The following is a 70,283-nucleotide window of genomic DNA, read 5'->3' as shown; positions in this document are numbered from 1 at the left end:
GTCCACGAGTTGCCACTGCCAGCATTGCCCAGGTGCAGGGCTGTGTGGAGCCAGCTCCCAGCTGAACCTGCCCTGTTGTGTCTGTTGCAGATTAGCCCCTTGTGACAGACACCACATCCTTGTCCTGGAGCTGTGGTGCAGCAGCCCAAGCAGACTGGAGCACAGGCGACAAGTATGGGCTGTGGCCGTGGGGAGCCCTCCATGCCAGTGTGGACCTGAGGTGCAGCAAGCCAGGCCGAGGGCATGCCCACCTGTCGCAGCCCAGCAGCCTGACCCAGGCCAGTGTGGATGGCTATGCGGCACAGCGCTGCAGTGCCACACCCCCAAGCATCCTCGACCTGAAGACTCCAGCCTCCTGCCTCCCGGACCAAAGGCAAGAAAACAGAAGTAGGGCAGACCCGAATGGAAGTTCTTACTCAAGGGTTAACCAATAGCATTAGCGCTTTTCCAAACCCTCATGAGCATAAATGTGGACCAATAGCGTTGACCCAAGTGCTACATAAACCCTGAGACTAGCGCCCTGAAGTGACAACCCCGTGGTAGCCCCTCATGCACCTGCAGGAATCCTGCTTCTAGTCTTCACTCCTGAATGAATCTACTCCTTTTGCTCCTGCCCTCCATTGTCCCATGAATTTCATTGTACAGACTTGTGAATCGGCAACACAGAAGGTTGGTGATGAGCTGCTGGGGTCTGTGGCAACACTGGGGGGCACAGCCACCATTTAGAGGGACAACACTGAGGGCTGTATCGCGCCACTCAATGCTGGTAGGGAGGAGTTCGATTTAGCCGGCTCTGCCCCTCGAGATGACGTCATTCGGCATCCCTTGCTGTGATTGACTGCTAAAAGTAAAAGGGGCTTTCTCAGCTGCAAAGGCCTGCAGCTCACACAGACCCCAGCCACCAGCAGAAGCAGAGAACCCAGTTTTACCTCAAACTCTGGGTTCAGAAGTGTGACCCCTCGTCACAGGCTTTTGTCTGCCAGGCCCATTGGGCCTGGTTCCGAGAAGCCTTGGAAGGAACACACTGGGGGAGAGCAACTGAGAGGCACTTGTAACTGTGGATGCCACAGTTCTTGGTGGCTTTCTCAGTCAATCACATTGTGGGGACAGGAGCCAGGAGGGGACCAGTGCTACTGAGCAAGAAGATCCACACCAGTGTTCAAAAGGGCCATGTCCCTTGAGAAGAGTCCAGGTGAGAGGTCTCATTGGTGGGTCAACACCCCATCACACAGCACTGTCAGAACACAGGAGGCAGAGACTTCCCAGTGACCCATAGGAAACCATGGAGGCCTTGGTACCGAAACCCCATAAGGACAGGACAAGAGAAAACACTGAAGTCCACACCACCTCTTACGAGCCTGCACACCCAAATCCCTAAGAACACATCAGCAAATGATTCCAGCATCATGTGAAAAGACTGCATATGACCCGTAAAGCTTTTTCCAGGAAGGCCAAATCAGTTACTGTTTCAAAATCAATGGATATCACTCACCTGTAGCAGCCTAGAACGGAAAAGCCACAGGATCATTTGTGTAGAAAAAAAATTCTCAGGGACAGCTGGGCATGATGGCACACACCCGTATTCCCAGTGGCCCAGGAGACTGAGGCAGGAGGATCACAATTTCAAAGTCAGCCTCAGCAATTTAGAGAGACCCTAAGCAACTTAGTGAGACCCTGTCTCAAAAATAAAAAGTAAAAAAGGGCTGGGGATGTGACTCAGTGGTTAAATGCCCCTGGGTTCAATCCCTGGTACAAAAAGGAAAAAAAGAGAGAGAGAGAGAGAGTCTCAATGAAGTTGGGATAGAAGAGAACTCCTTCTAGCTGACAAAGAACAACTGCCCAGGACACCATGAACCTGGCAGTGGTGAGAAACCCTCCCTCCAGTCAGAAAGGTGGGAGAACATGCACTCCATTGCTCCATTTGAACAGACCGAGGACACAGCCAATGCACATAGGCAAGGAAAAACCCACACCCATTGGAAGGGAAATATTATGTGATGTCTAATTGTAGGTCTTATTATTGTCTGTAGAAAAGTTTAAGCTACAAAGTTGCTGTTAAAACTAATTAAATGATTTTACCAAAGTCATGGGATAAAAAGCCATCCCTCATCAATTCCATTCCTTTATACTCACAATGGACAATTAACACTTGAAATTTTAAAACAGTACCATTTACAAATAGAATTTTTAAAACATTGAGTGCTTAGGGGTAGATTTAAGATGCATGGGACCTGCACACAGAAAATAGTAAAATACCACTGAGGAAGACGTAACAAGACCTAATGTAGGGAGAGTTATACCATGTTCATGGATTACAAGACAATATTGTTTAACAATTGTCTCCCAAATAATCTGTAGCTCTCTCATGCAAACAGAACCACAGATAGGTTTGGCTTATGGGGTTTTTTGTTTGTTTTAGAAACTGACAGGTTGATTCTAAAATTTATAAAGAAATACAAAGGACCTAGCAAAGCCCACACCATCTCAAAGAAGAGCAGAGCTAGAAAACTCACACTAACAGATTTAAGTCTTATTATAAAGCCAAAGTAATCAAGACAGTATGATATTGACCTAAAGACAGATACATAGACCAAAGAATGAGATGAAAATCCAAAAATAAAATTCTTACATTTATGGCAATTGGTTTTCAAGATAATCCCATGGAGAAAGGATAGTCACTCAACAAATTTACTGGAACAAGTAGACATCCACAAGAAAAAAAGGACCTCCAACCTCTGCAGCCACTCTGGAAAGCAGTGTGGAGATTCCTTAGAAAACTTGGAATGGACCCACCATTTGACCCAGCTATCCCACTCCTCGGCCTATATCCAAAGGACTTAAAATCAGCACACTACAGAGATACAGCCACATCAATGTTCATAGCTGCTCAAGTTACAATAACCAGACTGTGGAACCAACCTAGATGTCCTTCAATTGATGAATGGATAAAGAAACTGTGATATATATATATATATATATATATATATATATATATACACACACACACACACACACACACACAATGGAATATTACTCAGCTATAAAGAAGAATAAAATTATGGCATTTGCAGGCAAATGGATGAAATTGGAGAATATCATGCTAAGTGAGATAAGCCAATCTCAAAAATCAAAAAGGCAAATAAATGATCTCACTGATAAGCGGATAATGACACATAATGGGGGGTGGGAGGGGGGCAAGAATGGAGGAAGGAGGGACTGTATAGAGGGAAAAGAGGGGTGGGAGGTGTGGGGGGGAAGGAAACAATAACAGAATGAATCAAACATCATTACCCTATGTAAATGTATGATCACGCAAATGGCATGCTGTTACTCCATGTACAGAGACAACATGTATCCCATTTGTGTACAATAAAAATAAATTTAAAAAAAGAACCTCCAACCTTACCTCATGCTACGTACAAACATTATTTTAAGTAAATCAGCAAGTTTGTGTGAGTACTATGTAGAGTAAGCCTACATGTAAGAGCTATGACTATAAAGCTTCTAGAAGAAAACATAGGTGAGAATCTTTGTGTTCTTTTGTTTCTTAGATAAAATGTGAAAAAAGCACACACTGTAAAATAAAACAAAAATAATAAATCAAACTTTATCAAAATTAAAAAAAATCATTTGAGCTTCAAAAGACATGTGAAGAAAATGAAAAACCACAGATAGGAAGAAAATATTTGCAAAACATTTCTCTGATAGGAGACCTGTATCCATCACAAATACAACTCTTACAACTCAAAAATAAGATGACTGGACCAAAAAAAAAAAAAAATGAATGGAACTCTTCAAACGAAAAGCGATACGGATGGCAGATAGGCACACAAAAGTGCTCAGCTTGATTACTTGTCAGAGGGTGACAAGGCAAGGCAAGGGTGACGGGCACGGCGGGACCTCCGCTCACTGTGAGTGACCAGAGCTCAGAAGGCTGGCTTGGCGTGCTGGGGGGACGTCCCTTCCCCAGCACCCGGACTCCTGCGCCTGGTGGAGAGGAGCACAGAGCAGCACAGCCACTCTGGAGCCAGCTGACCACCTTCTCATCAAGTTAGATGCTCTCTCACTACCATCCAGCAATCCCTAGGAAAATGGAAACTGACGTACACATGAAATTGCAGGGTTTTTTTTTTAAATGTGGATAGACCTTTATTTCATTCATTTATTGACATGTGGTGCTAAAAGAATTGAGCCCAGCACCTCACACACACTAGGCAAGTGCTCCACCACTGAGCCACAACCCCAGCCCAGAAATCATGGTTTTATTTGTAACAGCTCACAATTAGAAAGAATCCAACTGCCCTTTGGTGGGCAGACACCCTGTGGGTTTCCCACAGTGTCCTTTAACAGGTGGAAGAAGTTCACTTCTATTCCTGCTTGCTGACATTTTTTTTTTTTTAATCATGAAAAAGTTGTTGAGTTTTGTAAGAAGTCTTCTGTGTTAACAGAGATGATTGTGTGGCTTTTGCTATTTTATCCTTAGACATGGTGAATTGCGTTAATTAGTTTTCAGATTTAAACCCACCTTGAATTCCTGGGTAATCCTACTTGGCCATGGAGTATGATCCTTTTTTATCTTTTGGCAGATTCTGTTCGCTAATGTGTTACTGAGCTTCTCGCACCCACATTCGTACGGGATATTGGTCTTTAGCTTCCTGGTCTCTGGTATCCCGTTCTGGTTTTGGTATCGGGGTGGTTCGGCCTCATGGAGTGAGTTGGGAAGTGTCCCTCCCCTTTCATTTCTTGGAAGAGTTTGTGAAGGATTGGTATTCTTATTTAATTGTTTGGGGGAACTCACCAGGGAATCCATCTAGCCCATGTGTACCCTCGTGGAAAAGTTTTGACATTAGTTCAACCTCCTGACTTGTCTAGGTTTGTGAATGTGGTGCTGGAGCTCAAACTGAGGTCTCGTGAAGGCCAGGTGGGTCCTCTACTGCAGAAGGACCTCCCCAGTCCTCGAGATTCTCTGCTTCTTCTAGAGCCAGGTTTGGGGGTCTGTGTCTTCCAGGGTTTGTCCATTCCGACAGAGCCACTCCCGTTCCCAGTTAGAGCACTTTGCAGTCTGGCTTCGTCATTGTCTCTTATGAGGTGAGCACGGCTCAGAGTCCTCTGGCGAGGGACTCAGGTCCCATCCCTCCTCCATGACACTTCCGTGGGTCCATTCTGTCAGGGCAGAGGCCAGGCTGGCCTTCCTGCCATCTCACGGGCCTCAGCTCCCACCACTTGTCTCCCTCACCCCAACTCTCCCTGGTGCCTTGTCTTGGTGGCTTCCATGGGTGTGGCCCTCTGAGCCCACCGTACTGTATTCGTCTGCTTTCTCTTGCTATAACAAAATGCCTGGAACGTGTAAAGGGAAGCCACCGATTTGGAGACTAAAGTCTTAAAAGAGGATCTAGAGGAACCATGGGCAATGCTGTGACGGGGACAAGGACAGAGGGCTATGGAAACAAGAGGGCAGAGTGGACTGGGAATACACCCCTAAACCTGAAGGCTCCTCGGACCTGCCTGTGCCCCTGCCTCAGAGGCCAACTGTCCTGTCCTGTCCTGGAGGCCCTCTCCCTTTTCTGTCACTCGCCACCCACAGAGCCTTGGCCCTGCACTCAAGGGAGCCGCTCTACCTGTCACTGTGGAAATGAAGCCCAGGCAGGTGCCCAAGCCCTGCCCACCCAGAGGACTCCGCTCTCTCTCCAGTGGCTCTTATGCTTCCCTGAGGGCCCGCAGCCTCCCACCCGAGATCAGGTTGCAAGGAGTGGAGATGAGGGGAACTTGGGGCAGGTGCCACCCACTCACCCGCAGACCCACCTGGCTGCTCTCCAGGCTGCTCCGTGGGCTACAGCCGTTCTTAGGCCTCCCCCTGAGCTCAGGCTGGTCCCACGCCCTTGGCCTCAGTGCCAGGGAGGATTCCTCTGCTCTTCCCATCCCCTGGCTTCTGCCTACCCAGGCATGTGGGAAGAGCTAGGGTGTGCAAGGAAGCAAGGAGGGACTCGGCTCTGTGCCAGCCAGGTCTGTCTCTGGTCAGCAAGGGCTGTCCTGGGAAAGATGGAACCTGGGGCCCCCCCGAGACCAGGGACACAGCCCCTGGGCAGATGCTGCAGCCCAGGACTCTCCACCGCCTTCCAGTAATTCTGAGGTGAGATTCCTTGAGGCCCCACCCAACCTGGGTTGGGCTTGAGGCTCAGGTTGGAGGCTGAGAAGGCAGGGGCTCCAGCTGGCTCTACCGTCCCTCTTCTTTTTCCTTTAGCGTGAAAGCTGCTGGATCTCATACATGGAATTGCTAAAGGTGGGGGATTTAGTGTGTATTTTACCACAATTTAAAAATGTTTAAAAACAGGCTGGAGGAAAAATGAGAATCATATCCTTAAAACCAGGACTTTGGCTCTGTGCCCACTCAGCTTGGTGGGACCCAGGATATGCAGGGAGCCCAGAGCCCAACAGCCAGGGTGCCCCAGCGCTGGCACACAGTACCAGGGCCCAGGGCAAAGAATGAGGCCCCCTTTCCGAAGGCTCCTGGAGCGGGGAGGACTGCCCCACTATGGAAAGCCGGCTCTGCACCCCTCCTCTTGGCTCCTGCCGGCTCGTGCACAGTGGGGTTAGCCAGAGTGGAGGGCAGGCTGGGGACAGGGCCCACGGGGGAAGGAGAGAGGAAGGAGGCCAGACCTCGGAGCATCAGACAAGCGCAGCGGTGCAGGCCCTGCCCCGGGCTCAGGACGTCCCCTCTGCCACGCTTTCTGGAGCAAGCCACAGAAGTCAACACGGAAGGAAAGTCCAGGGTGACCGACAGAACCCACCCTGTGTGGTCTTCCAGCTGACTGATGGCAGGAATACCAGGAAGCGTGGGTGTCCGACTCGGGTGAGTTGTGGCTCAATATCCCTGAGCGCGACTGCCTCAGTACTCACTTGTTGAATGAGCAGGCCACATCGGTGTCCCCCGCGCACGGGGAAGGCGCCCCTGCCCTGCCTTCCCGCCTCTCTGCTCCTGTCTGTAATGAGAACGTTTATTTACGACTTCAATTTGGTTTTTATTGTCATCACTGTTTGCTTTTCAGAATTAGGAGAAGTACATCAAGCACTGTTCCCGCCCCCACGCGCAGGGCAGATCTTTCCTCAGATGCGAGGGAGGAAAACCTCTCGTAATCATGTTGAATGTTAATAATTAAAATTAAATGGCTCGATGGATTGAGTCTATTTCTTGAAAGCTGCCTGCTTCATCACGGGGTGACCCTGCGTGTCGATTCTCCCTACCTAAATGACTGGTGGATTTCGGTTCCTGCAAAGTTAGTGTTTCCCATGAAACTTGAATTGAATAAGGGTTGTTTTTCTTGGTTTCTGAGAACCCCTTGAATACCACAACCCTCACTTGGTCCTGACCTGACGCGTTTCCCGAGATAGGTGAGGGTGAGGGCTGTCTCGGTGGTTGTCACGGTTACTGGACCTGCTTCCTGCTGCCCCACCTCCCATACGCCCAGCTCCCTGGAGAGACTTTAGTTCCATCCCACCACCCCAGGTCCAGGACCTTGATTTACAGCCCCTCTGAAGGAACCATGCAGTCCTCCTCCTGCCTTATGCCCCATGCCCGGGAGGAGACCTGGGGCCGCAAGCTGTAGCCAGCTCCTCAGCAGCCCTTTCTTTTTTCAGAAAGCAACTGGCCTTGGAAAATCCAAGTCCTGGGCATGGGTTGGGGTTAGGCTCCTTCTGTGTCCCCTAAAGGCAAAGCCTTCCACGGTTGGGTGCGGCTGTGAGCCTCGTGTAGAATCCCCAAGGTAGCTAAGCTGAAATGAGGCCATTAGGGTGGCCCTCATCCGCACCACTGGGGGCCGCACAGGAAGAGGCGAATAGAGGACCGCGTGAGGACCCAGGGAGGAGAGAGCTGGATCCCGCGTCTGCTTCCCCAGGAGGGGTGCCATGGCTGCTGCTGAAGCCTCCCGCTGTGGTGCTCTGCGCTGGCTGCAGGGCCCTTCCCAGCCTCCACCCTGGCCTGCACGTGTGGTATTGGCGTGAGTGCCAAGTGCATGCTGCACTCACAGGGGCTCACGAAGCCTCCTGTGCAGTTTGCAGGGCCAGGACCCTGACCTAGGGCTGTGGGGGTAAGTGCTGTCCCCAGGCCTTCTCCATGGCCCCGTCACAGAACCAGCACCCTGTCCCTTGCACAAGTGCCTCCCCTGTAGCAGGCACCGGGCTAGTGTGGCCACAGGACCTTCGTGGCCGTGTGCAAAGGGGCCACAGGCTGGTTCAAGCCAGTTCCTAAACGTCCTTTGTGTGCCTTGCCACTGCTGTGAGGACCCGTCTTGGCGGCTCTTCAGGTGGGACGTGGCTGTCCTCAGACCCCAGCGCAGCACTGCCAGCCTGCACACACCCTCCTGTTGCAAACCGCCAGGGTCCGGTAGCACTATTCCACCTGTGTCCCACCCCATGAGAGGGTGAAGGGGACCAGGTCTCCCCATTCCTCCCCTAGGGGACAGCCGAGCTCATCCACGCAAGCTCAGCCTGTCAGCTTGTTTCCCAGAGGATTTCCCGCCCCCGCGCCTGGAGGGAGGAAGAAGAGTCAGACCTCCCCAAGACAGAAAAGAGCACTGAGCAGAAAGAAAAGTGAGAGCAGTCTATTTCCTTTAGATGCTTCAGCACAAAGAGGTCGTGTTTTCCTGTTTGTGGGTGCCCAGGCTTGGAGCCAAGCAGCTCTGCAGGCAGCCGCCTGGGTGGAGGAGGCGGTGCCCCCACACACGGCTGTGCCCGCAAGGAGCCCCAGCATTGCTGGAAAGTGCCGAGGAACAACGGAGGCAGCTCGGTTTTCTGGTGAGCTGGGGCCATGTGGAGGCTGCGGGCCAGCCTGCCTCCCGCGTTCCCTGCTGTGTGGAGGATGCCGAGACTCTTCCCATGCATGGGTCTCCACACCTCCCACTCTCCACCCAACTTGCAGAGACCCCTGCAGGTGGGCACCCAGCCCACAGGGTTGTGTCGGGGCTGGGGCCGCAGGTGCCTAGGCCAGGGCTGTGCCTGCTCCTCTGGACGCTGGCAGAGCAGTGGGGTGGGCCTGTGTGCAGCGTCTGCCAGAGGCTGTCGGGGGCGGAGGACGCACAGTAAGGGGCAGGTGTGAGAGGACAGCAGCCACGCTGCCCACCAGGTGGTGCGGACAGAGGAGCTAGGTGTTGCTGGCATCTTGTCTCCCTACCCTATGGTTGTCCACTGGACCAGGGGCCAGGCCCAGAGTTCGGGACCCACTTCATGCCCACCTGGGCATGCCCAGCCACCCCTGCCCCTGAGCTTGGTCAAATGCATGTTCGTGTCTCAGTTTCCATCAGATGGTTGATCCCAGCAGCCCAGTGGGGGTTGTGGGGCAGGGACTGCATGTGGACTGGGCGACTGTCCTCGCCAGGGCAGAGCCCACAACAAGGGCAGAGCCCACAACAGCAAAAGCAACCTTCTTTTTTTCTGAGCCGTGGTCTTAAAAAGCAATTTCCCTTAAAACCAGAGTCCAGTTCCTGGTCAGCAGAACAGGCCCTGATGTGGGAATGAGGCATGGGACTCGGACCTCAGTTCTAACAGGCCGGGCCGTTCTGGTGGAGAGCATAGGAGTACAGGGCCTCCAAGTGGGGGCTATGGAGGACACACAGGCTGGGGAGGTGGGACAGGCACTGGGCAGCAGCTGTGGCACCCCACTGTGGGCGCTCACTGCCTGGTTGCTCCAAGAGGTGTCCCACTAGGGTGCTCCGAAAGGGGAGCATGCACCATGGGGTGGCAAAGTCCCGGGCAGCAGCCACCCGCTGCAAGGCCAGTGACAGCCACCACACTTGGGCTTACCTGTGAGACCAACAAGGTCACCCAAACCAAGAGGTGTGGAGAGCCAGCTGCTCACTGACCTAGGAGGCCGAGCAAAGCAGGAGCACCCAGCAGACCACAGCTTTTCCTGTGGCAGAGAGAATTCCTGCTCAAGGACTTTTATGGCTAAGAAGGAAGTGGGGGAGGCCGGGGGCTGTCAGCAGCCCACCTTCAGGACCGGCCGCTTCTGGTCTCTCTGGAGCCCGAGGCAGGGGCCCCAAGCCTGGGGGGCCTTGCGGTTCCTTCCCGGCTCCCTTTCTGACCCTGTGTGGCCCTGCAGAGAGTGTGTACTGAGGACATGCACCACCCTGTGCCCTGAATGGGTAGAGCAGGCAATGCCATCTGCTCCGCAACGCGCCCTTCAGAGACAGGGACACAGCCCACCCAGCACTGGGTTGGCTACTCCCAGGATGCCTTTGAGCTGCCCATTCAGGATAGGCCTGGGCTCCCTGCTGCTCCCCTGGGGGTAGCCCCCTCCCCCTGGATCCTGAGAAGACTTGGGCTGAGTCTCAGGGAGGAAGTGGAAACTAGCCTCTGGGTCAGGCATCCCCCAGTCCCCATGGGTCTTGCACCAAGGGGGCTCCCCACAAAGGAGACCCCTGCAGAGAATTCAGATCGGGTTCTGTCCACATAAGAGCGATCATTCCCTTTCCGGACATCTGCACTGTATGCAGGACTCGGCAGATAAAATGCAGGAGGCCGGTTACACTTGAGTTTCAGGTAAACAAGGAAGACTTTGATCATGTAAGTATAGCTCCTGCAATATTTAGGACATGCGTATGCTGGAAAATTTTTCATGATTTACCTGAAATTCAGTGTAAGGGGATTCCTTCATCTGACCCGGCAACCCTACCTGGGAGCAGGTACACAGGGGGAGAGTCACCCACACAGAGGTGTGAGCAAGTGAGGCTGGGCAGGTGGCCATGGGCAGGAGCCCTGGGCTGTCAGGGGAGGCCCTGTTCCCTCAGAGTGCACCCTGGGGCCTCAACAGGACATACCAGTACCCCTGTCCTCAGGCCAGCCGGGACCCAATCCGAGAAGCCCCTCCCATTTCTGGAGAAGGCAGCACCTCACTGTGCTGTGGCCGCTGCAGCAGTGCCCCCAGCTCACCCCCACCCAGGATAAAGCTCCTGACTTGCAACCAGGAAGGACTTGCAGCAGCAGCCCTGGACCTGGCTCTGGGCACCTGGGAGCCCTGTGGAATCTTCCTGATCAGAGCCTGGGCAATCTGATTTCGTGGAAGAAGCAGGCTGTCCCCCAAGGAAGCAGAGACTCGGGATTAATAGACCTGAACTCGCAAGCGCATCCGTGCAGATTAGAAGCAGGTCAGGTGGGCTGGTCAGCTCAGAGAAGGAAATCCCAGCCTCTGAAGCTGCTGCCCTCTCCTGCCCTGCCCAGCCCTGCAAGAGGACATGGTCACAGGGCCAAGGCTCCACGGAGGGCGTGTGTAGAGGACAGAATGAGCCTGGATGGTGCCCTTCTCCAGGCTGTTCCCATGGGCCCTGCCCAGGGCCTGGCCCACACAACTCCTAGCTGGTGGGGCCTTTCGGGTCTGACCCTGGGGCAGCACTGGTCTCTTCTCAGACCAGTCTTGCTGAGCACCATGAACTGTTGCCACATGTCAAGAGGGGTCTGGCCTTGGGACCTGGGTGTGTAGGCTCCTGCCTGCTTTGGCTGCTTGGAGCAGAACCAATGTGCCCACTTTATGCTTTGTTTTCTGCCCTGATGGACTTGGGGCACCAAGGAGGCCCTGATGATCACTGCTGGACTCACAGGTCTGAAGGACCTCTCACCTGGTGTGCAGGTCAGGAAGGTGAGGGGTCAGGGGCCAGGTTCTGTTCCAACGTTGCTGGTATCTCTCAGGCAGGGTGCCCATGTGTTCAGGGTGATTGAAGGGAACCCCGACCTGGATGGGCCCCACTGTCCACCCTCCCTACTCCTCCTCAGGATGCAGGGACTGGAAGGGCTTCTGGGAGCAGCATCGGGAGAATGGGGATGGTCACCAAGCCTGAGGAAGGCTCCTGGGCTGAGCCTGAAGCCCTGGGCTCCCTGGTGCCGGAAGGCGCCTTCCTAGGTGAACCCACCCTTCCTCAACACACTCCGTTGCTCCCCAAACTCTTCTGCACACACTCATGTGACTTATTTTGCGATAACATTGTCTGTCAAATTGCGTTTGAGGGTCCCTGTTGATTCCCTAACTTGAGTGTGAACCCCAGGACCCCAGGGACCCGCCACCCGTGGACGAGTCTGCCTGAGCCGAGCTCTGAGGTTCCTCAGACACATTCACCTGCATCCTCTCACTCGTCCAAACAGCCTCGGGAGGTACGTATGTGTCCCAAGGGCACAGGCGAGAGGTGGGCAGTGGGACCCAGGGTGGCACAAGCCCAGGAGCACACTGCTGCTTGAGAGGAGCCCAGGGCTGGGGCACTCAGACCCTGGGGAGCCCAGGCGTGAGGAAGGCTGCAGGCAGGGTGGCTCTGTGGTGAGACCACTTCCGGCCGGAGCAGGAAGCCCTGCACAGATGGGGCAGCTGAGCACAGGAGGGCAGCCTGGGCAGTGGAGGATCCAGAGTCTCAGGCAGGAGGGAAAGGAGCTGATACAGCTCCCAGAGCTGTGCAGAAGGGCCGGGCAGGAACCACACTGGATGGAGGGCCTGGCTGTTGTGCTTCCTGGTCACTTCCCCCTGCCTGGGCTCTGGTGTCCATCCACAGTGCTCACAGCACAGCATGAGGCCAGCCCTTCCACCACACGGACACTCCCCGTGGACCTCAGCACTGCGTGTTTCTGTGCTTTGGTTCTCACCACGAGGATGGAGGTGGGAGGTGGCCAGCTGCCTTAGGCGCCTTTCTAGGCACGCTCTGTGGAGTCCTTCCCTGGCGCTGCCTGGGCTTACCCACACGTGTGTCAGAGCTTCGCTCCCTTTTAAGGAGGATGACATCGCACTGTGTGGGTGGCCCACCTTGCTCTCCCAACAGGGGTGGCTGGCCACCAGCTCGGAGCTGCCATGGCTGGCTGCCAGGTGGTCTCTGGCAACACCCATCCAAATGGTTGCCCCTGTGGCTAGGAAGTGCCAGCAGCATGGTTGAAGAACCCTGCACAGGGCGTGTTAGTGGCCCAGGCCTGCTGCCACACCGTTAGGGCCTCGTGTGAGACAGCCACAGACTGGGGACTCCACTGAGATAGCACTGTTCTCTCCCAGTCCGAGCCTGGAAGTCTGTAGGTGTGGCAGGGCCATGCTTCCTCTGGATGCTCTGGGGACAGGGGGTCCTTCCTGCCCGCTCTGGCTCCTAGGGATCCAGGCACCCCTGACTTGTGGCTACACCACTTCTCCTCTGGACCTGACTCTTCTGTCTCTCATGAGGACCCTGTCAATGGACATAGCCCCCCAGTCCAGAATGACTCATCCTCCACTTAATTATATCGGCAAAGACACTTTTTTTCACACAAGGCCCCGTTCACAGGTTCTGGGGATTAGGGCATGGACAGGTCTTTGGGGGCAGCTCCCAGTCCACCCTGTCCCTCAGAGTGAGTGTACGAAGGAGGGACCCGAGCTCCAGGGCTGGAGCCCAAACCCAGCGCACCTAAGGAGCCTCCGTCCTTTTCCAAAGGGGAGGGGTGGGCCAGGACCCCAGTGGTCAGGTCAGGCCACTGCAAGAGGAGGCTGGGAAGGTGGTGGTCTGGGAGACTACACTCAGGAATGCCCTGGCCAATGACAGGCTCCAGCAGGGGATGTGAGCCACTGGCCACACTGTCTCCTGTTCAGTGAGCAAGGTGGGTTGTACAAGACCAGACCTCTGGGATCAAAATCCAGCGAGGCTCCCTGCAGACCAAGGGCTGAGCTGCTCAAACACAGACCCAGGAGGAGGTGCCCAGCAGCCAGGGCAGGAAGGGACTCCACGTCCATGGAGCCCTCTCTGGTCACAGACTGAGGTCGAAGAATGCAGAGCCTGTGAGCACCCAGCTCTGACTTTCTCTCCTGCAGACACAGGGGCTGGGAGGGAACCTCTCCCCTACCCCTCCTCCTGGATCTTGAGTCCAGGCCCAGCACAAGGACCCAGTCATGATCATCCTGGAACTGTTCCAGAACTGTTGCCCCTCTGAGGCCCCTGGTCAGTGGGAAGGACAAGCAAAGGGTCAACTCTGTCCTGTCTTGGGACCTAGGGTGTGAGTGGCAGACTGGTCTGCAGAGTGCAGGCAAAGCCGGTGTTCTGGGGGTTCACAGAATTGAGAGAGGCTGGGGACAGGTGGGCGATGTTAGGGACCAAAAGTGCTCAGAGGCCCCCACAGGGCTGGCCATGGAGGCTTGAGGTAGGTGACTACCTGAAAGGCTCACCCTCTTGGTCTCTGGTCAGGTCCCAGGGTCATCACTGGGCCCCCGCTACCTCTCAGGCCTCCAGGAGGTAGAGGACAGTGCAGAGGGACAAAGGAAACAGAGGCAGCAGCTGGACACCAACTGTCCCCATGGCAGGTGGTCCATCTCCATGTCAGCCCAGACAGAGCAGGTAGAGCTTCAGGGATGGGACTTTAAGCTGCTGGCCAGGGAATGCCACAAAATCCATCAAATTGAAAGTCTCTCATCTGAATTCTAATCAGAAAGTGGGCCAGGGAGCCTGCCCTGGGGCTGCCACAAGCTTCAGCTGTCCAGGCAGGTCACAAGGCCCCACGGGGCCAGGCACGGCAATAGGCTGTCCCCTAGGGAACTGCGGGTGCAAGCTGTTGGAGGTCTTTCTGAGGATCCACTTGAATCTTGCCACCTGCAACTGAAGAGCCAAGTACTGCTCCCATCTGCTGGCAGAACACAGACTCCTTGGACACTGGAGGGACGTTCCCTGTGGGGCAGCAGGGGGTCTTCCCTGGGGAGCTCAGTGCAGAGACAGCCCCGCTATGCCTGATAGGCATTTCCTTTGCCGACAGTGGCCTTGATGTGTGAGTTTAGACTCCCTGTTGGGAGGTGGGTGCAGCTCACCCCAGCAACCCAGACAGTCGCCCACCAGCACTCACACAGGACTCCCAGCTGGGCTGCACAGGCTAGCCACTACATCCTGGCTCTTACATGTTCAGAACGTGTGCCGGGAGGAGGGTGCTGGTGCTTGGGCCCTCAGCACCTCAGCACCTGGGAGGAGGAGCAGGATCCGCTGGTGACGCCTGCAAGGTGTCGTGAGCAGAGACTACAGAGCAGGCCCCTGCAGCTGCCGCAGAGGTCTGGAATCGGATTCCAGAAGAACATCTAACTAATCAGCAGACAGAAAGACAGAATCAAGTCAGGTCGCCTGCTTGGCCACCAGCAATTATTGGGCGAGGGCAAGTGTGAGGAGAAGGCTTGGGTCACTCTGAGCTCTCTTCCCCATGGAGAAAGGGGCGGGTAGAGGACACCCTGCAGAGGCAAGCAGAAGAGCAGCAGAGCTGGGCAGCTGCAGCGGCCACCTGGAAGTTCATGACATTTATCAGTAGCTGTCCTAACACTGGTGGCAGCTCACAGTCCGAGGACAGCTGCTCTTGTGTCTCTAATAAATCCTGAGCAAGCGTCCATGGCGAGAGTCATTCCTAGCCTCATTTCAGAGATACAGAAATGACACTCACAGAGCTCTGGAGCCACAGAAGGCACCCCTGAGTGGGGTGGCCTCCGTATCCACATTCTGCCTCCACCACTCAAGCACTCACGGAAAAGTACCGAACACGTGCAGACTGTTCTGACGCTCCTCCCTCAACGGTTTACCAGCTGCTGTGTGGCACTTCCCTGTGTTAGGTGTGGGTAGAGGCTTATGGGTACTGGGAAGGACACGTGCAGGTTGTGTGCTAACTATACACGGTTTTATCTAAAGAACAGATATCCGTGCTCTCGGGGGTCCTGGAGCCAATTACCCCGAACATAGACAGCCAATTGCATACGGCAAGCCCTCATTTTCTCCATAAAAGTCTTGATTTTGAAGTTCAGTCAAGTTGAACAGACCAGCCCTGGAGAGCTAGATGAAACCAGCAACAGGTGTCATACCCCACAATGCCCATCTAGAAACCTGTTTTCCCCCATTTTCTTTCCAGGGGAGACTTAGACTCAGACTCAAGGTGTCTACTCCTCCCTCTTGAGGTTATCGTGGTTTTCAGAGTACCTGCTGGGGGCCAGTCTATGCAGTCAGTACGGCTCACAGCCCAGCACCGTCAGGGCTGAGTTCCCAGAGGGTTCAGCCTTCCCTTCCAAATGGCAGCTGGTCTCCCTGCAGCACTTACTAAAAGCCCCATGGTTGCGTTTGCCTGGCAACGCCCCTTTGCACATGTCTGGTCTCTGCCTTCGTTGCTCCCGCACAGAGTGGTCTAGTTGAGGTTTCAGGGTGTTCTCACATCTGTGAGGTCCAGCTGCCCACAGGTTTCTTTCCAGCTGTTCACGCACAGGTGCTTTGCCACGAGAACCTTGCCGAGGACACGTCTGCTGCCAGGACTCTGCGCACTGGGTCTTCGCTGAGCTTGCCTCGAATTCCTAGATCAGTGCGGGAGGAGCTGGGTCCACACAGGCTGGGTCCCGCTGCCCCCTGCTGTCGTTGGGTGGCTTCCTGCATCGGTTGGGTACCTTAAGAGGACTCCAAGGCTCATGCAGTGTCTCCCATAACAGCAGCCTCTGACATCTGCAGGAACGTCTTCTAAGCAACTAAAGCTGGTTTTTTGATTTCTGATGCTGGTGCCTAGAAGAGCCCCCCTGGAGTACTGAGCCAGGTTCCAGACTTCAGCTGGGTCTCCTCTTCCCCCTCCAAATGGTCCTGGATCTCCTTCTGGGGTTCATGCACTGCTCCAGCCGCACCCACAAGAAGAGCCCCACCTTCGCCTGCTTGTGGTGGGGACCCCAAACCACAGCCAGCATCCAGTGAGGGTGACGATGAGACGGCAGCCCTGCAGAGCCCACCTCACGTCAGAGGTGGTAAAGGTGGAAAGTGCCCACCTAGAGATTCACGAAGCCCAGGACCTGGAGAGTGAAGGACCTCAGAGCGCTCCTCAGTGAGCCAGGAGTGGGGGCCACATTTCTAACCCCAGCTGAGGCTGGAGGATCACAAGTTCCAGGGCAACTCAGCGCAACAAAATGTAAAAAGGGCTGGGGTGCAGTTCAGTGGCAGAGCACCCCTGGTGAGGAATGTTCATTAGCAAAGTTCACCAGGTGAACAGAGAAAAGTAAAAAAAATCATACTATCTCAATGGATGCAGAAAAGTTTTTGATGATAATCTAACACTCATTCATCAGTTAAAAAAAAGTCCTAGCAAGACCCATAGAGGAAGGAGAAAGGGATAAGAAAGCAGGGGCAAGTTACAGGGGTTGAAAAGGAGTAAGTCAAATTTCATGTGTATGATTTTGTCACAACGAATCCAACTATTATGAATAACTATAATGCACTAATAAAAGGGGGGACCTAGCAAACCAGGAATGGAAGGGGGCTGCCTCGGTCCTGTGCCCTGCATGTCACTCAGCTGTCCCTGAGTGGGGGCAGGACCCAGGCTGCCCAGAGCCTCACTCAGTGCTGGGTGCTATGAGAAAGAGAAAGCAGAGGGAAGCGAGCTGTCAGTCACACCATGTGCTGAGCACATGGAAACCCAAGTCTAACCCCAGTGCCACGGACTGTGGCCCTGGTGGAGTCGGGGAAAGAAAAGATGTAATAGGGTCAAAGTGAGGTCATCGAGTGGCACTAATCCACACCACAGGGGCCATGTGAGAGGAGATCAGGACATGGAGGACCACGTGAGGACACAGGCAGAAGACTCTGCCTGCCAGCATGCTACACCGTGGTCCCAGACTCCCACCCCCAGGACCCAGGACAGTGAACTTCTGTGGTTGAAGCCACTAGGCTGTGACGTTTTGTAACAACAGCCTGAGCAAACTACTAAAGTGTTTATGACAGAGTCAATATATGGGAGACAGAGTTTCAGCTTGGATAGAGAGAAAGCTCTGGATGTGGAAGTGGTGAGGGCCGTCCAGCAGGGTGAGTGGGCTTGGTGCCCCTGGACCATGCGCTGAAACAGGGACAGGTGGGAAATCTTATATCACACATATTTTACTACCATAAAAATGAATATGCATAAGTCAGTTACTTACACAGCAGCCGCAAACCACTGGAAATAGAACTGGAGACTGGTATTCATGACAGTACCCCCAAATACCAAAGACCTGTGAATAAATCTAGCAGGAGGCGTGTCCCAGCACCAGGGTGAGAACCGAGTGAGACATTCTGAGAGAATTTAAAGATCATCACTAAAGATGGAAGAGTGCACTTACACTCCGTGCGCTGAGGATGCCAGTGCGCCCCAAATCTGCCTTCCGCGCGGCTCTCCAGACTTGAGGGAATGCCCCTACGGCGTGGGAAAGTTGCTGGGCAGCTGCTGAAGGGCTGATGGAAGCCCGCTGCCGCCCAGGTATCTCTCCATGCAGACTTGGGCTTTGCGCCTGGCCACGCTGAGCTAATCAAGGGCCTGAGGCCAGAGCCCTGCCCTGCGAGGTAAGAGCCCCGCCCAGCGAGGCCGGAGCCCCGCCCACCCTGGACCCGCGGCTGCCTTCATCCATTGCTCGATCCTGCTCACTGGCTTGCGTTTAGGAAGCAGGAAAGCAGCCCCACACGTCTTCCCACGAACGCAATGTGCGATTCAAGCGAAGAAAACCAGTCTTCCGAGGCGGGGAGACCGCGTCGTGGGATCCGGCTTCCTCCCGAGTGGCTCCTGCGACTATAGTACACTGTGAAGTGGACGGTTATGGGTGTCTACGTCTACATCTGCATGTGGGTTTTTAGAAGCATTCTTCTTTAGTTGTACATGGACACAATACCTTTATTTTACTTATTTTTGTGTGGTGCTGAGAATCGAACCCAGTGCCTCACACATGCTAGGCCAGTGCTGCACCACTGAGCCCCAGCCCAGCCCCTGTATGTGGTCTGGTCCTGGACACTGGCATGTCCTTCCATCTCTGTGTGACCAGGTGGGCTCTCTTGGTGTGTCTTCGTGCAAGTCTGTGCAAGTCTGTGTGTGGGTCCCTGGTATGCATGTGTGCCTGGTTGCATGGGGACTGGCTTTGTGCTGCATTTCTTTGCGTGTCTGTGCAGGGTCTGCAGTGGGAGGCATGGGCGTGGGGGAACTGTCCACCTCTTGCTGACTTTGTGTCCCTGTGTCGGTGGCAGAGCACAATCCTCGAAATTCACTGCACCACTCCCGTGCTGTCCTTGGGAGCAATGGACATCATCTCCCCTCTGCCTGGTCATGGCTCCTCCTGGTTTTCTGCCTCTCTGGGTTTCTTAGAAAGCTGGCACTGCAGGGTTGGTGTAACACCAGCCTGGCTCCTGGAACTAATGGGTCAGGGAATGAATATTCGAAGTTGCCTTGGCCATGATGAGTTTCATCAAGATTTTCAAATTGACGGGCATGAGCTTGTGTGAAGGATGGTCTTCTAATTTTCAAAAGGTCTTTATTGGGCTAGGGGGGCTAGGGGTGCAGCTCAATGGTAGTGTGCTTGCCTAGCTGCAGGAAACCCTGGGCTTCATCCCAAGACACACACACACAGAGTCTTTAATATCCATCATTTCATTTCCTCTTCCCTATGGTTGTTGGTTTTGTCTTTTTTATTTACTTATTTTCTTTTTTCTTTTTTTGTACAGAGGATTGAACCGGAGGGATGCTTTACCACTGAGTCACAACCCCTGTCCTTTTAATTTTTTATTTTGAGAAAGGGTCTCATTAAGTTGCTTAGGGCCTTGCTGAGTTGCTGAGGCTGGCTTCAACTTGCAATCTTCCTGCCTCAGCATCCTGAGTCTCTGTGTGAGAAATAGAGAGTCTGATGGTTCCTTTTCGAAATCTACTATTGAACCTTAATTGGGTCCAATTGTAGCCCTTTCCTTTTGCCCGCCCTAATTCTAAAATCCGCCAATCCCGAGCTTCTCCAATCAGTGATGGGCAGGGCTGCACTGGGTTAGAGACATAAGAAGGCAGACTACCCAGGTGACTTGCTAGCCAGGTTCAGTAGCAGCCCTGCTGCCAGAAGTAAAGGTTTGCTTTGTCCACCCACTTTAGAGCGTGCCAGTGAGTTATTGCAGCACCTCGGTTTTTCTAACATCTGGGATTACAGGTCTGCACCACTGTGCCCTGCTACTTTTAAATTTCTGTTTTGCCTTTATTAATTCCTTTCTGCTGGGGTGTGTTTTGTTGATCCACCCTAATTCTCTGGCTTCTCATCTCTCATTTTATGACACAAGCCTTTGCCCTGCCCCCCAACCCCGGGACTTCGTTGGGGCTTGTTTTCTAAGCAGTTTGCAATCCAAGTGCTCTCTTCCCCTACAACCAATCGTCACTGCCCACCTCCTGCCTGGCTGCGTCCCTCCCCACGCCGCGGGCTCCCAGGGACAAGGTGTGCTTGTTGCACTGCGGCCACCAGGCGGTGACAGAGCTGCTCTCCAGGGGTGGAGGCCCGCGAAGCAGCTGGCTAGGGCGGAGAACACTTCTGAAATGAGCGTGAATGGACAAACATGTTTGTAATGCCGTGGAGCATGCCGTGGGGACGGGAGAAACGCTGCCGAGCGGAGGGTGGCGAGCCCTGGGGAGCGTGAGACCCGCTCCGCCGTCCCCAGGCTCGGCTGTCCCATGGGCTCGGGAGGTATGCAAATGCAGCACTGTGGGGACGCTGCGGACCAGTGAACCCAGAGCCCTCTAACAGGGCCGGGGCCCTCCAGGCAGGCTCTCGCTGGAAGAATTTTTTTGACCAATTTTATTTTTAAATTTATTTTAAATTATTTTTATTGGTGCATTATAATCACACATAATAGTAGGATGAGTTACCTACTGTACATGCGCACGACGGTGGGTTGCGTCCGGCACCGCCCCTTTCCCTGCCCTCCCCCTGCCCCTTCCTCCGGTTTTCCTGAGAAACGCCCTCCCCACCCGCTTTCCCCCTTTTTCGGAAGACCGCTTTTCAGCGCAGCAGCCACAGACAAGCACAGCGCCAAGTCTAACCTGCGTTGCTCACATCCTCCCCTACACCGTGTGAAGTCCAGGAAACACCCGCCGAGGCTCCGGCAGCCTCCCCCGCGCGGGTGCCCCGGGGCATGCAACAGGTGCCAACCCGCAGGCGCCCGACCGGCCGGCGGCCCCAGAAACGCGGGGGAAACCGTGGCGGGAAGTTCGGAGCCGCATCGCCTTTGTCTTTACCAGGATCTGCTCGCTTGCAGGTCTGCCTCCTCCTGTGTTTAGTGATGCGGCGTTAGCAGCAGCTCAGAGCCCTGCAGACTTGGCCACCCGCCCTCTGGAGCCAGCAGGAGCTGCCCCAGCGCGAGCTGGTGGGACCGTGGGTGCCCTGGAGGACCCCGCGCTTGCCGGCGTCCCTCTTGTACGGCAGGAGAACGCAGAGCCCCAAGGGGGAGTGGTGTTTTTGTTTGTTTTTGTTTTTGTTTTAAGTCTGCCCTGAGAAACCAAGAAAGTGTGAGGAGATAGCTAGTGGGGAGCAGCCCTAGCGTGTCAGAGTGGACCCTGGGGCAGAAGCACTTCAGCTTCTCAACCATGCCACAGATGCCCCAGTCAAGGCAGGGATCCCAAGGAAGCCAGAGCAGGGCACGACCCACAGGAAGCAGGGTGCAGCAGGTTGTCCCGGGCCTTGACCGCAGCTGTGGTCCTGGGAGCGCCTTGCTCGGGCCATCCGCACCATCCATGGAGGGCAGAGCTGGGAAGATCGTGTCCCAGAGAGAAGCTGCAGGAACAGTTCCTTTGGGAAGAAGGCTGCTCCGTGGGCTTCGCGTCTGTCCCAGCATGAGGCTGGGTGTGAGGCATGCAGAGCTCTCCAGACCTGGACTCCCCACTGGAGGAGGACAGGGTTAAGCAGCAGCCACATGTGAGTGGCAGAGACTGACCCCCAGCTTCAGCTCATTTAGCTTAGAGTCAAGAAAGCTAGGCTAGCACGTTCTGGGGTCTGGGGATCCCAGGTGGAAGGAGACATCCATGAGTATCCAGTGTCCAGCTTGTGGCTTCCAGCTGAGCCCGCTCCCACTCACGGGGCTGGTTGCCAAAGGAGCTGCTTCACTTCCCCAGAGTCAGGCTGCCCGGGACCCTCCTCTTCATGTTCCCCAGGGTCAGGCTGCCCCCTGACCTTCCTCTCCATGTTCCCCAGGGTCAGGCAGCCCCCCGACCCTCCTCTCCATGTTCCCCAGGGTAAGGCAGCCCCCCGACCCTCCTCTCCGTGTTCCCCAGGGTAAGGCAGCCCCCCGACCCTCCTCTCCATGTTCCCCAGGGTCAGGCTGCCCCTGGACCCTCCTCTTCGTGTTCCCCAGGGTCAGGCTGCCCCCTGACCCTCCTCTCCATGTTCCCCAGGGTCAGGCTGCCCCCTGACCCTCCTCTCCATGTTCCCCAGGGTCAGGCAGCCCCCTGACCCTCCTCTCCATGTTCCCCAGGGTCATGCTGCCCCCTGACCCTCCTCTCCATGTTCCCCAGGGTCAGGCTGCCCCCTGACCCTCCTCTCCATGTTCCCCAGGGTCTGGCTGCCCCGGACCCTCCTCTTCATGTCCCAGAGATCTGCAGCACCTCCTAGCGCAGCAAGCTGGCCGTGTTCAGAGCCGCAGCTGATTGGGTTGACTTATGGGGTGAGTTTCCAAGGCCTTCCCCAGGGAGGGTGAAGTGATGAGGAATCAGGGGTTGATCCATGTCCCCTGGATTTGGAACCTGGGGCCCAGGCCAGAGGAAGGGACAGCAGGCAGTGGCAGGAGCAGGCTGGGGTGCCAGCATTGGCATGCTCTTGAGGCAGGAGGGCACAGCCTTGCCACAGTGGGGGACAGATGGATGCCAGGGAAGACACTGGTGTGGGCAGAGCACCGCTGACCATGCCACCTGGCCGACCTCACCGGGTACCCTGGCATTCACAGCCGGGTAGGGACACACAGGCTGGCTCCACTGAGGAGCCCAAGGACACCAGTTGAAACACAGCCAGGCTTGTGGCGCAGGGGTTTGTTCCCTGCCTTGCTGTTCCCAGCACCTGCAGCATCTCTGGACGAGCTAGCAGCTCAGAAAGGAAGGCCTGATGCTTTGCCTGAGCTCGGTTGCAGGAATTCTAGGTCCCAGCAGACTCTCCATGTGCAGACTCCCCAGTGTGACTATCGCCAGCTGATAGCACACACTAGGTGTCTGGGCACATCTTCGGACACAACCGCAACACTCTACTGGGGGCTCCAAGCAAGAGGGGCTCTGATTCACCCTCGACCTGCAGAGTCTGTCTCTCCTGCTGACTTGGTCACCCACTCACTGCCCACGAGAGCATGGGCGAGTTGCTGCCCGCCAGCCTCAGTTTCTCCATTCATGGAATAGGCTGCTGACTCTCCTGAAGAGCCCAGGGGGTCAGGCAGTCCCCAGCGCAGAGCCCAGCAGGTGAGCATCGCCACTGCTGGCTGTGTGTTTGGGGTGTCCTTGGGGCCCACGTTCCTCTAATGGGACCTGGTCCCACCAGCCTCCAAGGTGCTGTGAGCCCCCGTCACAGGGAGCAGTTACAGCTGTCTAGGGGCATGGACGTGTCCAGGAGCTTCACTGCCACAGCAGTAATGCAGCGGCAGCCCAGGGCTGAGTCTTCACAGAGGCAGAAGAGCATCAGAGCATGAGGGAGCTCAGTAGTCGCTAGGAAGGGACCCGAACCTCATACCGTGGTCAGCGGTCAGCTCAGAGTGAATCAGAGACCTTAATGTAAGACCTCAGGCTACAGAACACTTGGGAGTAAACTTCACAACCCTGAGTTTCTTGGATATGACACCCCAAAGCAAAGCAACAAAAGGGGAAAACAGGTAAACTGGACTTCATCAGCATTAGAACGTTTGCCAGGTGCTGGGGCCACACCCGTGACCCCAGAGACTTTGGAGGCTGGGGCAGGAGGACTGCAAGTTTGAGGCCAGCCCCAGCAACTTAGAGAGGCCCTGTCTCAAAATAAAATAAAAAGGGCTGGGATGTGGCCCATTTGTTGGAGCACCCTGGGTTCAGGCCTCAGTACTGTTAAAGTTTTTTAAAAATTAAATAAAAAGAAAATTAAAGGGAGGTTGTAGAGAGAACTGTTGGAACTCAACAATGCTAAGACAAACAACCCAGTTAAAAATGGCAAAGGCTAGCTGGACATGATGGCACATGACTGTAATCCCAGTGACTCAGGAGGCTGAGGCAGGAGAATCATGAGTTCACAGCCAGCCTCAGCAACTTAGGGAGTCCCAAGGCAATTTATTGAGACCCTGTCTCAAAATAAAACATAAGAGGGGCTAGGGATGTGGCTCAGTGGTTAAGTATCCCTGGGTTCAATGCCCAGTCCACAAACAAAAACAGAAAGACAAAAGATAGGAACAGGTATTCCTCCAAAGAAGATAAGTGAATAACAAGTAAACCCCTAAAAAGAGGGAAAAGAGGCTTGGCATCACCCATCGGGAAAATGCAAATCCACACCACATGAGGTGTCCCCTTATGCCCTCTAGGGTGGCCGTGAGAGCAACTTTTTAAATTTTTTTCCTTCTTACTTCGCGGTGCTGGGGATTGAACCCAGGGCTTTGTGCTTGTGAGGCAAACACTCTACCAGCCGAGCTATTCTGCACCTTTTTTTGTGTGTGTGTGTTACTGGGAATTGAACCCAGGGGCACTTAACCACTGAGCTACAGCCCAGGCCCTTTTTGTGTTTTATTTTGAGACATGGTCCCACTAAGTTGCTGACACTGGCTTTGAATTTGCAATCCTCCTGCCTTGGCCTTCCAAGTCACCGGGATTACAGGCATATGCCATGGTGCCCAGCTATCCTTTGCCATTTTTAACTGGCCATCATGCCCGGCTCATAATAGTAAGTGTTTAAAAAATGGAAGCCAGGGACTGGGAATGAAAAATGGTGCAACCACTGTGGACCAGTCTGGCAGTGGTTCAGAATGCTAGGTACGGAGCTGCCTTGTGTCCCGGCAGTTCTGCCCTAGGAACATACCCAAGAGAAAAGAGAACCTGTGTCCACGCATGCTCATAGCAGCATTATTCATAACAATAAAGCGACAATAACTCAGTGTCCAGCAGCTGATGGAGAATGTGTTATACCCCTGTGGTAGAATGTTATTTGGCCCTGAAAAGGAATGATACACAATTGAAAATAGGGTCCAGATGTTCACATCAGCAGCATCCACAATAGTCAATCGTGGAAGCAACACAAGTGTCCTGGGTTGATCAGCCGATAAATATACGAGTCCACCCTCAGCATGGAATGTCACTCAGCCCTCAGCAGGAGGGACATTCTCACACTTGCTCCAATATGGCTGGACCTCCAGGACACTCTGCTGAGATGAGCCAGACACAGGGGAGCCTGAATTCACGGACAGGCCCATGAAATGTCCAGAACAGGCTGATCTGCAGAGACAGGAGGCAGGTGAGGTGGCGGGGGTAACTGAGGGCTGCAGGGCTGCTTTGGGGTGATGAAAGTGTGCAAAAATTGATTGCGGTGACGGGTTCCTTGCTCTAGGTATGTGGAAGCCACAGATATGCACACTTTACACCGGTGGGTGGTATGTGGATCACGACTGAGTGGAGCTGCAGGGGACGGGGAGGAGGGACCGAGGGACCATGGCATCTGGGTCCGGGCACCCTGCAGTGGTGGGGTGGCTGGGCTGGCTCTGCAGGAGGGAGAAGAGCTGGCAGGGGACTGTGGCCACACAGGATCCTGAGGGAGAGATGGTGGCCTTCTGCATCTTCCCTGCCCTTCCTCCCCAGGATCCCAAAGCTCCTGCAGCTGCCTGGCCAGGGCTGCTCTTCCCAGCCTCCCTCTCCTGTGTCCCAGCTGAGGGAGCCCAGGATGTGAGACGGGGAGCCAGGACCACTGGGGTGACACTGAGCTCAGCACTGGCAGGTGCAGACTCAGCAGTGTTCCCGTGCAGATGTGTGTGCGCGTGCCTGCATGTGTACCTGTGGGCATGGGAGTGAGAAGGAGAACGTGGGCAAAGTCCCGGGGCAGAGGACAAGGCCATGAGAAGACCTGGGAGAGACTGGAGTCTGGGACCTCAAGACTGGGACATCTGAGGCCCCGGAACTGGCGAGGCGTGAAGGCCCCCCAGGCTCTCAGGGAGCCTGGTCGTGTAGCCCCGACAGGGACTCTGCCCAGGTCGGAGAGTCTCTGGGTGTCTGCTGTGCTGAGTGCCAGGCCTGGAGTCTTCATCACAGCAGCACAGTGCATGCAGCAGGCAGGGCACGGGCAGGGGACAGGCAGGCACCACAGCCTGCAGCCTGCCGTCCTGTCCCGCTGGAGGACAGGTGCTTCTGTGCCATGCACCTGCCCAGCTCACCCCCTCCTTGGGACCATGTGCTCTGAGCAGCCCTGAGGTGGCTTTCACCAACGTCTGCCCTGGGGGCCAGTCCTCGTGGCTCTGGATACCACTGATTCATGGGAAAGCTGCCACGTTTCCAGGAGACATCCCAGCAGGGGTGCAGGTTTGGGGAGGGCTCAAGGACCCCCCTGCTGTGCTGCTGGAAGCTGGGTCTGGTGTGGTGGCAGCTCATTGCGGTTCTAATGCATCTTTCCTCTCTTTGTGGCCAAGTATCCTCCCAAACCTTCCGCCCATTCCAGTTGGGCTGTTGCTTTTCTTATGAAGTTTGAAGGCATCTTGCTCTGTTCTGCACAATGATCCTTCGTCTGATGTATGATTTGCAAATATTCTCTTGGTCTGTTGCTTTTTTTTCTTCTTCTCTGAACTGTTTTTGTAGGAGTAGATGTTATTAAATTTAATGAAGTTCATCTCATTAAAAAGCACATTGGGAGCTGGGCACAGTGATACATGCCTGTGATACCAGCAGCTTGGAAGGCTGAGGCAGGAGGATTGCAAGTTCGAAGTCAGCCTCAGCAACTTAGTGAGGCCCTGGGCAACTCACCGAGACCCTGTCTCTAAATAAAATATAAAAAAGACTGGAGATGTGGCTCAGTGGTTAAGGTCCCTGGGTTCAATCCCCAGTACCCCCCCTAAAAAATAAGCCAAATTGGGGCTGCTGTAGCTAAGAAATCCTTACTCAGCCCCAAATTACAAAGATGTTCTCATGTCCTTCAGAAAGGTGTATGGGCACTTATAGCCACAGGTAATCCTTTGTTAACTTGTTCATTGACATGTGACTTGGACCACGGCTACTGTTCTGCGAATGATGCCCAGAAGTTCCAGCACCATTTGCTGAAAAGACCATCCTTTCTCGGCTGAGAGTGAATAACATGGAATCATTCACAACGGTCCAGAGACAGAAGCCTGTCAACAGATGGTCGGACACACAGATGTGGCCTGTCTGCACAGCGGAACGTTTCTCAACCTCTCAAGAAGGAAATTTTGACATGGGTGACCTTGAGGACACTGTGCTTAGTGAACAAGCCGGTCACAGGAGGGTTCCCCCACGCGAGTCCCCAGAGGAGTCGCAGACATGGATACGGAGCAAAGTGGCTGGGGCAGCCAGTGGGCTGGGCAACGGGCCTACCCGGAGGATGTTCCAGCTGTGCAAAGTGCATGCATTTAAAACTGCGGAAAGGCACAGAGGTACAAACCAAAAGAATGAACAACCTATTCAATGAAATAATATCAGAAAATTTCCCAAACCTGAAGAATGAAATGGAAAATCAAATACAAGAGGCTTACAGAACACCAAATGCACAGAATCACAACAGATCACACCAAGGCATATTATAATGAAAATGCCTAACATTCAAAATAAAGATAGGATTTTGAAGGCCGCGAGAGAAAAGCATCAGATTACATATAGGGGGAGACCAATACGGATAGCAGCAGACTTCTCAACCCAGAATCTAAAAGCTAGAAGGGCCTGGAGCAACATATTTCAAGCTCTGAAAGAACATGGTTGGCAACCAAGAATCCTATACCCAGCAAAACTAACCTTCAGATTTGAAGATGAAATAAAATCCTTCAATGATAAACAAAAGTTAAAAGAATTTACAAATAGAAAGCCTGCACTACAGAATGTTCTCAACAAAATATTCCATGAGGAGGAAATGAAAAACAACAATGGAGGTCAGCAAAGGGAGGAACTACCTTAGAGAAAAACCACTCAAAGGAGAAACCAAGCCAACTTAAAAACCAAAAATAAGCCAAATGACTGGGAACACAAATCATATCTCAATAATAACCCTGAACGTTAATGGCCTAAACTCATCAATCAAAAGGCACAGACTGGCAGAATGGATTAAAAAGAAAGACCCAACAATATGCTGCCTGCAAGAGACTCATCTCATAGAAAAAGACATCCACAGGCTAAAGGTGAAAGGATGGGAAAAAACCTACCATGCACATGGACTCAGTAAAAAAGCAGGGGTTTCCATCCTTATATCAGATAAAGTGGACTTCAAGCCAAAGTTAGTCAGAAGGGATAAAGAAGGACATTTCATACTGCTGAAGGGAACCATAAATCAGGAAGACATAACGATAGTAAATATTTATGCCCCAAACAATGGTGCATCCCTGTACATCAAACAAATCCTTCTCAATTTCAAGAATCACATAGACCACAACACAATAATTCTGGGCGACTTTAATGCACCACTGTCACCACTAGATAGATCTTCCAAACAAAAACTAAACAAAGAAACCATAGAACTCAATAACACAATCAATAACCTAGACTTAATAGACATATATAGAATATTCCATCCATCAACGAGTGGATTCACTTTCTTCTCAGCAGCACATGGAACCTTCTTGAAAATAGACCATATGTTATGCCACAAAGCAGCCCTTAGGAAATGCAAAAAAATAGAGATACTGCCTTGTGTTCTATCAGATCATAATGGACTGAGAATAGAAATCAATGACAAAATAAAAAACAGAAATTACTCCAACACCTGGAGACTAAATAATATGCTATTGAATGAAACATGGATAACAAAAACATCAGGGAGGAGATAAAAAAAATTCTTAGAGGTCAATGAGAACGACGATACAACATATCAAAATCTCTGGGACACTATGAAAGTGGTACTAAGAGGAAAATTCATTGCATGGAGCACATTCAAGAAAGAATAAAAAGTCAACAACTAAATGACCTAACATTACAGCTCAAAGCCCTAGAAAAAGAACAGAATAGCAGCAGAAGTAGTAGAAGACAGGAAATAATTAAAATCAGAGCTGAAATCAATGAAATTGAAACAAAAGAAACAATTCAAAAAATTGACAAAACAAAAAGTTGGTTCTTTGAGAAAGTAAACAAAATAGACAAACCCTTAGCCACACTAACAAAGAGAAGGAGAGAGAAAACTCAAATTACTAAAATACATGATGCAAAAGGAAATATCACAACAGACACCACTGAGATACAGAACATAATGAGAAGCTACTTTGATAATCTGTATTCCAACAAAATAGAAAGTACCGAAGATATTGAGAAATTTCTAGAGACATGTGCTCCTCCCAAGCTGAACCAGGAGGACATACACAATTTAAACAGATCAATATCAAGCAATGAAACAGAAGAAGCCATTAAAAACCTACCATCCAAGAAAAGCCCAGGACCAGATGGATTCTCAGCTGAGTTCTACAAGACCTTCAAAGAAGAACTCATTCCAATACTTCTCAAAGTATTCCAGGAAATAGAAAATGAGGGAACCCTACCAAACTCATTCTATGAAGCTAATATCACCCTCATACCCAAACCAGGCAAAGACACATCAAGGAAAGAACATTTTAGACCAATATCCTTGATGAATATAGATGCAAAGATCCTTAACAAAATATTGGCAAACCGTATCCAAAAACATATTAAGAAAATTGTGCACCACGATCAAGTGGGGTTCATCCCTGGAATGCAAGGATGGTTTAACGTCCATAAATCAATAATCCATCATGTCAATAGACTTAAGGATAAGAATCATATGGTTATTTCAATTGATGCAGAAAAAGTGTTTGACAAAATACAACACCCCTTCATGCTCAAAACACTAGAAAAAATAGGGATAGTAGGAACATACCTGAACATTGTAAAGGCTATTCATGCTAAGCCCATGGCCAACATCATTCTTAAAGGAGAAAAACTGAAAGCATTCCCTTTAAAAACAGGAACAAGACAGGGATGTCCTCTTTCACCACTTCTACTCAACATTGTCCTTGAAACTCTAGCCAGAGCAATTAGGCAGACTAAAGAAATTAAAGGGATACAAATAGGAAAAGAGGAACTTAAGCTGTCATTATTTGCTGATGACATGATTCTATATTTAGAGGATCCAAAAACCTCCTCCAGAAAACTTCTAGACCTCATCAATGAATTCAGCAAAATAGCAGGCTATAAAATCAACCCGCATAAATCTAAAGCATTTTTATATGCAAGTGATGAAACAGCTGAAAGGGAAATGAGGAAAACAACCCCATTTGCAATAGCCTCAAAAAAAAAAAAAATACTTGGGAATCAATCTAACCAAAGAGGTAAAAGATCTCTACGATGAAAACTATAAAACATTGAAGAAAGAAATTGAGGAAGACCTTAGAAGATGGAAAGATCGCCCATGTTCTTGGATAGGCAGAATTAATATTGTCAAAATGGCCATACCACCAAAAGTGTTATATAGATTCAATGCAATTCCAATTAAAATTCCCATGACGTACCTCACAGAAACAGAGCAAGCAATCATGAAATTCATTTGGAAGAATAAGAAACCCAGAATAGCTGAAGCAATCCTTAGCAGGAAGAATGAAACAGGGGGTATCGCAATACCAGAACTTCAACTATACTACAAAGCAATAGTAACAAAAACGGCATGGTATTGGCACAAAAATAGACAGGTAGATCAATGGTACAGAATAGAGGACATGGACACAAACCCAAATAAATACAATTTTCTAATACTAGACAAAGGTGCCAAAAATATGCAATGGAGAAAAGATAGCCTCTCCAACAAATGGTGCTGGGAAAACTGGAAATCCATAGGCAACAGAATGAAACTAAACCCCTATCTCTCACCCTGCACAAAAATCAACTCACAATGAATCAAGGACCTTAGAATCAGACCAGAGACCCTGCATCTTATAGAAGAAAAAGTAGGTCCAAATCTTCACCTTGTCGGCTTAGGATCAGACTTCCTTAACAGGACTCCCAAAGCACAAGAAATAAAAGCAAGAATCAATAACTGGGAAAGATTCGAACTAAATAGCTTTCTCTCAGCAAAGGAAACTATCAGCAATGTGAAGAGAGCACCTACAGAGTGGATGAAAATCTTTGCCACTCATATTTCAGATAGAGCACTAATTTCCAGAATATATAAAGAACTCAAAAAACTCTACACCAAGAATACAAATAACCCAATCAACAAATGGGCTAAGGATATGAACAGACACTTCACAGGAGAAGATCTACAAGCAATCAACAAACATATGAAAAAATGTTCAACATCTTTACTAATAAGAGAAATGCAAATCAAAACCACCCTAAGATTCCATCTCACCCCAATTAGAATGGCAATTATCAAGAATACAAGCAACAATAGGTGTTGGAGAAGATGTGGGGAAAAAGGTACACTCATACATTGCTGGTGGGGTTGCCAATTAGTGCAGCCACTCTGGAAAGCAGTGTGGAGATTCCTTAGAAAACATGGAATAGAACCACCATTTGACCCACCTATCCCACTCCTCGGCCTATACCCAAAGGACTTAAAATCAGCATACTACAGAGATACAGCCACATCAATGTTCATAGCTGCTCAATTCACAATAGCAAGACTGTGGAACCAACCTAGATGCCCTTCAATTGATGAATGGATAAAGAAATTGTGGTATATTTATACAATGGACTATTACTCAGCTATAAAGAAGAATAAAATTATGGCATTTGCAGGCAAATGGATGAAATTGGAGAATATCATGCTAAGTGAGATAAGCCAATCTCAAAAAACCAAAGGCCAAATGATCTCGCTGATAAGCAGATGATGACACATAATGGGGGGTGGGAGGGAGGCAAGAATGGAGGAAGGAGGGACTGTATAGAGGGTAAAGAGGGGTGGGAGGGGTGGGGGGGAAAGGAAAAAATAACAGAATGAATCAAACTTCATTACCCTATGTAAATGTATGATCACGCAAATGGTATGCTGTTACTCCATGTACAAACAGACAACATGTATCCCATTTGTTTACAATAAAAATAAATGTTAAAAAAACTAATTAGCCACTTATGTGTGGCTCTGTTTCTGACTTAGCACTCTGTTCTGTTATCTGTGTGTGGTCTGTGTGGTGGCAGTACCACAGTGGCCTGTCCCCAGGCCTCCGTGTTGTCTCATAATTAGGTATTGTGACTTTCAGTTTTGACCTTCTTCAGAGTTGTTCTGGATCCTTCTTCCGTCCCGCTCTCTCTCTGTTACCAGGCTGGCCTTGAACTCAAGTCCCTAAAATTAGAGATTACAGATTACGCTGTGTCTCTGGATTTTTGTATGTCTGGATTTTTGTATATCTGTTGCATTTCCACATCAATTCAATTCCTTAGGGAGGAAAAGAGTTTGCTGGGGTTTTAGTGGGATTATGTGTATCCATATATCAATTTGGGAAGAAATAACTTTTAAAAAATATTGAGTCTCAACAAGAACACAACGTCTTTCCACTTTTCAATCTCTCAGCAGCATTTTCAGTGTATGATGTTCAATGTCTTGAACATTTGGGTCAGATTTACCCCTGAGTATGTATTTATGTATGTATGTAGGTATGTATGTATTTGTACCACAGATTGAACCCAGGGTGCTTTACCACTAAGCCCTATCCCCAGCCCTTTTTATGTTTTATTTTAAGACAGGGCTTCACTAAGTTGGTGAGGCTGGATTTGAACCTGCCATCCTCCTGCCTCAGCCTCCCAAGCTGCTGAGATACAGGCATATGCCACTGCACCTGGCTCGTATTGAATTTCTTGATGTTCTCATAAATGGTTTCATTTTAATTTCTGAATGTTTATTGCTGTATGAATACAGTAGTTTTTTCTTTTTTTCTTCACTTCCCTTAAACTCTGCCACCTTAATAAACTCACCAGTTGGTTCTCGGAGCTAGGAGTAGGTTCTGTGGGAATCTCCGCAGAGGCCATTCTTTGTAAATGAGGAGCTGGGACCTTTGTTTCTTTTTCATGCCTGCTAGTGCTGGCCAGGAGCTTCCGCAGGATGCAGAGCAGGAGGGCTGGAAGTAGACAGCCTCTTCCTGTTCCTGACTCAGGGAGGCCGGTTCACTGGTTCCCATGCAGTGCAGCGCTGGCTTTGTGTTTCTCTGGGTGACTTTGTCAGATTGAAGGGGCTCCCTCCTCCTCCTGTTTTGCAGAGAGATAATTTCTGGAATGGGTTTTGCCAAATACTTTTCTGCCTCTCTTCAGATGGTGGTGTGTTTTCTTTTAGTTTATTAATGTGGTAAATTGCATTGACTGATGATTTTCAAGTGTAAACCATCATGCTGCTGTATGATGATGTATCATCCGCACTATATATGGATAAATTCAATTTGCTGAAGCCATCATTAAGAATTTTGCATCTAGGTTCATGAGGGATACTAGTTTGTGGTTTTCTTTTCTTGCAACGTATTTGGTTTTGGTACCAGGGTAATGCTGACTGCATAGAATGAGTTGGAAAGCATTTTCACCTCTTATGTTTTCTGTAGAATTGGTGTTATTTCTTTCTCAAATTTTGTAGAACTCACCACTGAAGTCATCTGAGCCTGTGGTTTCTACGTGGAAAGGTTTTTTAACACCTCTAATAAAGGAATGGCTATTTGGGTCGTCCATTCCTCCCTGAGAGAGCTTTGGTAATTTGTGCCTTTCGAAGAACGCACCTGTCATTTCAGCACGTCTAACTTAAGTGAGATTGTCTGCAACGTGCCTCCTCAGTCTCCTTATGTCTGTAGGGTCCCTAGTGATGTCTGCCTGGTCATTCCTGGTGCTGGTGGTTTGTGCCTTCTATCTGTTTTTCCTGATCAGTTTACCCAGGGGGTTATTCATCTTTTTGGTCTTCTTAAACGATGTTTTAGTTTCTACTGACGTTTCTCTGTGGTCTTTTTGTGTTCTAGGTCACTGATTGTGTCTGAGTCCCCCGTGTCATCTCCGGGGAGGTCTGTGCCGGCCGGTACAGCTGCCCCAGCAGCTCTCCACTTGGCTTGCTGCGTGGTGCTTGCCAGCCTGGCAGGTAGGAGTAGGAGAGCTTGCTCTGTTCCACTTCAGTCTGTCTTAGGCAGGCATGATATTCCTGCCCCTCAGGCACGTGTCCTTTCAGAGTCTGAGTCCCTTCCCCAGGTGGCTAAGGTGTCTTTGCTGTTCCCTTCTCCCCAGCTGTGGTGGACTTCCTCCTGCCCTCTCAGGGAAGCAATGCTGGCTGTTACCTGCTTTCCCCACGAGCGCAAGCCTGAGGAACTGCGGGGATTTCTTGTGTCTGTGCCCCTACCCTCATCCAGTCCCTCGGGGCTCTGCATCCCCTCACCGACTCACCTGTAGCTGCCACCCATTTCCCAGCTCGACTAGCTGAATTCTTGCTGGCAAGGGCCGGCACCCCATCCCTCTCACCTGTGCAGGCCTCTCCTCATATCTGCGGCCACATGGTTGTCTGGCAGCCTTGGCTCTCTGATGAACTCGCAGTGAATAATCCCTTCTTACACGTTTACACTAAGGGCAGGAGGAATGCTTCTCCAGCTGTGCACCCAGGCAGAGGCCAGGAGTCCTATGGGCCTTATTTGAAAGGCAAAAAATCATACTGTTTGTTAAAGAAAATGGCTTTTATTCAATAGAATATCATTGCTTTCTGAGTTGTTCCTACTTCTTGTGGATCAGCTCTCTAAGGCAATTCCATCATTTCCCTCTACTCAGAAACTGAAAATATTTACTAGTGTCTTGTTAGTTAGCATTTGATCACTGTGACAAAACACCTGAGAAAATCAACTTGAAGGAGAAAAGATTTATTTTGACTCTGAGGTTTCAGAGTCCATGGTCAGCTGACTCCATTGCTTGGACCTGAGCAAGATGGAAGCCTTGTGGCAGAAGGGCGTGGCAGTCGGAAGCAGAGGGCTGGGGACGAGGAAGGGCTGGGGACGAGACGGACCCTTCCAGGACACAGGCCCAGTGGCCCGCTTCCTCCTATAGTGTTCAGCTCGTCTCAACAGCTCATTCAACCGTGAACCCGTCAGGGGACGAATCCATTGAGATGGGCGCCTGATTCCCACCCTGGGGTCTCTTCTCTCTGGAGACGTCTGTCTCTGTGGCTTTTGCCATAAACCAACTTCTTGCTTGCTGTTCCTGTGTCCTGTTCTTCAATTCTTTGCTGAACGGAGACAATGAACTCAGCACCCCTAGACGGTAACAGGTGGAAAGACCCAAGGCTGCTTTTCCATGGCAGAGTCCTGGGGAGGACTGGGAGGTCACAACTGTAAGGATGGAGACATCCTCTGAGGAGCTGTGCAGAACAGTGGTTGCTTGGGATCTCTCAGCTCCTTCACTTACCCACAAATCTGTGCCCCTCCCGCCGCATTACAGGGCTGGGATCTTCTTGGAAACTGCGCAATGTGAAGCGCCCCCCCCCCCCCCCCCCCCGCATTCTTGCAATCAGTTCAGAAAGATTTTGGACTTGGCGCTCAGAGTAACAGGCATGAGTTTATTGAAGGGATATGACGGGAAAAGGAACACTCTCAAGGGAGAGGGACCCCGTGCCTCTTCTGTGCTCTAGTTTTATTGGGGTCCAGGAGAAGAGAATCCCACCCAGGTCCACCTCTTGACTTTTGACTGACAGCAGGATGCATCAGATTTTCAAGTCCCTGCCACCAGGACAACTCTAGGTCACTTTGGCCCATGCTGATCAGTTCTAATTGGAGCCTGTTCTTAAAGATTTTTTGGTTAGAGGGAATTATCCTCATCATCCTGAGTTCCAGGATGTGGTCTGAGGAAAGGGTCACAAAAGCCTCCCCTTCAGAGTAACTTGGGTTCCTCTATGGATATTATCTCGGGCCTGCATTTCTCCTGCAGATAGCAGGTGATTTGCTGTAGGCTGTGACATAGCCTATCCACTGAAGCCAGGCAGGGCTGCAGGTAAAGTGCTTCCAGGAAAGATGCGGGTCGGAACAGTGGCCGGGCTAAGAGAACCCTTCCCTTGCCTCAAGGCCCCCCGCCCCAGGCCTGCGCAGGTCTCCCCTGGGTCCACTTCTTTAGCATTCCCACGTAAATGCCCTTCCTCCAGAGGGTTCTGAGGGAATTAGGGCTGCGGGGACGGCTGGTTTCGCTGCCCTGTGGTTTGTTCTCAGTTCTAAACCATCCTCCGCAACGCATCAGACTAGGGATAGAGGAGGTGGCATCGCCACGCCCAGCCTGGGGCCTGACCTGCCGGAAGTAGGGAGTCCCCTGCTCCGCGGCAGACAGGCCGTAGGGGGGCATGCGCAGAAGGCAGGCGAGGGGGAGTCATGCAGGGAGGCGGGGTAGGGAGAGAACCATTGCGCAGGCGCCTGCCGGGAGCTGGTCCCGGGCCTGCCCCAGCCTGGATCGCGCGTGCGCAGTTAAGCCGGAAGGGGCGGTGCCTGCGCGGCGCCTGCGCAGTGAGCGCCCTGGGGGCGGGGCACCGCGGCCGTCAGCTGACAGACGGCGGCTGCCTCGGGTACAACCGTTGGCTCGCAGGCTCCGGCGGCGCGGAAGGGCTCGTCCTGCGCGTCACTGTCCGGTCGGCGAGGCGCGGGGGCCGCCGCACCACTATGGCGACCACCGTCAGCACGCAGCGCGGGCCGGTGAGGCCCCGAGAGGGCCGGGCGGGGGTGGCGACCTCCGGCGGCGGGAGGGGCCTCGGGTCGCCTCTGCCCTCGGCGGCGCGGGCGGCCGGGCGCCGGCTCTCCTTGGCCCTCGCGGGCGCCCGCCGAGCTGGGCGGAAGCTCGGGTGGGGCTGGACCCGCGCAGGGGCTGGGCGCGTGGGAGGCCGGAGTAGGCGCCCTCCGGGCCGAAGCCGGGCGGACCCCAGGGCCCCTGTCCTCTCCACACACGGCGAGGGCGTGCGGACCGCCTTTCGGGCCCAGTTAGTAGCCTCCTTCCCGAGCCCGTTTCGTCATCTGCAGATGCGAGGGTGGGAGCAGGGAAGTTGGAAGACCCTCCCAACTGGAATTCTCCCTGGAGCGAGGGCTTGGGCTTCCCGGGGTGCTGGGTCCTCTGGAGAGCTGGCGTGGATGGTCTCCACGGGCTCCTGTTAGGCGACTGGGCCGCGGCCGAGGCTGCCGCAGCGTCCCTTCCCTGACGTGCAGACTGAATGCACCGGGCAGCTGGCGTTCCGAGGTCCCCACCCTCGCCGCTGGTGTTGACTGATGTTTGTGTTTCTTGGATGAGCGCGGACTCTGCCGTGGACTTTCCCTGAGGCCTTTGATGTGACCCTCCTGACGCTTACCACACTTGGTGTGGGCGCGTTCCAGAGGCGGCACAGGCAGGGTTGCCTCCCGTGCTCACTGTTCCCGCGTCTTCATCTGGAGCCACCCTAGGGACAACAGCAGATTGGTCGTGTGGGCAGTTTTCTCATTTCTACCTGACTTGCTCAACAGAGATGTGGGAGAGCCAGGACTTGCCACTGTTCACTTGTCCTGCTGCAAGTGGCCAGCAGGACAGCCCCGTCCTTGCTGTGTGGTCTGGAATTGCCCTGACCTCCAGGGAACCAACGCACTATGGTGTGGGACTGAGTTCAAATTACTATACTGGTGCACTCTGTGTCTGGAATGAAGCGAGCAACCAATGGTTAGCCTTCACTGTTAGTGAGGGTACCTATCTCTGCTACTGTGACCACGTGAACTGGCGTAACCTGCACACTGGCAAGTGATTGGGAGTGCAGGCAATGTTCAGACTTGGTGGATCTGTGGTGCCCAGTACTGCGGCTTGGTGCAGTTTTCTACTTGTTCAGTGTTTTGGGGTTCATATGTTTCCTATTTGTATTATGTACAGACACAGCAAGTGTTTTGGGGGTACCCTAATGACCTGCAAGCATGTAGTAACATTGAGTCAGGGCTCTAAGAAGGCAGCATTAGTGACTGGGGTCTTTGACTCTACTTGGGGTGCGTGGTGACTTAACCATTCAGCAGTGTGGGTGACCATGGCATTCAGGGCAGCTATGGCTTAGTGAACCACAGGTGCGTAGCACAGGAACATGTGGCTGTAAGTGGTAACTCCGAGAGCCAGGCTTTAACTCGGGAGTTAGATGCTATGAAAGTTTGCTCCCCAGCTTGAAAGGGGAATAGGAGTGCAGGCGGGTCAGGAGGGGAGCCATTGGAAGCATGAGTTCTGGAGGTGGAGAAGGGGATATGTTGTTCAGCCTCGAGCAGGGTGTCTTATAGATGGAAGGCTGAATGTGGCCCTTGAGCCTTATCTGGCCAGCAACAGTGTTTCCATGGGTTTGCTAGGCACATGCTCTCTGCTGCTTCACCTTTCCCAACAGCTGCTACTTCTAGTTGAGCTGCCCACAGCCCCTGTCGGGACAGTGAGTAGGGTCCAATATAATTCTTACTTTTGCCATAATGTATTGATATTTATTATATCCCTACTTTTTCTGTTACAAGAAATGGAGTTATGGAGATGTGAAGATTAACATGATGCTAGGCTTCCAAACAAAAAGAACCTGTGATACAGTGCGTGTGTGTAATCATCCCTAAGCCCTGGCAGGCAGCCTCCTGTGTGTCAGCCCCAGGCAGTGTTTAGGTAATGGTTCAGGTCCTCCAGCCTGGGAGCCTGAACTCGTGCTTAGGAAGCTAACTCTGTGGCTACTGCCTCCCATGGGTGGGGATGGAGTACCAGGCAGAGTCCTGCAGGCTGTAAAGGGGAGCAGACACTCTGACAGGGTCTGGGAGGGCCCTTTGTCCCTTCTTTGGGCTGGTAGTGGTGAGGAGAGGACTGGGTATACCCAACATCCTGCAGGTCTGAAGGGAGGAGTCTTTGCTTGTGTTAGCAGAACCAGTGCAGTTCTTGCTTCAGGAGAAGCAGCACGTACATCTTCAGGGTAGTTTTTCCTGAATAGCCACTAAGGGATGCCACACCCTGTATTGCATCTGCCTCACTTTTGAAAAATGCCAGTGTTTTGGAATTACCACCTTTCTTCTACCCTAGTCTATTAGAAAGCTCCAAAGGGTCCCAATGGCAAGTGACAGAGTCCTGCTTCTCTGTGGGTGTGTGGGTATGTAGGCAGGAGACCTGCTTTAAGCCAGGCTAGCATTCATGTCAGGAGGGGTTCATCTTGACCTGCTGTTGGAGATGGTGGTTGATCAGTGAGGCAGCTGGAGGTGGTCAGCTCTACCCTTGTCTCTGAGTGTCTCTTGGATGGTCCTTGGAGGCGCAGTCCTGTCTAGGACTGTGTTGGTCTTGACTTCATTGGTGACCTGCTGAACCTGTAGCTTCATTAGGGATGGCATGGGATGGTGTTTGAAAATGGTATTCCATTCTCTGTTTCTGAGCTGGGCTGTTGGTAAAGGCGAGCCTTGCTGCCAGCTAGAGCTGTCTGTCTGTCCTGAAGGAGCGTGTGGCGGGACAAGCAAGGCCAATTGCCCAGGTCTTTCCCTTTACTTTGTAGGGATAGAGGAAGCAGTTGGTTTTCTTTTGAGGTTTGTATTGGCTTTCTCTTTTTTGAGTGTACCAAGAGCCCATGATTTTTAAGCCTTCCATGCCTGAGTCTGTGGCCTTCATCCCTGACAACATGCTCATGGGCAAGCCCTGAGCAGGCAGGGCATGCTCACCAGCTGTGTCATTGGCCTGTGTCTCTGGCTGCTGTGAATGTCTGCTTGGGACTCTGAGGCCAAGTTAATTGTACATGCATACTTAGCATTGCTGATCCTCCAGTAAGTGGGACCATGGCCACGAAGTGGTGTCCTTGCTGGCCTTTCATCTTTGCTCATTTGTCTGATACTAGGATGGCTACTCTGTCTTCATTCTAGGGAGTATTTATTTGGTGTGCATGTGTGTGTGTGTTTTTCTTTGACTTACAGTTTGCTCAGAATCTATGTTTAAGGTATGTCCATCATCAAGCAAACAGCCACACTCTTTTTCTTTTTTATAGTACTGGGAATAAAACCCAGGCCTCATGCATGGTAGATAAATGCTCTACCACTGAACTAAATTCCCAGCCCACTGATGTATTCTGAAGAAGCCAAATATCTAGGTCTGGTGTGTTAGTGCAAACCTTAGTCCCAGTGACTTGGGAGGCTGAGGCAGGAGGATTGCAAGTTTAAGGCCAGCCTCAGCAATTTAGTGAGACCCTGTTTCAAAAACTAAAAAGGGCTGAGAATATAGTTCAGTGGTAGAGTATCTCTGGGTTCACTCTCCAGTATCCCTCGTAAAAAAAAGAAGTTGAATTTAAGAAGTTTGAATTTTTTTTACTGAACCTATTAGTTTTTATTGTTACATACATATGTACACATATTTTTTACACTTTTGTGCTTTTATTCTGTTTTTTTTTGGATTTACCATACATAGGTTTAAAAAAATCAGTTTATTACTAAATTCTGTACTGGTTTGGAAAATATGTAATGTGTTTTTGTTCTCTTGAGTGGTTACCCTAGAAATGTTAACTTGCAAAGTTACGGGGTTCTTAAGTCAATCATCATAGTCAACATGCCCGGCAGTGCCAGGACCTCGGTGCATCCTTGGATGAGCTCTTCCCAGTCCAGGTGCTGTGCGTGCTCTGTGTTATAGTTCCTGCATTCTTTTTTGACCCTCCCACAGGGTGCAGCAGCATTTTTATGCAGTCAGTGCTTGTTGAGATTTGCTGAAGTACATGCTGCTCTCTTCTCTTCCTTGTGTCCAGACCTTTCATGGGGATCCCTTTGCCTTTGCTTCAAGTTCCTTCAGACCTTAATTCCTGAGGACTGACTCTGCTGTGTGTTGAGTCTGGTTGGTATTTGCTTCTCCTCTTGGTTTGTTGAAGAGTGGTTTCTGTCTGCTTCCTGCCTTTCAAACCTGTGCCTGGCCTCTCTTGCGAGTCATTGCTTCTCTTGCCCATTGAGATTTTAGATATGTAAATTATTTGAGACTTTAGGTGCAGCAACAACTCTCAGTCTTTGATCTGGTCACCATTCACAAAATTTTTTCAGTGCTGGAGTGAAGATGGGTGGAGTTGGTGTGTGGGCAGTGCCTGCACCTGGCCTGGTCTGGGGACTGATGTGTGCTAGGTCCCTATGGATTAGTTTTCATTTGTCAGAAACTTGGCTCTTACTGTGGCCAGATCCCTGTACCATTTTTGCTTTCACACCAACTAGACAGTGGAGCTGGGTACAGGTTGGTTTGGGGGCTGGGAACCTGCAAGAGGCAGAGAGGCAGCATGGCTGTGAAACTGGTAGGAAGGGACAGCAGCAGCTTGTCTTGTGTTCAGAGATTCCCCAGTGGGCTCTGGCTCTGGAAAGTGCACCCAGGGGCAGCAGCCCCTGGCTCTTTATCAGCCACCACAGATGCTCCAACACCACATGCACCTGGCCAGTTTTCCCTCATTCCCGTGGAGGTCTCCTTGGTGCCATGGCTTCCTGCGTGCTGGTGACGGTGACTGTCCCTTCCTACCTCTTTCCTGAACTCAGAACCTCTAGTCCAGAAGCTCTTTGCTTTCCCCTGGAATGTTCAGACATGCAGGTGAACAACTCCTCCCTTCATTGCTCAGGACAAAAGCCTTGGGACAGCCTTGTCTCCTCCATCTGCTAGGAAATCTCGTGGGCTCTGCCTTTCAAGTACATCCAGGAGTGGAGTCAGACAACCTCCTCACTGGTTCACTGCTCTGTGCTGTCTCCGTGGCCAGGTACCAGGCAGCACCAGGTGTGAGGCCCAGCATGTTCCTTCTGCCCTCCCTCTCTTCCATCAGGGACCCAGGGGTCTCCTTGTCAGGTTGGGAGCACAGGAGCACCTCATTCCTTTTCAGGGCTGTGTAGGTCTGTGTCATGTAGTTGCTCCTGGCTGGGGGAACTGGGCACCCCAGGTGACTGTTCCTTTTCCCAAGCAGAGGCAGCAAACATACCTGTGCTCACACACCTGTGAGCAAGTGTTTCCACAGGACTGGTCCCTAGAAGTGGAATTTTTGGGTCTTAACAAAGGGATTTAAAATTATTTGTTACTATTGGACTTAGTATATTTATTTTGTAACTTTAAGCAAAAGTGTATAAAAAAGATCCATTTTGTGTCTATTTTCAAGTTTAATCACTGTCTTTTTATATTCCCAAATCTTTGAGCTAGAATAAAGCATATATTTTCATGTGACCATTCAAACATCTCCATCATAATATGGCAAAAATACATTTTAGAATTAGCACTGAATTTTAAAAATAAATTTGAAGTACATGATTATTCATGACATTCTCCAGAACTGCCACTAATTTGAGAGGATTTGCGTCAGCACCTGAACCCACCCATGACTTGTGAAGCATTAACTTATTTTGTTAGCAGTGGTAGCTTTTTAAGGTGTAGAAATGTGTCCTCATTTGGACAAATTCATTCTAAATTGAGAAATCATCAGGGATTTGCACCAGCAGGCAAGCTTGTCTTTCTCCTGTGGACAGTGTGTTGGTTGCATAACCAGTTTCCTTGTTCGGCAATGACTGACACCCCTCTCCTCCCTTTCTTTAGGTTAAGTTGAAATTTTTTTCTAATGAGCTGAGTTTGGAATAATTTTGTATTTAAAGAAAAGCTCCAGAGATGGTAGAGAGTCCCCTGTGACCCTCATCTAGTTCACTTAATGTCAGCATGCCCATCACTGTGAACATGGCTGGCCTTGGGCCACGCCTGTCAGCTCCACGTTCTGCTTGCTCCCTGTATCTGTTGGGGTCCCTGCCCTTCACTTCTCGTGTGTGTTGGCTGCATCTCCTGTAACCTGGGAGTCTCAGGCTTCTCTTGTTTTTGGGGGGATTCCTGATGGTTGGAAAAGGCAGACTGGGCAGGGTTCTGCAGCATGTCCCCAGTGTGAGACATGGTCACATGGCCTAGGCAGAGTGGGTGGTTTTCTCTACTGGGAATAGACTCGGCTCCTCTTCCCTGCCCAGTCATGCCCACTCTCCTTGTTAACCTTCCTGTTTGTAACTTGAAGGTGAAAGGAGTCTATTGAAAGGTAGCAGTACAGCTGCTCTTTAATTATGCCTTTCCCCCATCGAAAAGCAGTCCCATTCTATAATGAAGACCCAGAAGAATACAATTAAAGGGAATCCCACTGCCTAGAGATCCCATTCCTAAGAAGGGGATAGACAAGAGATTGATGAAGGAGAGAGTCAGCATGGTTTCCTCTGAGCAAATTTTTCTGACCCCCCATGTCTGCAGTCCCCTGGTCAGGGACTACCCACATTCCCTGACCAGTTCTGGGGCACCTGCTGACCTGTCTTCTTACACCGGGCACATCCCCAGGAGGTGCAGGTGTTCTCTGCTACAGCCCTAGAGCTGTAGTATATGGCATGTGGTAGGCATTTTCTCAGATCAGTAGGTGGGAATTTAGCCTTTGTGTGTTGACTCCAAGAACTTGGCTGTTCTATCTTTTCTTCTCATCTCATCTCTTCCTTTCCTTTCCCTCCCTACCCCCCTCCTTCCCTTCTTCCCTCCCTCCCCTCCTTCCTTCCTTCTTTCCTTCCTATATGGTGATTGAACCATGGGGTGCTCTATACTGAGCTACATTCCCAATTCTCAGCCCATTATATTCTTTTATTTTGAGACAGGGTCTCACACAGTTGCCCAGGTTGGGCTTAGACTTATAAACCTCCTGCCTTAGCCTCCCAAGTTGCTGGGGTTATAGCTGTGCACCACTGTGCCTGGCTAATATGAGTCTGTTTCTGCAAAATAATCTATTCATGGTGAGTAGACAATGCTGGTGACGGAGCCTGGAGATACGGGCTGTGTGAAGACTCAAGAGTGTGGTCTAGATGCCTGGGAGACTGAGCCCTGAGCCCCTGTGGGAGGTATCAGCATTTCTCATGTGCCAGCAGGAACAGGCATCTCCTGTCATGGGGCCTTTCTCAAGACTCTGCCCAGACTTGCTGTAACCCATTGAAGTGTCCCAGGAGAGGCTGCTGCGCATCTGGGGAGTGGCAGCTGTCACCTGGCAACAGAGGCCTCACAGGTGGCAATCCCTTTCCAGCAGGAGCTTCTGTGAGGGTGAGGCCCCTCTTGGGCCCAGCCTGTGCTCGAGCCTTTGAGGTGTGAAGGTTGTGTGCTGTCCTCAGCAGGAGCTGCTGCTCCAGGGGGCGGGGTTGCTCAGACACTCCTAATGGAGACAACCTTGCCCTCCCATTGTTGTGGACCTCTGACTGGTCTGTGTTCTCTGGAAACCCAGAGGTGGGAAGTCAGACAGGAGCCAGACCTTCCATGACCAGAGCCACTGGGGAGAGGTGCTTCCCGCGCATGTTGGGAGTTCAGCCACCTGTAGGACTTATGGAAGCCTGCCTGTCTCATGTCAGTGGAAGCCCACCACAAGCAGGCATGGATGTCTGGTTTGCACAGTGGAGACAGACAGGGTGTTGTGGCACCTGGGCCCCAAAGTGCTCCCTGTAGCAGTTTTCAGGGAACACACTTGCCTGGGCTTGCTTCTGTGACACTTGGGCTTCTGTTGAGCATGTATCCTGGCCAGTAGAACCACCACAGGCAACACTGATGCTGGCAGGTGTCTGGACCCATTAGTGCTCGAGCTTCTCCTCCAGCAGCCAGACCTGCCTGCCCTCCCTTCTGCAGGAATTTTGGGGGCTGACAGGCTTCCTCAGCCGACCTTGGTTGTGGGTACTTCTTGCCCATGATACTACAGATTGTGCCCCAGCTGTGCACAGGAACAGCAGTATCCTTCTTCAGGTGGCACACCTTCCTGCAGCTGGGGGCATGTGCTGCCCAGGAAGCGTGTGCTTACTCCAGAGCTGCCCTGCCAATCTTTTGTTCCTGGCACTCTCACTGTGGACCCCAGGCAGGTGGACCAATTCCAGGGTAGCCTTCCTGCGAAGCCACTGGTGCCTTGGCTCCAGATACCTCCAGGTCTTCACTTCCTGGTTGATCCTGACCTCTTCTCGACTTGGGTGTGAGCCTTAGCCAGGACCCCCTTTAGGAGTCTGTCCCTTCTGAATCTTGCTTTGGTCTCCTCTGTTTTTCTTGGACACTCTTATTTTCTTGGAGCCCTTTAGGCCTTGGAGAATTCCTGCTCTGGGTGTGTGTCCTCCTGTCCTCCAGCCTAGGCCTTCCTTCTCCCACCTGTCCTCAAGGCTGGGCACGTGGGTCAGCAGGGTTGGGTGAGAGACCAGAACAGAGCAGTGAGGCCTTCTGGATCTGTGTGCTGTTTGTTGTCCTCCAGGCCCCTCTTGAATTTGAGATGCTTCAAGTGGAAATACTTGAAGTTTATCAGACACGGGGTTTTCCAAATAACTTCAGATCCAGAGTTCCAATTTCATCTCATTTGTTTGACCCGGTGACATGTAGTGCCCAGGCTTTCAGATGTGGTGCCAGGAGAAATGGATCATGGGCACAGACGTGAAGTGTGGGGAGACTCCAGGTCACCATCTAGTGGGCCTTTTTTGAGAATGAGAATCCGGTGTTAGTGGCTGAAACATGGTCTAAGCTTACCTGAGCTCTGATATGCCTTTCAGAACTTCCTAAGCCCAATCTTGGCAAGGATCAGGCTGGAAACCCTGGTTCCCTGGCTCTCACTCACAGATAGAGAAACAAACTGAGCCCAGTCTGGGGCTTGATTAGGACACAGGTGAGGGAGGCTGAACACTGGTCCTGGCATATAGGGAGAGTGCTACAGGCTTGCTTGGTGCCCTGCTCTGACCTGCAGGCCTGACTTCTCTCCTTGCCCCAAGGTATACATCGGTGAGCTCCCACAGGACTTCCTCCGCATCACGCCCACACAGCAGCAGCAGCAGGTCCAGTTGGACGCCCAGGCCGCCCAGCAGCTGCAGTACGGAGGGGCAGTCGGCACTGTGGGCCGCCTCAGCATAACTGTGGTGCAGGTGGGTGTCAGGTCTCTTTACTGCGGGCAGTGGCATGGGTGGGAGAAGAGGCATGTCATGATCAGGTACGGGGATGTGGATTTTGGCCTTTATGCCTTGTTTTCCATGTGAACAAATGGAATTTTTCTGGCTCGTTTTTCCTGAAACACCTATCCAATGTGGGAAAAAAACACATATGAAAATTATTGATGATTTCCCGAGGTTCTGCCTAAATTAATTAAAATAATTATGTTGAATGTTGGTGGGTTTCTGCTTCTTGGTGACGCTACTCCTTGAGGAGAGCCTGATCCTCAGAGCAGTGGGGGGAGCTGGCATTGCCCATGGCCCCACCAGCATGTGCCACGTGGGTGGCTCCCACTGACCCCTGCACTGCTGCCCTGCAGTCAGTGGCACCTGCTCAGCCCTACAGCTCCATGCTGACAGACAGGATATGTCTGTGGGTTGCTCAAGGGACTTTCATATGAAAGCTGAAGTGCACTGTTGGAAAAAAGCTAATTATTGACCATCCAGAATGTCCTGCAAAGCCATGGACACAGGCGGAGAGTGGAGAGGCAGGACTGTAGGAAGGCCCTCAGGTAACGTGTGCCCAGCGGACTACTCAGCTGCACTGGGTGCTGAGCCACAGTCTGTGCTAGGCTGTTCACAGCCAGTCTCCTTTCCTCATGACTCGTCTCAAACATCTGCTCAGGTGTATGTTTCTAAAATAATGTGTTGCTTCCCACTTGTAGCTGGTGCCTCCTGAGCACTGCTACCTGGTAGGACAGGGTAACTGCAGGTGCCCTGTCTCAAAGTACAAATACCAGGGCTGGCTGAGCCTCAGAGGTGCCCACCACCTCTGGCCTGTCTCCTCTCTCCAGAGTCCTGGAGCCCCCCTGCCGCAGCCTGTCTGCACCCCAGGCACCAACTTGCCTAGGCCTGCCATCATTAGGAGCACTGCTGAGAACCATTCCTGATCCTCCTGGTCCTCCTCCTCCTCCATTTTTTTTTTTAATGAATTTAACCTTGAATTTATGTATGTATGTATGTATGTATGGATGGATGGATGGATGGATGGGGTAATAAGGGTCGAACCCAGTGCCTCGCCCATGCTAGGCAAGCACTCTACCACTGAGCTACAACCCCAGTCCTCCTGTTCCCTTTTGATAGACTTCCCTCAGCTTCTGGAAGGCTGCTCAGTGGTGCCCTGTTGGATTCTTGTGGTCATCTCCTGGGACCCCCAGAAGGGTTGTGTCTGTATTCTTCCTCCTCCCGGCCACTCACCGGGCCAAGCAGCTCCAATAGCCCATGTGTGTGAGCATCCATGTGCAGATCCTAGCCAAAGATGTATCCCTTGGTACAGACCAGGGCCCTGATCTCCCTGGTGTCCAGTGGTCATCTTACACACAACATACCCCAGTGGAACTTGTGTCCAGCCTTGCCTTCTTCTCAGTCCTGTAGGTGTGACCTCCCAACTCCCCAGTCCTGTAATCCTCCTAGAAGTGGAGGCCAAAAAATTTCTCTCCATCTCTTGCCCCCATGCCTTGCCCCCCCAGCATGGGCTGTGAGCCACTGCACGCACCTTGTGCTGATCTTCTCTTGCATGCTGGGAAGGGACACCCAGCCAGGCTTGGTAGAGTGTGCAAGGTATGAGGGAAGGAGGGCCTGGATGGCTGGCCCCAGGAGAGCAGAGTGGGTTAACCAAAATGGTGAGGAAGGAGAATCACAGTTCACTTGAGGACAATTTAAAGTGAGTGGATACATGGAGGCTGGGACCCAGATCTTGCTGCCAGGGACTTGAGGGGAGAGGCCCATGCTCAGAAGAGGGGATGTGGCTAGAACTCCAGCTGGGCCTGGATGCCCAGTCCAGGAACCTGGGTAGGGGAGGTCTGTCCTGCCAGAGGTGAGCTGGGCTCAGAGGTGCCTGTAGTGGTGTCCTTGGCAAGCTCTGTAGCATCAGATCAAGCAAGAAAGTGCATGGGGTGAGCCAGGAGGGTCTACAGGCAATGTGGAAAGGCTTTTTTGGTGTTTCAGAGGGGAAAGAAAGAAATGAGATGGCTGGAAAGGGTGGGCAGGTGGCAGGTTTTGCAGTAGTTGCACTATTTTCCAAAAGTCAGCCTCCATTGAGAATATTAACATGTTAGAATGCATTCATTTTAAAAATTTTTAAAATTTGTACTAATTGGTTATATGTGACAGTAGAATTCATTTTGACACATTGTACACAAATGGAGCATAACTTTTCCTTCCTCTGGCTACACATGGTGCTGAGTCACACCAGTAGTGTGATCAGACGTGTATACAGGGTAATAATGTCCATCTCACACCACCTCCTTCCCATCTCCACATCCCCTCCCCTCCACTCACTCCCCTCGGCACAATCCAATCCAAATTTCCTTCATTCTTCACTGTCCACCTCCTACTATGAATTAGCATCCGTTTATCAGAGAAAACATTCGGCCTTTGGTTTTTGGGGATCACCTTCTTTCACTTAGCATGATAGAATGCATTCATTTTTGCTTTGTGCACTTGAGTGAGTTTTTGATGAGTGTAAGCACGACTGAAGACTTCTCCCACACCTCGAAACCTTCCCTCCATCCGTCTCGCAGTCCACACCGCACAGCCACCTGACCTGTGGTCGGAGCTGGTGCGTCTGGAGTACAGTGTCTGCTGTGTTGCCCAAGTGTGTAGTCTGCCCACCCCCGTGTGGCCACACCACCTTTGTTTGTCCATCTGCTTGGGGAACACAGGGTGTTTCCAGTTCTTGGCAGTAGGGCTGAAGCTTCCCGGAACATTTGCAGGTAGCATTCTCTGTGAACCAAAGTCTGCACTTTAGTTTATGGGGGTGGGGACGGGGAGCTCATATGGCAGGTTCCCTAGTGGCTGTGCCACCTTGCTTTGCTGCCCATAGCGCGTAGAGCTCCAGCAGCCTTCCTCCTCCTCTTATTAGCACTTAGCACAGGGCTTGGTTGATATCGTCTTGTTTTGTTCCATTGTAGTCATTCTAATAGGTTTGTAGTTGTCTCTGTGTGGTTGGAGTTTTACTTTGCATCCCTCTGATGGCCTGTGATATTGACCATTCTTTGTTGTGCCTCTTATCAGTATCTCTTCAGATCTTTTGCTCATTTTTTAATTGAGTTGTGTGTCTTGTTGAGAGTCAATAGTTTCTATGTTCTGGATACAAGTGCTTTATCACATATGTGATATTTGCAAGTATTTCTCCCTGCCTTGTCTGGTCCCCTCATTTTCTTAAGTTTCTTTCTATGAATGGGTATTCATAATTCTGATGAAGTCCTATTTTTAAGGTTTTTTCCTGCTCGTATCTAAGGGATTTTTGCCTAATGCAGTGCTGTGATTTTCTCCTGCTTTCCGGTGGAGGGTTTATAGCTTTGAGTCTTAAACTTAAACCTTGATGCGCTTTGAGTTCCTGTTTGCTGTATAGTGCTCTGCCAGCATCTCGTCTCATTCATAGTCATTGCTGGTGTTGCTCCCTGACACACTTAGTCCAGCTGAGCAGACCGTCTGGCCTGAAGTCAGGGCCTGTGGTCTGTGATTCAGAGACCTGTGGCACAGGAAAGCCACCATGTCCTGTCCCTGTGAGCCCATGCTGCAGTGGAACAGGGCTCGAGTTGCTGCCGACACCCCATTCCTGAAGAGAAGAAGCAGGAGCCCCAGGCAGCCCTGGCCACAGTATCCGGAAACCTTTGCAGCAGGTGTCACCAGGTTCTGGGGTGACTCAGTCCTTTGAGGGCATCCTCCTTTTCACCTTCCCCCTCGGCCCCTTTGAGGAGGATGCTGGAGACATACCTGTGGGGTGGGCATCCTTGGTTGGGCATGGCCTTGGCACTTTGTTACAGCAGTGGACATGCTCATCAGTGGTTCCTGCTCCTGGCACCTTGAGCTCTGGTGGCTGAAGTTCATGCCAGCAAAATGCCTCCGTGGAGAGTTGATAGAGGTGGGCAGTCACACAACCCCTCTCTTTGCTTGTGTCAGTGGGTGGTGGGCACTCATCTTGCTGAACTTGACTCATTTCAGGCAAAGTTGGCAAAGAATTACGGCATGACACGCATGGACCCCTACTGCCGCCTGCGCCTAGGCTACGCGGTGTACGAGACACCCACAGCCCACAATGGCGCCAAGAACCCTCGCTGGAACAAGGTCATCCAGTGCACAGTGCCCCCAGGCGTGGACTCGCTCTACCTTGAGATCTTTGACGAGGTGAGCAGCACACCGTCATCTCGGGTTGCTCCACTGACTTTAGGTGACCTGTATACCTGATGTAGGTGGCTGTGCCGCAGGCCTCAGCTCTCCCTGCTTTCCCGCTCCTTTGACAGCATCTATTTGGAAACCTTGCCAGGGACACAAACGCTTGTCACTTTGTGGACAGCTGTTCACGAGTAGGTTTAGTTTCAAGCCAGTTATATTCTGTTGCTTGCTGGTAGTAATACTGGTCCTACTGATGCAAGGCACAAAGTCCACCAGTAGTATCCAAGTGGCCAAGTTAGTAGCCAGGTATGCAGCACTTTTGAGGGCCAGTCAGGAAGCTCAGGTGGCTATAGGAGTCTCCTTTGAGGTTTGGCTCAGGCCACACGTGCCTCAAAGGCTGGGGCTGCAGGGCCAGGGCCAGGAGGAGCTGGGATGCAGCCTCCCCTTACCCTCCTTCTTCAGTCTTCCTTCCTCTTAGCCTCTTCTGCCTTCTTCCTTTGGCCCACAGGGGAGCACACAGGGAACAGAGTAGGGCTGTAAGTGGCAGCTCAGCACTCTCCCCTGGTCTGGTGCTTGCAGTGCACAGGGGTGCAGAGGTGGTATCTAGTGGAGTAAGGATCAGCCCACTGGGGGCTGGGGAGGAACAGTAGGCATGTGGGTGTAGCAGGGGAGAGCCAGCAGCCCTGGGGAGACTCCCTCGTCTGCTGAGAGCCTAGTCCATCCCGTGGTGGTGCCTAGGCAGGAGGTACAGAAAGCTGGCCTCTGGGCCGCTCAGACAGATCTGACTGAATAGGAGGCTCCCTCAGGAGGGCTGGGAGGGACTCTGTCCTGCTGGCAAGATGCAGATGCCGTCTGGTGTAGGGGTCATGCAGCAGCAGGGAGAGCTTTGGTTTCTGTCACATGGGTCACCAGTGGGCCTTGATGGGGTCTCCTCTCATCCTCAGCGAGCCTTCTCCATGGATGACCGCATTGCCTGGACCCACATCACCATCCCCGAGTCCCTGAAGCAGGGCCAGGTGGAGGATGAGTGGTACAGCCTGAGCGGGAGGCAGGGGGATGACAAGGAAGGCATGATCAACCTGGTCATGTCCTACACGGTGAGCATGCCCGCCGGCCAGTCCGCAGGGGGAGCAGCCTGCTCTGGGGAGCCTCCACCGTCCCTGTAGGCGCTGGGGCCTGGGGTCTGGCTCTGTGAGTGATGTGACGCAGCCAGCCAGGCCTGGTACACTGCCTCAGGTTCTGGGCCTGCGGGTCCTTCCCCAGGAGGCCGTGAGTGGCCGCCAAGAGGCGAGGCGTCTGGGCAAAGACACTGGGTAGCGTGGGTGAGAGCAGAGGCCCGGCTCTGTAGAGCAGCAGGCCCAGCACGTTCGGCCCCCTGGCTGCTGCCCACTCCCACCCTTGGGGCATCTGTGGCTCCTGGGATCTTGGACTGGGGTCTGGGCTCTTGGGCACCCTCATCTCTTTTGTGTCACCCGGGGATTTTTCTTTTTTAATTGTTATTTTAAACTTTTACTGGGAAAGTTTTAAGCTACGAGAGTGGAAATGAGCGTGGCCAGTCTACATGTATGATGACGTGGCACTGCAGTGACACCTTCTGGTCCCCTGCCTTTACTGCTGAATGTTCAGAGAGTGTCCTGGACCCCAGCATCATGTGTGGTCGCTTGAGTGTTTTGTCTCCTGTCTCTAACAAGCCTCTGCTAGAGCACACTATCATTGTTTACTTACCCGTTCAGGAGCTTTGTTTTACTTTTGTTTTGGTAGGGGTTTTTTATTGTTTTTGTTTTTGTTTTTGTACCGGGGATTGAAACCAGGAGTGCGTAACCACTGAGCCATATCCCTAGCCCTTTCTATATTTGAGAGACAGGGTCTCGCTGGACTTGTTTAGGGCCTCACTAAGTTGCTGAGGCTGGCTTTGAACTTGCAGTGCTCCTGCCTCAGCCTCCCAGCCACTGGGATCATGAGTGTGCCATGCCCAGCACATGCTTTGTTTTGAACTGAACTCTAGGACTGTAGAGAGAAGCCGCTGGTGTAGACGTGAGCTCTCAGAAACAGACCCTAAAGTACATAGACGTGCCTTCTTAGGCCTGCGCTCTGTATTGTACCCCATCACCTAGTGCTGCACGTCCACAGCACCTCCTGTGCAGGCCACCCACCCTGTGTTCTCCCGGCCCAGGGGAGGTGGTGTGCTGGTGTGAGGCCGTAGCACCTATGCTGGGCTCCACTTTCTTGGGTCTTATGTCCGGGCTCTGTGAGGCTGGAAGTAGATAAGTTTTGACATGTGGTGTAGTCCTTCTTCCCTGACCCCATGATTGTCTTTGATGTGTTTCAGTCACTGCCAGCTGCCATGATGATGCCACCCCAGCCTGTGGTTCTGATGCCAACTGTGTACCAGCAGGGCGTTGGCTATGTACCGATAGCAGGTTTGTGTGCGGCTGCTCTTTGATAAAAGTAGGAAAGTGGGGGAGGGGCCTCAGCATGCGTGTGGGGCTGGGGCCCGTGTAGAAGGGTGAGGGTGGTGCCTTGCAGACGACCTTCCGAAGCAGGGTGCAGGTTGCCTTGGAGCTCGATACGAGACGTAGGAAGTAGTCTGTGTGCTCCCTAATTGTTGGTGCAGAGACGGTGAGTTTTGCAGATGTGGGAATGAGCTCGCTTAGTGCCTGGTATGGTAGACAAGTTCCTGCTGGTGAAGCGCACCCCTGCCTTTGGGCGTTGTGTCTGCTGCCATGCTTGCCTGTATGAGTTAGGCATCATGGCGGCACTCGTGCCGAGCTGGAAGGTACCTTTGTATGCTTCTGTGCTTTTGAGTTTTCATGGTAACCTTTGGTTACCTTCCACCTGGGGCCAGGACAACACTGGTGCCTAGCTGGCCTTCATACCAGAATAGCCATGAAACTGGTCAAGGTGGACAGGATGATAACTGTGTTCCTGTATCATCCACTAGGCAGGGAAAGACCATGTCATCCTGGTTCTCTGCCACAGTCCAGGGAGCTTAGTTCTGAACAGAGGCCAGGGGCAAAGGCCAGAGACTGGGGCAGTGGGAGTGGAGGATCTGTGGGGCAGGGGAATTTGGGAGGGTCCTGGGCTCAGGAGACACCAGTGGTGCTGCTCCAGGCTGGCACAGGACAGAGGTGCTGGCAGACGAGCAGTGTGGGGCCCTCGGGATCCTGCCCAGTCGGAGTGGAGGGCTCGTCGGCCCCGCACGTGCCACAGCCAGCCCTTACAAGAGGACATGGGGCTTGTGGCCTGAGCCCGTGCACACCTGGGAGCCTCTGCCTGTGATGAGGCTCTTGTGGGAACTGAGGGCAGCGCTCTTCAGAGCCAGGGCAGGACCTTGCCACGTCCTGAACGTCTGCCAAAACCCGAGCACCAGGCTGACCCAGCGACCCATCATGACCCAGGTGCTTTAAAGCAGCCGTGGTTGTCAAGAGCTCAAGGAGAGAACCTTGGCGAGTGAACAGGGAAACTGGCCCTCTCAAGAAACCCAGATGGAAGTTCGGGACCTGGCAAACTCGGTGTCAGGGCCCTGAGGCCTGGAGGGCCTGGTCCTTGGAGCATGGTCTTGGACCTCAGCAGTGCTCCATCCAGGGCATGCGGTCCTGTTTGTGTGAGATGTCTGTTGCCCTGTTATCCTGAGTTAGAGGTCTGGGGACAGGGGCAGGGACCTGTAGGGAACACGGGCTTTTCATGTCCTAGGGCTGCTGCAACCAGGGCCACAGGTGGGAGGGGTTGGGGACCTCAAATACAGAAATCTGTTCTCTTTCAGTTCCTGAGGCCAGAAGTCCAGAATAAGCTCTGGCAGGGTCACATCCTCCAGAGGCCCCAGGGGAGGGCCCTCCTGCCTCCTAAGCTTCTGGCCCCACGTCTATGTCCCTCCAGGGACTCACCCTTTGGTGTGTCTCCTCCTATCTCTTTTTAATTTAATTTATTTATTTTGATTCATTGTAAACAAATGGGTTACAACTTGTTTCTCTGGTTGTACATGAAGTAGAGTCGTACCATTTGTGTAATCATACATGTACATAGAGTAATGATGTTTGTCTCAATCTGTTATTTTTCCCTTCCCCCCACACCTCCCACCCCTCTTTCCTCTATATAATCCATCCTTCCTCCATTCTTGTCTCCCTCCCACCCCCCATTATGTATCATCATCTGCTTATCAGAGAGATCATTTGGCCTTTGGTTTTTGGGATTGGCTTATCTCATTTAGCATGATATTCTCCAACTTCATCCATTTGTCTGCAAATGCCATAATTTTATTCTTCTTTATGACTGAGTAATATTCTGTTGTGTTTCTTTATCCATTCATCAATTGAAGGGCATCTAGGTTGGTTCCACAATCTAGCTATTGTGAATTGAGCAGCTATGAACATTGATGTGGCTGCATCACTGTAGTATGCTGATTTTAAGTCCTTTGGGTATAGGCCACAGAGTGGGATAGCTGGGTCAAATGGTGGTTCTATTCCAAGTTTTCTAAGGAATCTCCACACTGCTTTCCAGAGTGGCTGCACTAATTGGCAACCCCACCAGCAATGTATGAGTGTACTTTTTTCCCCACATACTCGCCAACACCTGTTGCTCCTTGTATTCTTGATAATCACCATTCTAATTGGGGTGAGATGAAATCTTAGGGTAGTTTTGATTTGCATTTCTCTTATTACTAGGGAAGTTAAAACATTTTTCCATGTCTGTTGATTGCTTGTAGATATTCTGTGAAGTGTCTGCTCATTTCCTTAGCCCGTTTGTTGATTGGGTTATTTGTATTCTTGGTGTAAAGTTTTTGAGTTCTTTATAGATTCTGGAGATTAGTGCTCTATCTGAAGTGCATGTGGCAAAGATTTTCTCCCACTCTGTAGGCTCTCTCTTCACATTGCTGATAGTTTCCTTTGCTGAGAAAAATCTTTTTAGTTTGAATCTGTCCCAGTTATTGATTCCTTTTTTTAATTTCTTGTGCTTTGGTAGTCCTGTTAAGGAAGTCTGATCCTAAGCCAACATGATGAAGATTTGGACCTACTTTCTCTTCTATAAGGTGCAGGGTCTCTGGTCTGATTCCAGGGTCTTTGATCCATTTGAGTTGTTTTGTGCCGGGTGAGAGATAAGGGTTTAGTTTCATTCTGCTGCATATGGAGTTCCAGTTTTCCCAGCACCATTTGTTGAGGCTAACTTTTCTCCATTGTATGTTCTTGGCCCCTTTGTCTAGTATGAGAAAACTGTATTTATGTGGGTTTGTCTCTGTATCCTCTGTTCTGTACCATTGAGCTACCTATTTTGGTGCCGCTACCATGCTGTTTTTGTTACTATTGCTCTGTAGTAGGAGTTCTGGTATTGTTATACCCCCTGCTTCACTCTTCCTGCTAAGGATTGCTTTAGCTATTCTGGGTTTCTTATTTTTCCAAATGAATTTCATGATTGCTTGCTCTGTTTCTATGAGGTAGGTCATTGGAATTTTAATTGGAATTGCATTGAATCTATATAACACTTTTGGTGGTATGGCCATTTTGACAATATTAATTCTGCCCATCCAAGAACATGGGAGATCTTTCCATCTTCTGAGGTTTTCTTCATTTCTTACTTTAGTGTTCTGTAGTTCTCATTGTTAGAGGTCTTTCACCTCTTTTGTTAGATTAATTCCCAAGTTTGTTTTTTTTTTTTTTTTTTTGAGGTTATTGTGAATGGGGTAGTTTTCCTAAATTCTCTTTCAGAGGATTCATCACTTATGAATAAAAATGCATTAGATTTATGAGCATTGATTTTATATCCTGCTACTTTACTGAATTCATTTATGAGTTCTAGAAGTTTTCTGGAATTTTCAGGATCTTCTAAATATAAAATCATGTCCCCGGCAAATAGAGATAGTTTGAATTCTTATTTTCCTATTTGTATCCCTTTAATTTCTTTGATCTGTCAAATTGCTCTGGCTAGAATTTCAAGGATGATGTTGAACAGAAGTGGTGAAAGAGGACATCCCTGCTTTGTTCCAGTTTTTAGGGAACAAAACTCCAGTTTTTCTCCATTTAGAATGATGTTGGCTGTGGGCTTAGCATAGATAGCCTTTACAATGTTGAGGTATGTTCCCACTACCCCTATTTTTTCTAGTGTTTTGAGCATGAAGGGGTGTTATATTTTATGAAATGCTTTTTCTGTATCTATTGAAATAATCATGTCATTCTTAATTTTAAGTCTGTTGATATGGTGAATCACATTTATTGATTTCCGGATGTTGAACCAACCTTGCATCCTTTGGTTGAAACCCACTTGATCATGGTGCAGTATCTTTTTAATATGTTTTTGTATAGGATTTGCTAAAATTTTGTTAAGAATTTTTGCATCTATGTTCATTAGGGATATTGGTCTGAAATTTTCTTTCCTCGATGTGTCTCTGTCTGATTTTGGTATCAGGGTGATATTAGCTTCATAGAATGAATTTGGAAGGGTTCCCTCCTCTTCTATTTCATGGAATACTTTGAAGAGTATTGGACTGGGCTCTTCTTTGAAGGTCTTGTAGAACTCGGCTGAGAACCCATCTGGTCCCAAACTTTTCTTTGTTGGTAGGCTTTTGGTGACCACTTCTATTTCATTGCTTGAGAATGATCTATTTAAATTGCATATGTCCTCCTGATTCAGTTTGGGTGGATCATATGTCTCTAGAAACCTGTCGATGTCTTTGAGATTTTCTATTTTGTTGGAGTATAGATTTTCAAAATAGCTTCTAACTATGTTTTGCATTTCAGTCATGTCTGTCGTGATACTTCCTTTTTCATCCCAAATTTTAGTAATTTGAGTTTTCTCTCCTTCTCTTTGTTAGTGTGGCTACGGGCTTATCAATTTTGTTTATTTTTTCAAAGAACCAACTTTTATTTTGTCTATTTTTTCAGTTGTTTCTTTTGTTTCAATTTCATTGATTTCAGCTCTGATTTTAACTATTTCCTGTCTTCTACTACTTTTTGGTGTTGATCTGTTCTTTTTCTAGGGCTTTGAGCTGTAGCATTAGGTCGTTTATTTATTGACTTTTTCTACTTTTATTCAATGTGCTCCATGAAATGAATTTTCCTCTTAGTACTGCTTTCATAGTGTCCCAGAGATTTTGATATGTTGTATCTTTGTTCTTGTTTACCCCTAAGAATTTTTTTATTTCCCCCCTGATGTCTTCTGTTATCCATGCATCATTCAGTAGCATATTATTTAATCTCCAGGTGTTGGAGTAGTTTCTGTTTTTTATTTTGTCATTGATTTTTAATTTTATTCCATTATGATCTGATAGAATACAAGGTAGTATCTCTGTCTTTTTGTATTCACTAAGAGCAGCTTTGTGGCATAACATATGGTCTATTTTAGAGAAGGATCCATGTGCTGCTGAGAAGAAAGTGTATTTGCTCATTGATGGATGGAATATTCTATATATGTCTGTGAAGTCTAAATTATCGATTGCATTATTGAAATCTATGGTTTCTTTGTTCAATTTTTGTTTGGAAGATCTGTCCATTGGTGAGAGAGGTGTGTTAAAGTATTATTGTGCTGTGGTGTATTTGGTTCCTAGAATTGAGAAGGATTTGTTGGACGAACATGAATGAGCCATTGTTTGGGGCATAGATATTTATGATTGTTGTGTCTTGCTGATTTATGCTTCCATTGAGGAGTATGAAATGTCCTTCTTTATCCCTTCTGACTAACTTTGGCTTGAAGTCACTTTATCTGATATGATGATGGATACCCCCTCTTTTTTACTGAGTCCATGTGCATGGTATGTTTTTTCCCATCCTGTCACCTTTAGTCTGTGGGTATCTTTTTCTATGAGATGAGTCTCTTGAAGACAGCATATTGTTGGGTCTTTCTTTTTAATCCAGTCTGCCAGTCTGTGTCTTTTGATTGATGAGTTCAGACCATTAATACTCTGGGTTATTATTGAGATGTGATTTGTATTCCTGGTCATTTTGGCTTATTTTTGGTTTTTAACTTGACTTGGTTTCTCCTTTATTTGGCTGTTCCTTTAGGGTAGTTCCTCCCTTTGCTGACTTACATCATTGTTTTTCATTTCTTCCTCCTGGAATATTTTGCTGAGAATGTTCTGTAGTGCAGGCTTTCTATTTGTAAATTCTTTTAGCTTTTGTTTATCATGGAAGGATTTTATTTTGTTGTCAAATCTGAAGGTAAGTTTTGCTGGGTGTAAGACTCTTGGTTGGCATCCATTTTCTTTAAGAGCTAAGAAATGTTGTTCCAGGCCCTTCTAGCTTTTAGGGTCTGGTTGAGAAATCTGCTGATATCTGTATTGGTTTCCCCCTGAATGTAATTTGATTTTTTTCTCTCGCAGCCTTTAAAATTCTATCTTTATTATGTATGTTAGGTATTTTCATTATAATGTGCCTTGGTGTGGGTCTGTTGTAATTTTGTACATTTGGTGTCCTATAAGCGTCTTGTATTTGATTTTCCTTTCATTCTTCAGATTTGGGAAATTTTCTGATATTATTTCATTGAATAGGTTGTTCATTCCTTTGGTTTGTACCTCTGTGCCTTCCTCAATCCCAATAATTCTTAAATTTGGTCTTTTCATGACATCCCATAATTCTTGGAGATTCTGTTCATGATTTCTTACCATCTTCTCTATTTGGTCAACTTCGTTTTCAAGATTAAATATTTTATCTTCAATGTCTGAGGTTCTGTCTTCTAGGTGTTCTATCCTATTGGTTATGCTTTCTGTGAAATTTTTAATTTGGTTTATTGTCTCCTTTTCAAGAATTTCTGTTTGGTTCTTTGTTTTTTTTCAGAATCTCAATCTCTTTATTGAAATCATCCTTTGCTTCCTGCATTTACTCTTTTAACTGTTGATTGGTGTGATCATTCAGTGCCTGCATTTGCTCTCTTATCTCATCATTTGCTTCTCTGATCATTTTAACGGCTGTCTTCCTCCTGTCTTGAACAAGGGCCCATCATGCTCCAGCATGGCCTCATCTCAGCTCAGGTACATCTGCAAAGACCCTGTTTCCAAATACAGCCCCATCATTCATAGCACTGGAGGTCAGGACCTGAACATTTTTTGGTGGGGGGAATGACGTAATTTTGTGTACTTTAGTTAACAACATGAAAGCATATTTGGTTAATAGAAAATCAGCTTCTGAATAAGGAAAAGTTATTTGTCTTTTTCTGCCTTCTATCCTTAATTCTCTTTGCAAATGTGTTTAAAGTTTGCCCTAAAATGTTTATTTTAGGAAAGGCTAGGTTTTTTTTGTAAACAGAGACTTTGAACTCTTCTTTTGATGTATATTTTTAAATTTTGAAACAGCTTCTTATAGAAAGGTACAAAACAGAAAAAAGAATGTCTTGCCAGAATCTTTGGAGATTGTAGTCCCCTGGTGCCTACCTTTGCCCCCAGGGGAGTGTGCATCTCCTTTCATTGAGGAAATCCCACTGCTCTGGACAGCATCCATGTTGAGGACTGCCACAGAGTAGATGGTGCCGTCTGCTTGTGAGACCCTACCTGACATCTCAGGGCAGCATCCAGGCCCTGGCCCAAGACTTGGAGTGTGCCCAGGGCCTTGTGGCAGGCCCTGTGGTGCCACCATCTGCCCCACAGCTGTGCTGCACGTCATATACCATCCCTGTGGGCATGCCCAGCTTGTGCCCTGGAAAGCTGCCCACCCTCAACATTGCTGCTCAGTCCTACATGCTTGTGTGGGAGGCAAGATGACTGCCTTTTTACCTTTGAGGACTGAGCCTGGACACTCTCTTGGTATCTGCTTGTGGTCACCACTGCTGCCTGTTTGGCATCAGCCTCTGCTGTCCGCTGACTTTGCTGTAGCCGTGTGGGCCCGGTGGTTTCTTCTCTGGACTGTAGTTTGTTACTGCATTGTCACTTAGTGACTCCGTGTTTGGCTGCAGTCTGGACACTCTGTCTGATGTGTCTCACCTCTGAGTGCTTCCTGACTCCGGCACCCCTGGAAGCACCCAGCTCGTGTGCCTTCCCTGCCTCTGTCCTGGACTTAGCTACTTCTCCCAGGTTATGGAAGTTTGGGTCCTTCCTTAGTTGTCCTGGTAGTATTGGCTGGTGCTGAAGTGCCCTACCCTGGTAGAAGTTGATGCCCAGTGTCCCCTGAGTCAGGTCATTCCTGAATGTTTGTGATGGCAACACTGTCTTCCTGAGCTGGCACTTGCTGAGTGGGGAGGGTGCCATCCACTGTGGCCACCCCAGTGGGATGACAGTTGTGTGCTACTGCCCCTGCTGTGGTTTCCCCCTTCTTGTGAGCAGTACAGGGTGCTGAGCGTGTCACAGCCTGTCTCAGATCAGCCAGGCAGGCACTGGCGTGAAGGGGAGCATGTGGCCAGGGCCAGGGCCCAGTCCTGAGGGGCTGTGGGAGGTGGTAGTTTTCTGTGTTCCTTCCCTGCTGGGGGGCTGGCCGGTTGGGTAGGAGTACGGGGGAGGCATACAGCCCGGAGGGGCCCGCAGCCCATCTTAGGGCCTCGTTGCCGATTTTGCCTCAGGATGCTGCCTTGAGGGTCTTCTGAATTTAGCCAGGGGCGAAAGCTATGTCCTGAAGTCATTTAAACATTGGTTCCCTTGAACCTGGTTGGGAGGATTGTTCACACTTAAAGCCTTCAAGAATCGATAACGATGTGACCCCTTATAACTTTAGAGAGAAATCCAAAGGGAACTGTCACGGTTAGTCACCCAGCCCTGCCAGCACTTCCTGCATCCTAGGCTGGCCTGTCTCCGGGCAGCAGGGGTGAGCTCAGCTGTCCCAGTTCCGTGACCCTCTGTGACAGCCTCTCCCGGCGTGGCCTGAGGCTACCCATGCAGAGCTGCTGTAGGCGCGTGGCAGAGCCTCCCTGAGGGCGCTCGTGCTGCTGGTGCTTTGAGACTTGGGGAGCATTTGCTTAGTGGTCTTGGTGTGTGTGGTGCTTGTCCTGGGGTCCGTGTGTGGCCCTGCTGGCTGCTGAGGGCTTGCCATGCTGTTCTCCCTCACTGATGTCCTTGCCCTACTGCGGAGGGCATCCTAGTGTCCGATGGCAGTAGACATGAGATTTGAGGGATGCCTGATGAAGGGGCAGACATGGTACTCTGCTCATCTCCAGACTGAGACCTGCGTTGGGGCCTCTGTCAGGCAGGATTCACGTCTGGAGTGGGAGTCTCTGAGGTCTTGGAGGGTCAGAATGTGTGGTCACCTGTTATTGTGAAGTAAGTTCATGTGAGATTTGGAACCTGTGACTTTTACAAATTGTCACGAGTGGAGAAGATAGCCCAGCCTGCCTGTGGTGGGTGTGGGGGCTGCTGGGCCGTGGGTGTGCCTGCAGGTCAGTGTTCAAGGAACTATCCCCTCAGGAGCCAGGCAAGTGTTGTTTCTTCTCAAGCAGAAACAGACACTGCACTTCTGTGACACTGACATTCTCCCACACTCAATCTTCTGTCTTCAGGAATGCCCACTGTCTGTAGCCCTGGCATGGTGCCTGTGGCCATGCCTGCGCCAGCTGTGACTGCTCAGCCCCGCTGTAGTGAGGAGGACCTGAAGGCCATCCAGGACATGTTCCCCAACATGGACAGGGAGGTGATCCGCTCTGTGCTGGAAGCCCAGAGAGGGAACAAGGACGCCGCCATCAACTCCCTGCTGCAGATGGGTGAAGAGTCCTAGACCTGCCTGCTGCCCATGGCCTCTCACCACCAGCCCTTTGGACTTGGTAACCCAAGGTGGTTCCCCAGGTCACCATCCCAACAAGAATCCTGTGAAGACCACCCACGGACCCCTTCCTTGGCCGTCTGTGCTGCCCCCTCCCTGCCTTTCTTGGGGTGCATGTGGGTCTCAGTTTCCAGCAGTCCTCTTGACTGTTGGTAGGGTAGAGCAGCTCCCTCCTTGTTGGGGTTAGGCAGTGATGGTGTGGCAGTGTCACTGCACAAACCCCTCCTCCTCTTGCTTGGGGACCTGCGTTTCCCCTTCTCACACTGTTCTGGAAAGCATTCTCGTAGAAAGCGGCTGCCTCTGCCAGGGTGTTTGAAATTGCTGAGCGTCTTTCTGAGTTGACAAGTGGCATAATTATTCAGCCTGGTTGGGATTGACCTAGGAGCGTAAAGAGCACAGAATCCACATGTGCTGACTTACGGGCCATTTTTACAACCTTGAAGCCAAAAGCTCACGTCCTTCTGATGCTGTGTGTGATCCCAGGCTGCTCACCTGGTGCCCGGCAAGTGAGCCATGTTTCCTGGTGTTGGCCAGCAGGCCTGACCTCTTGCCTGGCTCGCTGGTCGCCATCCCTCCAGGCCTCAGTGACAGATTCCAGTCCCAAGCTGAGTGCACACCTGGTACATGAAGGGAGCCCGAGTAGTGGCCACGCTCCGCCTTGGTCCTTGCCTGCTGGAGGCTGCTCTCTGACTCCATCGGACCTACACTGGGGCTTCTCTTCCTGATAGGCCCTCACCACCGGGAGTGAGGAAAGTGGGCACTGCGCTGCGTTTGCTCTCCCACTGTTCTGGTCCCTGGCTGCTGCTGTCGTGACATGGGTGAGTGCTGTGCACCAGCGCTGTCGTCCGCGGTGGTAGAGGAGAAACCCAGCTGGCTTTAGTGTCTGCAGACCTCTCAGGCTGGAGCTGCTTGTGCCTGCCGGGTGCCCCTGGTGTGTGGCTAGCTGGTGTTCTGCTGCAGCGTTGCTGAGGGGGAGGACTGGGCGACACCTGGTGGTAGGCCTGACTCAGGCTCACCATGTGCTGAGAAGCTAGCGGCATGGCTGCAGGCTGCACCGCCACCTTCTGCATTGAATTGCAGTTGCTTTTCCTTCTCCCAAGTGTTTGCACCCAGGCTTTGGCTGTGAGATACAGGTATGAAGGTGAAGCCCAACATTTCCAACTTCATGAAACATTTAGATGGAGAAAGTGCTTAAAGGTTTAGCCTCTTTCCCTCTAAAAATGTAGGTTTGAAGCTTTGCTAGAGAGCAGTGCTTTCTGCCACCTTCGGGTGCTTTTTTCAGATGCATTGTTCATGAGTGCATTTCCGTAACCCTGAGGCAGGATGGTGGTGCCTCTGTGGATCCTTAGTAAGGATTGGAGGTGGAGAGGACCGAGATATACTGTCAGGTGGACTCCAGCACTTGCTCCAACTTGCCAGCCGCTGAAGTCCCCCACTCCAGGCTGTGCGGGCCTGTGCGGGAGGCGTGGTGGGCAGGACAGACCTTCCCCAGGTGGCTGGCTCAGTGCTGTCTGCAGACTTAGCACAGGGCTCGCCAGCCTGCAGCACCCACGTCCAGGACCCAGGTGTGGCTGCGGTGCCTGGCTTCTGCCTTAACATCGCTGTCTGTGTCGGGTACGTGCTTCTGCAGGGCATGTCCCAGGGAGAGCGTCACCAGAGCCAACCCAGAGCTGCCACTGCAGTGCCCGTGGAGGCAACACTTATGGGTTGGCACTCTGAGGAGAATGGCAGTTTTAATATGACTTAGGACTTACTGTGGTCTGTTCCTTTCCTTTTTCATGAACGCTTTATTTTTTTAATAGACCGAAAACAGACCACATTTTATGAAGACTTTGGTTAAGTGAGACTTCTTCCATTCTGTCTCCTGTTGGGAGTCCAGGGCAGTGGGGGTGTCAGGTCTCAGTTCTTGCTTACTCCACCTGGTCGCGTCCTGTGTCTAGTATCTGTGAAAGGTTGCCATACTTGGAAGGAATGCTTTGACCCAGCTCAAAGGCAGAGGTCACAGAGGTCAGGGCAGACACACATAGGCTCCTGGCTCAAGGCTGGCCCTTGCCGGGTCTGGCCACTCCTGTCCCTGTGTTTGAGGATGCAGGCCATTGGCAGAGCCACACCCCGTGTTCAGTGAGGCTGGCCTGCCCTGCCAGCCCCAGTGTGTGCTCTGGCTCGGGTGCCCTCTGGCTTCCGCCTCTGTGTGTGATGAAAAGGACTGTGTGTGGTTTGATTACGCCGCGGCCTCTCTAGGCTGCCTCTTCCCTCTATGGCCGTCTGCTCTCAGCTGAAACCCGCTGTGTGGGTGTTGGTGGGCTTGTCTCAGAACTTTGTGTCTCTGGTTATTTGCTGTGTGGGGAAGGTCCATAACCAGATTTTTCTTTGATTGTAAAATATATTTTTACTTTTCAGTCTTCTTATTTAATAAATGGTCCATACAAAAATAGAGAAATAAAGTCCTCTAAGGGAAAGTTTACCATCTTCGCTCTCGAGTGTTTTTTAAGGAGGCCCCTGGGTGTGAGTGGTGATGACCCAGTCAGAATCAGCAGTGCCTTCAGTGATAGCCACTATTTATAGGGTTGCATGGGTGAAGACCCTCAAAATGAGTGGGGAGGCAGAGCTATAAAGGCTTAGCCTGGCCTTCTTTTTGTTTCCACTAGAGGCAGGAGAATCGGGGCTGTGGCTCTGTTGACGGGGGCAGTAGGCATGGCTCATAGTTGTTATGGCTCCCTGTTGCCAAGTGTCTTTCTGTGTCATTTTTCGTAACTTCTTTCTTCCAGACCACTCTGACCTGGGAGTGTGCCAGAACTGGGTACCACCAGTGAGCCCCAGGCGACGTCAGCCCAGTTAAGGAGCGAGCACCGCCCTGGAAGCAGGGAGGCAGAGCCCATGCTCGCCATGCTCAGAAGCAGCCCCCGTGTGCCTTCCCAACAAGCCTGGCAGGGAGTGCTGCCTCAGCCTCAGGTCGTGGTGAGCATCTTCTCTGCGGCCAGTGGCACTGACCTCTCCTTGAGGCGGGCGGACGGGTGGAGCAGGCCACCATGGCACAGTGAGCACCACTGTCATGTCAGCTGGGGCCCTGCCTCATCCTGAGTCTGGTGTTCTGAAGAGTGTGATCTTCCAACCAGGACTCTGAAAACAGCTGAGAAAGGTGGAATGTGCCTCAGTGCTGGGCATGTTGCAGAGGGGCAGGGGTCACTGACCCTGAGCTCTGACGCTCTTGTGACACAATACCGAGTACCAGGGAAAACACAAATACACTTTTCCAAGTGCAGAGCTGGGTCCACAGGAAAGCTGGGAAGCCCCCAAGTAAAATATTGGGGGAGGGGATGCGCCGGACGGCAGTGGACTGGGAGGAGGACTTGGTCTCCATTTGCTGCCTTTTTCTCAGGATGTGGCACAGTGCCAGCACTGGGAGGCACTCCACTGGCATCCCTTTGTGGATGGGCACAGAGGTCTGATGCCCTGAAGTGTACAGGGCATTAACTTGTAACAGGCCTGGAGCAGGATCAGACCCTGAACAAGCACGGACATTGGAGATGTGGCACCTTTGTCCCAAGTGTGTGGAAACACCCACCTGTGGGCATGGGCCTTGCCAGGGCATTGGGAGTTCATGACCCCATCCTCCCTGCTGACTTGGGGTTTGGTCCATGCTCATGTGCAGCCCAGGAAGCCTCTGAGACCCACGGGTGTCATCCCAGGGGTGTAGATGCAAAAGCACAGCTTCCTGGAGGAACATGTGGTTGACATGGGCTGCCAAGCAAGCACTTGCCACAGGACGTTTGCAAGCACTGGGAGGTGTCTTCCACAGGAAGCGGCAAGCAGCCAGGCCCCTGGGCTCCAGGCAATCGGGGTGCCCTCTGGGTGATGTGGACTGCGTTCCTTGACCTTCACAGACTGAGGTGTAGTGCAGGCCAGGAAGGGACTGTGTAAACTCACAGCATGGAAAGAACCCAGAGCACCTGACAGTGGGCACTGCCAGCCCGGGAGTGCACATTCCACAGACCAGGTGTGGTGAACCAGAGGTGCTCTGGCAAGCAGCTTGGAGGAGAGACAGAGGGACAGGTTGGGAGGTGGGAAATAAGGCCTGGCCTCTGAACAGGCTCTGGGCTTAGTGAGGGACACAGGTCTGAAAGGCTGGGGACCGAGAGCATTTTGGGACTGATGAGATACAATAATCACAGTGAACAGAGTGTGTTCATGTTAATGGAGTAAATCATCATGTTTAAGGTAGGATAGTGATTTTAATATTTGGCCACAATAATGCAGAAGAGGGGCATGTTGGGTAATTGGAGGTTTGGTAGGTTCTTGTGCTTTGAAGGAGAGAGATGATGAATGTCAGCTCTGGCTGGCAGGCCACCATACATGCAGTGTGATGGTTTCAGGTCCCACTTGGCCTTCCTGCTGTGGTTGCTTTTACTAAACAGGCACAGCAGTCTCTGGGTTGGTGCTGGCTTCTGAGTGTCCCAATTGCGTGGGAAATGACCAGTGGGTCTGTTATGAGGTGGACAGAAAGGCAGACCTGTGCCAGGACTCCACCGTCTGACCCCACACAGCCTTACAGAGCAGAGGACACGGTGGTGCGTTGGAAAGGCCTCTGTGTAAAAGGAACCCACCTCTCCGTTACCAGTGATGTGGAAACAGATGGAGGGGCAGGCCCTCCCACGAGGACCACACCCCCCACCCCCACCCCCCCGGCTGCTGCTGTTCCCTTCTTGCTCTGTGTGTAGTCCTTGTCAGCGCCTCTGGGACCTCTGGCACTGAGGCACTGCCACCTTGCTCTGCTATCTCTGGGTCCTCTTGTCCCTGCTGCTGTTCAGGGAGCCTGATTCTGTGACGGATGTTGCACCTTCAGCCCCGCAGAGGACGGCTCCTCCTGGGTGCCCTCCCCCACTGCCTCACTGCCTTTGTAAGTGAGGCATCCTCCCCAGGCCCTGTCCAGGTTCCTTCCCTCACATCCAGGAGGGTTGTTCTAGGGTCCCTGCTCCAAGGACATACTATTCCCAGCTTCTGGGAGCCAGCAGAATGTCAGGTTAGCTTTAAGTGTGCTTCTGCCCATTAGCAAATTCTTGGTGTCTGGCCTGTGGTTCAGCTCTACCTGCCCAGCCAGGCCCAGCATTGGACAAATGCCCCCTCATCCTGCTTGCCAGCTCCTATAGCACCTTTGGTAAGCATCCCTCCCGCACCTCCCCTGCACACAGTAGGACCCCTTTCCCTGCCCAGCTATGCTAGGTCTGAGGTCCTGGACTTCTGTAAGGAGCAGAGCTTGGGCAGATTTGCAATGCCAGCGGTGCCCTGCCAGGTACCTGCCTCCAGCAAGGTGGGGTTCCTTCATGGAGTCTGCACAAGGGGGTAGCTGCTCTCCAGCAGCCAATGAGGCTGTATCAGGCTCTGCAGGTCTTGGGGAGTCAGTTTTCAGGGGCCTGTAGGTGACATCCCCACCCCAGGGCTCAGGACCCAACCCTTTCCATCAGGGCCTGGCGTCAGCAGAGGAGACCCAGTGGTGCATGCATCTTCACCTCCTGCCCTCTCAAACTCAGGTCCTGGACCCGGCACTCAGCACCACGTGCCTCCCAGCCACAGGAGATGGTGGCATCTTTAAGCCTGCCAGAGGCCTTTCAGACCAGGCTTTTACTGCATCGATGGACAAGAACCTGTTGTCTTTCTCTCCAACATCAGTGGTGTGTGACCCTAGCCCACTAGCTACTGGGTTGTATTTGGCATCTCCTCTCTGCCAGAGTGGGCCAGCAGCTTATCTCATGCCTGCACCCTGACTCAGAACAGGTGAACATCTCAGGCCCTGCAAGACATCAGCAGGAGGCCTATGTTGCCCTCTGGCTGGGGTGGGATCCAGGATCCTGCCCAGAGTCCCTTTGCTACTGGCTGCTCGCCAAAACTGCTTCTGGTACTGTAGGTCTTGGGTAGAGTTTCCCAGAAACAGACTGTCCCAGGACTCTGGAGCATGTAACTTATTAAGGATGTACTCTCACGGGAAACTAAGGAGGGAAGGAGTGGGGTACAGACAGGAGGGGCAGCTTCAGGGGAAGGCTTTGTCCAGCCAGATTTCCCCACTGGCCCATCCCAGTCATTCTGGCTGAAGGCCTCCCAAGGGAGGGCACTTCAGCACAGCCCTGCAGGGAGATGCCAGGTGTGAGCTGGGGCAGAAAAGTGCAGGGTCTGGAGGTGGTTCAGAACAGGAAGGGGCCTGAGGGAGCAGAGCTAGACAGGGCTGGGGTAGCCTGGCGTGGGTCTCCTGGGGGGTCTGTGCAGTCCCTGTGTTTGAGTCATTTGAAGTAGTTCTCTGAGTCTAGAAGGGACCTGTGACCTTCAGGCCCATCCTCCAGGGTGGCCTCCTAGTTGAATCTCTTTCAGGGAGCAAGATTGAGTGGGTTTGAGAGACACTTGCTTTCCTTTTCTTGAGAGGGTCTCCTGTTTCTACCCGCATTGTCTTTAGGACCACTGGTCTCTCTTCTCTGTCCTGGCTGAGCTTCTGTAGTGGAGGCTCCGACTCTGCACAGCTGCAGGTGCTGTCACTGATCTGTCTTTTATTTTGCTGTTGATTTTGTTTCATGTAAAAGTTTTTTTTTTTTTTTCAACGTTATCAAATTTATTAATCTCCCCTTAAGAGTTTCTGGATTTCAATTCATAAATAGCAAAGCCTTTTCCATTTTCAGTGCTTAAAGGTGTTTACCCATATTTTCTTCTACTGTTTGTATATGTTAACTTCTGCAACTTTGGTGTTTGGGTCACCATTTGAGGAGCTATGTCCTGGCCTATGGTTTGAAGGACGGGGCTAGGTTATGCCCAGTGGTAGAGTGCATGCCCGGCATGCGCGAGGGCCTGGAGTCCACCTCCACCACTGCCAGCAAAAGGGTCAATGTGTGAAAAATGGATCCAAGTTTGCTGTTTCCTAGCCACTACCCCATCATCCCCATGATCACCTCGCCTTGGTCTGCACGCTGTCCTCACTGACAGTCCACAACCCCATCAAAGTCCTGCATGCCAGTTTCCTTGTTTTGTTTTTGCTCTCGCTGTCTGGAAAGCTCAGTGTGCAGGGATTTGGAGGCTGAGGAGAGTAGGTGCACCTGGTCAGAGCAGCTCGGAGGGAAGGTGCTCAGCTGAGACGGAGGAACTGTTGTCAGCGTTGAGAGCCCAGGCACTGGCACCACTGTGGGGATACCTGGCCCTGGGTGAAGGGCCAGAGGTGGGAAGTGCATCGCCACACCTGGTGGATTTAGAACTTAAGGTGGAAGGTGAACCTGTAGCACTTCCTGCAGGTACCTCAGAAGGTGATGTTCCTAACCTCGGCACAGGCAAGGGCTTTCCAGAAGCACAAAGGAGCACACAGACAAGTGAGCCTGTCCAGATGGTGGGCCGTATGCTTTCTGGGTGTTTCTCCTTGGAGTGCTTCAGGTGACTGCTCTGCCTCTCTTTCTTCCGCACGCCAGCTTCAGCTTTAGCTCACCTGGGATCTGTGGAAGGCAGCTGCCTGACTCTGTGCATCACCAGTGTCTTCCTGCCACCCTTACAAAACAGTTTATTTGGGTGTGGGACTTTGTGCTTGGAGACATTTTTCCTTAGCACTTGCCAGCACTGCACGCTCTCTCCTGGTAGCCAGGACAACTGACGAGGGCCCGATGCCATCAGACTCATGCCCCTCTGCAGGTGACCTGCTGTCTCTTTCTGGCAGCCTTGACATTTTCTCTGTTGATCTTCCAGAATCTCAGTGCTGTGGAGCAAGGGATGGACCTGTCTTTCTCCCTCTCTTGGGCACTTTCTGGGCATCTTCAGTCACAGAGCTCATGTTTTTGTCCTGGAAGGTTGCTACCTAGTCACATACTGCCTCTCTGCCCTCTCTCCTTTTCTATTAGAAAATATCAAAACTTGAGATCTGACCTCAATATCCTTAAATCTTCAAAAAAAAAAAAAAACAAATCCTATTGCACCTGCATGAACCTGCACGCAGGGCCTTTCCTCCTGTTTTGCTGGAGCTTTGGCTGCCCGAGGGCCTGGTGACTGGGCTGAGTGCACACTTCTTCCAAGGAAGGGCTTCACCACCAGTGCTCCGAGTCTCCTTCTCAGGAAGGTGTCTGTCCACTAATTCTCGGTCATTTTCAGTCGCTTCTTTTTTAAAGTTCCTGTCATTGTCATGCTTTTTATGTTTGGGGAACAAGATGCCCACTTTTCCATCTAGAAGCCCAAAATCCCTTTAAAAATGTATTTAAAGTCTAAGTAGCAATGTTTATTTTATTCATTGTGTCTGCTTTTGCAGTAACCTCCCCTGGTACCGCAATAAGCCTTTGTGGTTTAGAGAGACCTTTACCCCTTCTTCTCGAAGCATCTTCTCGTTTCTGTCCTCAGTTTTCCGTCTATAAAGTGGGAGCAGTAATAGCACATGCTGCATGAGACATTGTTCAGGATTAAAGGACGATGCCCTGGCACGCAGAGAGCCTGGCATGTGTGTATGTCCCAGGCAGGTAACAGTGCCATGGGAGTGACTGGCATTGACAGAGACCTAGACAGAGAAGGGACCTGACTCTGAGATGCAGGGTAAACATGGAGAAGGTGACCCCAGTGACTACCTGTGTCCCTGCTGTTCACTTGCGACCTTGTGAGTCCCCTGCACTACTTCTGGTCCAGTTGTGGGGTGCCCTGCCTGCCAGACTTGGCCAGGGGGAGCCAGACACTCCTCATCAGGCCTAGGAAGGAGCAGGAGGTCTGTGATGCAGGGCCTGACCACTGCCACACCCTGGAGGCAGGACAGCTTGAGGCAGAGACCCCACTGCCCCTC

The 70,283-nt window shown here is 51.2% G+C and overlaps 1 protein-coding gene across 3 annotated transcripts; it reads left to right on the top strand.

Annotated features, from left to right (window-relative positions):
- Positions 1–36,304: 36,304 nt before the first annotated feature.
- TOLLIP (toll interacting protein) lies at positions 36,305–63,968 on the top strand. Of its 3 annotated transcripts, none has more exons than XM_079104958.1 (6): positions 36,309–36,485; positions 45,513–45,662; positions 49,674–49,856; positions 50,789–50,941; positions 52,174–52,264; positions 61,245–63,968. In XM_079104958.1, the coding sequence occupies exons 1-6, from the start codon at positions 36,453–36,455 to the stop codon at positions 61,457–61,459; spliced, it is 825 nt and encodes a 274-aa protein (XP_078961084.1). In that variant the 5' UTR covers positions 36,309–36,452; the 3' UTR covers positions 61,460–63,968. The 3 variants fall into 3 exon arrangements, with proteins under 3 accessions (XP_078961085.1, XP_078961084.1, XP_078961086.1); XM_079104960.1 differs by lacking the exon at positions 36,309–36,485 and adding an exon at positions 40,469–40,605; XM_079104959.1 differs by lacking the exon at positions 50,789–50,941 and having other exon boundaries at positions 36,305–36,485.
- The last annotated feature ends 6,315 nt before the right edge of the window (positions 63,969–70,283 follow it).

Source organism: Sciurus vulgaris, assembly GCF_902686455.1.
Source record: "Sciurus vulgaris genome assembly, chromosome: 11".
Taxonomy (NCBI): domain Eukaryota; kingdom Metazoa; phylum Chordata; class Mammalia; order Rodentia; family Sciuridae; genus Sciurus; species Sciurus vulgaris.
Note: the sequence above shows the minus strand (reverse complement) of the source record. Positions and strands in the feature narration are given on the sequence as shown.

Bases quoted from the DNA above. Each gene is read 5' to 3' on its own strand.
- TOLLIP (XM_079104958.1), top strand. From the start codon at position 36,453: ATGGCGACCACCGTCAGCACGCAGCGCGGGCCG. The intron at 36,486-45,512 runs GTGAGGCCCCGA...CCTTGCCCCAAG, and splicing joins TCAGCACGCAGCGCGGGCCG to GTATACATCGGTGAGCTCCC. The intron at 45,663-49,673 runs GTGGGTGTCAGG...GACTCATTTCAG, and splicing joins TCAGCATAACTGTGGTGCAG to GCAAAGTTGGCAAAGAATTA.